The 71,835-nt window shown below is 42.7% G+C and overlaps 2 protein-coding genes and 1 long non-coding RNA gene across 9 annotated transcripts in view; 2 read left to right on the forward strand and 1 right to left on the reverse strand.

Annotated features, from left to right (window-relative positions):
* Positions 1-14,030: 14,030 nt before the first annotated feature.
* Positions 14,031-56,889, forward strand: Slc5a12 (solute carrier family 5 member 12). The gene is made up of 15 exons (XM_010603355.2): positions 14,031-14,686; positions 16,804-16,869; positions 18,038-18,089; positions 19,137-19,204; positions 23,475-23,629; positions 23,721-23,861; positions 32,710-32,839; positions 33,727-33,815; positions 36,043-36,155; positions 41,963-42,030; positions 45,151-45,237; positions 46,942-47,108; positions 50,003-50,106; positions 54,645-54,772; positions 56,507-56,889. Exons 1-15 carry the CDS (start codon positions 14,348-14,350, stop codon positions 56,657-56,659), a joined length of 1,860 nt encoding a protein of 619 aa, XP_010601657.1. The 5' UTR covers positions 14,031-14,347; the 3' UTR covers positions 56,660-56,889.
* Positions 52,726-54,587, forward strand: LOC109117387. Its single transcript, XR_002024698.2, has 2 exons — positions 52,726-53,865; positions 54,512-54,587. It is a non-coding gene; the product is annotated as an uncharacterized LOC109117387 (long non-coding RNA).
* A 6,445-nt stretch (positions 56,890-63,334) lies between the features above and the next one.
* Ano3 (anoctamin 3) overlaps positions 63,335-71,835 on the reverse strand; it is a 350,025-nt gene continuing 341,524 nt past the window's right edge. For 6 of the 7 annotated variants that reach the window (XM_033764063.1, XM_010603358.3, XM_010603357.2 and 3 more), the window contains 3 exons: positions 70,951-71,031; positions 70,672-70,777; positions 63,335-64,776 (listed from right to left, as the gene is read on the reverse strand). In XM_033764063.1, the coding sequence (XP_033619954.1) occupies positions 64,594-64,776; positions 70,672-70,777; positions 70,951-71,031 (370 nt within the window). In that variant the 3' untranslated portion in view covers positions 63,335-64,593. The remainder of the gene's footprint in view (positions 64,777-70,671; positions 70,778-70,950; positions 71,032-71,835) is intronic. The other variant, XM_033764062.1, reaches the window with a different exon arrangement.

Raw genomic sequence — 71,835 nt, forward strand, 5'->3', positions numbered from 1 at the left:
CATTGGTCCCTGGGCAATAGCAGAGCTGAGGCAGTATCTCTGGATATGCAGTGTAGTTTAATTAGTGGGGCTGAGAGCAAATGAAAATTCTATATCTCAAAAGTTAGGGGGCCTTGGTGATGTGTGGCCTCAGGCATGTGGGCAGTAGGTGGCCCACACAACTGCACGGTCTCTTCTCTTGTCTGTGGCTTCTTTCTAGTGGACTGGCTCTAGGAATAAGGGTGCATAGTGTTATGGTTTATTTCTGGATGACCCCAAAGCCTCATGTGCTCATGGATGGAACTGTGAAGGGTAAATGAATCATGGAAACACTGTGGCTAGATGTGATGCTGCAGTGGACTTTGCAGGAAACTGTAAAATTGATGATGCCCAAAGCAGGCTGTGAAGGGGGAGCCCACAACTGACTTTAGGAAGGTGAATCTGGCTGAAGTCTATGTGCTGAGGTCAGAGTAGCTCACACACAAATTCCACTCCCAGGACCAAAAGCTCCAGACTAGAAGGACAATGTTCTAATTATAACTGTATATTTTGTCTATCCTGTTCTGAATTCAGGAATGCTTTTTCTTGTCCTTTATGAGCCTTGTTTACATTAATTTCTATGGAAACTGCATGTAGCTTGCTCTTATCCCAGTTGACTGCCAATAAAAGTCAGTGCCTGGGACAGGCCAGCACCTTTGTTGGTTTCACCAGCATTGGTCATCCTGGCCCCCACTTTCTCTCCTAGCTCTTTACTTTAGTTTTCTTTCTTAGGCCTGTATTGTATACTGGACAGGGTGCTGGAACCTAACTGCAGGGGTCTCCAGTCACAGGTGGGCTTGGTCACTGGGAGTGTGGCCTGGTAGGAAATCAATATCTTTCTCCCTTGCTCTTTTGCATCCTGCTTCTGTCTGCCATGTCCTGATTCGCTTTCTTCTGGTGGATCCTCCCTCTATGCCTTCTGGCCTTGGACCCAAATGTGAGCCAATATAATCCTCTCCTCAGGTGGGTATTGGGTAATTTGTCCCAGCATGCAGAAAGTGACTCACACACCTTGTATGTCCATTGCTGGGCCCCCAGATCCCTGGGAAGGTAGGAGGTGAAGTCAGCTGGTAGGAACTTTTTCTCTTCAGGATGATTCAGGTCCTCAAAATTGTTGAGAATGTCTCCTCCTTCTCCTCCTCCCTTCGTGCTCTTCTTCCTCCTCTTCCTCCTCTTCTTCCTCCTCCTTCTTCTTCCAGTTGAATTATACTATTTTCCCTTCCACACTCAATGACTGTTCCTTGGAGTGGAGTTTTATCATTTGTAAATGCAAAGAAGTTACTTATAGCTCAGGTATTTGTGCCCTTTGGTATAGGTTGGCATGGCATCTATGACCAGATAAAATAATCATTAACAAAAACCAAAGTCCAAACACAAGCCTTTAAGAGAAGGAAAAGTCAGTTTGACCATATGCAAACTGTCAAGGAAATGTTTCAAAATTTTAATGAAGTATGATTTTCTGTGTTAAGTGGTGAATTAATAGACTCGATACCAGTTAGTGAGACTGTTTATTGTATTTTCAGTTACTACCTCCTACCCATGCCAGCTTCTGGATTAGCCAGTGTCTTAATTGCTATACAGCCTTCCTCCTACTTAGACCTGACAATGACCTTTGCTGGTCTTTTTCCATTTTACAGATCAAGGCACTATGTCTTGCATTTTTATAACTTTCCCCAAACTTGTAGAGTGGAAAAGAGCTTCAAGAAAAGCCAAAATTTGTCAAAAATCATAACTGGTCCACCATGATATTCTATGTTCTTAAAACTAAATATTTAGTTCTGTATTGATGCTGTGAGTTGATTTCTAATCTCTTTCACCGAGATGGTGACAGAGTTTGAAAATACTTGAATAAGATTTTGAGCCTACTTGTGTCTAGCTTATAAGCATTCAGGCTTCATTCTCATAATTCTTTTATTGAGTAAACACTTCAGTGTGGAGCAATAATTTTCACTGAAGTCCATTAAGTTTATCATCATCCTTAAGTGGGGTCATATGAGCAAGGGTCAAAATAAAAGTTGTGTAAGTCAGGGAGAGCCATGCCTTCTCCCGCCCCAGCCACCACTGATCAAGTGCCAGGAAGGTAGCTGTGTGGGCACCACTGAACTCCTATAAGCACCCCCCCTCAGACCTCCTGACTGTGCCAGACTTTGGACCCACTTTGCAGAGGCAGAGGTGGTCATCAAGGGTATTTTTCTGAGTTTCCAACTTTGAACATCTTTAAAGAAAGGGCATGGGAAACCTGTAATAGAACGTTGTGGAGTTCAACCATTCACAAGGTTGGGGAACTCAATCTGGGCCTTGCAGCCCAAGGTCAGTCAGCTTCATGGGGTTCAGCCATCAGCTAACTGAGACCAGGGGAATTGCATCCTTGCTCTGTTTGAGCCATTAAATGGTAAATACACTATATTGAAATTTTGTTCACTGCAGACATGTTCTGGACTGCTTCTTGATTTCAATTTAATTCAAATGATTTAAGGGTGATAGAACAGTAACTGCCACAGGTGGTCAGTGTCCAAGTTGTGCTTGATCTTAATGTGTTGCTGATTGTATCAGTTGGAATAAAGCATTGTGGTTGATTTGACGAGCTGTTTTCTCTGATGTTATGAAGATGAGAATGTCTGTGAGTAGTTAGAGACACAGAAGGTAGGGCGCAACTATATCAGAAAGATTTGGGTGATAACCCAAAGATTAAACCAAGGACAGTCCGACAACAAAAATAAAAATGAGAAAACACTTAAGCAAGACACAGGACAGACTTCCAGTTCACCAATGGCAAACAGTAGGGCAAATGCATATGAAAAGGCCGATAGTGAACCACCAGGACACCATGAACTCAAAGCACAGGAAGTAACAAAAGATATCAATCAGGCTCTTGAAAAATTCAAAACAGAAATAATTTCCCAGATAACCATAGAGATAGTGAGCAAAATGGAAGTCGTGATTCGAGACTCTAGAGCAGAAACTGACAAAAAAATAGATAAGGTCAGGACCATGATAGAAGCCATGAAGGCCCAGCATAAGAAAGAAATGGAAACAATAAACGCCCAACATACGAAAGAAATGGAATCCATAAAACGGATTCAAACAAATATCCAGGAGATTAAATACTCCATAGAAAGTGTACACAACAGAATAAAAGAATGCGAAGATAGACTATCAGATATAGAAGATAAGATTTCAGTCAGTGACCATGAAAAGAGAGGTCTCTTAAAAACAGTAAGGGATCATGAGAAATCGATCCAACAACTCCTAGATGATGCACAGAAGAATAACATAAGACTGATAGGAATCCATGAAGTAGCAGGAGAAAATACAAATGACTTTAAAAAGCTGTTCACAGAATTAATGACAGAAAACTTCCCAAACAGAGGGGAAGAATTTGACATTCAGATAACTGAGGCATATAGGACCCCAACTAGCTACAATAAAAAAAAATCTACACCTAGACATATAATAATCACTATCCCAGAAACCCAACAGAAAAACAAAATACCACAAGCAGTAAGAGAAAAGAAACAAATCACATACAAAGGAAAGCCCATCAGGATCATAGCAGACTTTTAAGCACAAACCCTTGGGGCAAGGAGAGCCTGGAATGAGATATTTCAAGTACTAAAAGAGAACAACCTCCAAGCTAGACTGATGTATCCTGCAAAACTCTCTTTCAAAGTGAATGGGGAAATAAGATACTTCCATGACACAGAACACCTGAGAAATGCATGAATACCAAACCAGCACTACAAGCAATTCTAACAAGATCCCAGAAAAAGACAGTAAAGGCAACAACACCATGAGGCCCAACAGAGCAAATCAAATAGGCAAGGCAAGAAATTAAAAGGAGAAGGTGAAAAAGTAAAAAGAGTCAACCAAAGGCCAATAACATGTCAATAATAAGTCAGTACATATCAGTTATAACCAGCAATGTCAATGGCCTCAACTCACCAATCAAGAGAAATAGACTGGCAAAATGGAATAAGAAGCAAAATCCAACAATATGTTGTATACAAGAAACACACCTAGTGCAAAAAGCAGCCCATAGACTGAAAGTGAAAAGATGGAAAACAATTCTCCATGTGACAGGAGCCCAGAAAAAAAACAGGGGTAGCAATCTTATTTGCAGACAAAGCAAATTTCAAACCAAAACTGATTCTAGGATTATTGATGTAGGACGGTACTGTATCATTCCTCTTTGAATGTAAAATATCTTGTACCTGCTTTATGATACATAGTAGGGACTGTGCTTTATCAGAGCTACATTTAATGATATTACTCTAGATTGTTCTCTTTCCAGATGATGATTAAGATGCTAATGAAAGAAATGGTGCCAGGTACCACAATAGCAACAGAACTTTGCTGTTTTCTGGATATTATTCTTTTCTTTGTTTTTTTGTTTTGTTTTAATGGAATGTGCTAAATGTCTATAATTTTGTTCAGATGACTGCCTAACCTGGAAAAGCTGTTGCTGCTATTGATGCATAACATACTGCTATTATTAGTCTTTTTATATAAATATAAATATATATACATATATACAAATTGAATTTTGGGAAACTTTAACGGTGCTGCCAACTTTGGAAAAAGTCATCCCAATTTACTGTATTGAGTTGGCATTGTACAGAAATGGACAGCCATATTGGTCTAGAAATGTTAATTTTTTATTTGTATTTTTTACTTTTTTTTCCATGTGTACTAAATATGTAAGGTCATATCTACATGGATTTGATTATAGAAACTAATAAAGTATTATCTAAATAATGAAAAAAAGTATAAGATAAGACTGTAAGAGCAAGAAGCAATTTAAATTTGTTCAGGGACCATTTTCATCTCCAGAATTAAGAATTATTTTAATGTTACATCATTGGCTTTTGTCTTCTATTTTCCTTTTTAGTTTTATTTTAGGATTCCCTATTTTTAATGTTCATACAGAGATTTCTTTAACTGAAATACTGAATAGTTTCTTTGGTGTGAAAAACTATAATAGTACACAGGATCCTAATGAGATAATAATGTGAAATAGGAAGTAAAGGGCTAAAGGTGTAGGGAAAGTGGGAAGGGTGGGTGAAAGGTAATAAGAGAGAGGAAAAAATATGAGAAAGTGAAAAAATGGAAATAAAGTGTTTGTAAATGGGAGGGGAGGAGGGGGTGAAGGGAGGGCAGGGACAAGGGGAAAAAATGAGAATTAAGACCTATTATGTAAAGGTACAGAATCCCAATGATGAATGTAACTGTATTGTATACTTAGATTGTACCAATAAACTCAATAAAAAGAAAAAAAGTTGTATAACTCAAATAAAAGAAATTCAAGCTCTACAGAAAGGAAGAGCCAGTCAAAAATCTTTACACAGAACTTGGCCCGTAGACCTCTTCATGAAGACATGTTAGAAAATTTGCCAAATTGTTCTCAGCAGCCTCTACATTATCTCTCTGTGAATTACATATAATTTAATTCTGATTTCCATAAAGAAAACATGTTGACTCAAAGAGTTAAAAGTAACTTTGCCAGTAACTAGTAGACTACAGCTGATATCTGAAATCTCAGATTTGTCTGATTTTAATAGAAGATGAACCATCTCCTGTGAATTCTAGTAATTTCTAAACAGGCACCCGAACAGCTGCACCCTGGAGGGAATTCTCTTTAAGAGGAATTTCCCATTTATCATTAAGTTAAATCAAAATCCTCCTGAGCCTCGCAACGTACTCCATGAGATGATATAACCCTTTTAATTGGAATGTTCAAAGATGCATGTGTGTGCACATGCACAGAGACAGGCAAGGCTGTCGCTACGAGTGTAGGCAGGTGCTTCATGAACAGGTGGAGGACTTGGCTCCGCACATGGTCAGCACCTTGATTGTGTGTGGAGGTAGATAGTAAAGTCTTTGACTTGCCACTAAATGCTCAAGCTAATAATCCTTAAAATCATGGCGGTATCAAGAGAAAACCTGCAAAAATGTGCTGAAAAATGATAATTTTACCACGTCATTTCCTGAGCAGTGGCTCCTTGTGGATCCACAATTTGGAGTTCTAATGGCCACTCAATAAATGCGGTACATATATTTATTTATTCCTAATGATGACAAATATTCACTGGTTTTTCATTTAGAAAACTCGCAGACGCCATTCACTCATGGAGCTACTTAGCGATGGATGAGTGACGTGAGGAACGCAGAGACTGATGGGAAATAAGGGGTTTCCACGGTAACCAATCAAATTGTGTCTGAGCTTGCCAACTGTGCCATAGGGGAAGTGAATTTCCAAAGAATTAGTGTAATAAATATTATGCAGTATGAAATCTTGCTTGAGTTTAGATGAGATTCTGTGTGCCCCTAAGCCCCCTGAGGGCGCCACAGTGTCCCAGAATCCACACAAAGGCCCTCCATCGTCCCTGCCCGCTTTCACAGAAGACACGCTGATAGCAGTGTTCAGGCCATTCGAAAAGAAAAATCAGGTTTTCATCCAATTCTTCTGAAGAGTCTCATTTTCCTTCTTTTTAAAAATTTTTTTCTATCAAAATAAATATAGTTTTTTTCTCTTAAATTATTTTATTGGTACATCTTCAGTATACAGCACAGCTACATTCATCATTGGGATCCTGTACCTTTGCATGACAGATCTGGGTTCTTATTTTTTCCCCATTCCCCTGGACTCCCTTCAGCCCCTCCACCCCTCAGTTTCACAGTAAATAAAGCTAGTAAGCTGAGATTGCTTTTGTAAAAATTAATGCAAAAAGCATAGATTTTGAAGTCAGTTAAAATTATACTTGATTCTAAATCCAGCATTTAGCAAATGTATGACTTTGACCTTGACCTTGGATAAAACTTTTAGCTTTTATAATCCTATATATTCTTTCATTTGTAACATAGGACTGATGTTCAATTTTACATATTTTATATTCACATAAGGAACAACATAAGATGTGTATATATTAATGTCTGCGAACTTCCCTTCCTGTTTGGAGGCCTTTTCAAAAGTCCTGCTTTAGTGCTTATAATTCTGCATCTAGGAGGAAATTCTTTTCCCCTTTGCTTTAGCAAACCAAGCCCGTTTTAGACGTGCTTATATGTTTCTCCTTTCCCGTCAGGAAACGGGGATAGCTTAGGAATCAGAAATAATTGGCAAAGGACCTTGGCCCTCATGCCCAGCTGCCTCTGCACTGGAATTCTCTTCAAATATTCTACTTGTTTACTGTAGGATTCTGCTCCATCTGTCTGCTTTAATATTAAATAATGTTCTCTGCTGTCCTAATAGGTGGACTTTGAATTTTACCTCTTAAAATTTTGAGTTAACATCTGGCTTCACATCTGGTAGGTATGGGTAGGAAAGTACACGGAGGTTTATCTTTTAGCTACAGCAGAGCCATTCTGGAGACCTGGCGGAAGACCTCTGCATGTCAAGCTTGATTTACTTAGGTGTATGTGTTTGGGGATAAATAAATATCTCAGCCTTTAAAAATAAGTTTTCAAAAATACATTAGTTTTTCCCCCTAGAAAAATGGGTGTTAAATATAGTCTAGGAATGGAAGGGGTCTCTGAAATGCACCTAGCTTAGCTGTTTATGGCATGTCCACTTATGCATGGGACAAATATTGTAATATTCTAAACGTTCATCAAAGAACACAACCAACAAAGGAGCTTACGTTCTAGTGGCTGGGGCTAACATTTACATATTATGAGGCAATGTATTTTACCATGAGGAAGAGTAGACAAGGGAGATGTGGGATGTGGGGGCTCACAATTTTATATAGGCTGGTCAAAGAAGGTAACATTTAAGTAAAGTCGTAAAAGGCGTCACCTAGTTACTTATACTCATCTAGTTATCTATTTATCAAGGTAATATATCATAGTTTGCCTTTCTCTTCAGCTTGGGGTCTGTTCCGAGACTGAGACTCCAAGTGGATGCCTGAAACTCTGGATAGCATTGAATCCCACAGGCCATACTTTTTCCTATACACTCTCATCAAAAATAAAGTTTAATATATAAGTTTGGCAAAGTGAGAGCCTGACAGCTTTAACTAATATGATGGAAAATTTGCAATACTGCACTGTAGTAAAACCACTAGTATCCCTACTCTCGTGCTCTATGGCCTTGTGTGCACCCGGTGTGGCCTCAGGGTGAGTGAGCTCCTAACCAAGATGCTGCCGTGGGCCACATCTACTGAGGGCCTGTGCTCAGTGAGAGGCCAGAGGAGAAGGGCGGTGTTCCGCTTTCCCCCACGCCTCAGGGTTTTGCACCATTTAAAATGTGTGCACTGCTTCTTCCCTGGTTGTCTCACTCAGCATCTTCAGGTTGATCTTGACCACAGCTAACTGAAACCACAGAGGGAAAGACATGGTTGGGGTCGAGGGGACAACTGTAGAATCAGTCACATACAACATAGTGGCCGAGTGGGAACATTTTAATAATTTCTTTTTCAGTGTGAAGTTCTCCCCGAAAGCAGTCGTTTCAGTCCCACCGTACGGCCCACCAGCCACATACCTCCTGGGGACAAGCACCCTCCCTGAGAGGACTCCGTGATGCGGTGGGGACGGCTTTCTGTATCCCAGCAAGCACAGTGTGTTGTGGGAAGGTCTTGTCCACGGAGTGAAAAAATGTCATTCCTCCAAAGTCGTTAGTGTGTCGAAGCCACAGGTCCTACTTGAGTGCTTCCCTGTTGCGATAAAACCAAACTAGAAGGTGTCTAGTTCATGTTAGTCTCACTGAGAAGAGCGGGAAGAAGAGAGGAAGGTATCCAGGTGTTGGATGGTGAGGAGTGGGACCCAGCAAACACGCAGTGCTTAGCAACACTGCTGCAAAACTTCCTTGTTATTTTGGAAGCTGTGCTGTTCCAATTCTTTCCTTTCTACTCCTTTGGAGTGTTCAGTACTCTCAAAGCCCCCTTGCTTTCCCAGTAAAACTGCTCAGGGTGCGTTGGGACATTATTTTACATTACAGCCCCTATTGATAAGACTTAGAACCACAACTGCAAATTCAGCTATTAGGCAGGTAACTGGACTACCGGATGTTGTTGAGGGATGTGTGTCTGACAGGTGACAGTGCCTGCATCTCAACAGGGGTCTGAGGCATACATTAAACATGAAACATTATGAAGGCTGATGTTTGAGGCACCTGTGCGGACGTGGAGAATTTCTTCAGGTCTTAAGCACATTTCCATCTTTCCCGTGTTAACATCTCTGATATAGGAATGTGCCTTCTCCCTGCTGAGACACTGAATTGACTGATTCTGTTGACTTCACAATAAAATTGTTAACACATGATTACTGTGCCTTAAACACAGTGTGGACTTCACATGGAGGAAGAGAGTTTGGGCAACACGGAGTGCACCAAGCAGAGGGGCGGGAAAAGACGTGGGGCACAGCTAAACTTCAGAGCCGTAAGTTGGCGCTTTGCTTCATAAGCACCAAATGTTGAAACCAAACCATTCTTTGCTAAGAGAAGTCTGAAGCATTCTTCGTATACTGGATGAGCACTTTGAAATCCAAGACTGGTGAGGGTCACATAGATAATGCTGCTTCTGCATGAAATTTAGTGAACGGTCAGTGCTCAGCCTCAGGAGCTGCAGGCTTCTGCTATTTAAACTTGGACCTCCTGTATGCAGTGATACTGCTCTGGCCAGTTTTCCCCTGACCAAGTTGCTTACATGTTTTATGGGTTTAATATTAACATCTGGGTGTTAATATTTAATATAAACTATTTAAACCTCAGAGTCAAATTGGGTTGTGATTTTCTGCTGAGACCACTACAACAAAAATCTCTTGCATAATCAGAATATAGGTGGATCTGAGACATTTTGGATTAGTCCCAGTCTTGTGCAATAAAGGGACAAAAGCAACCAAGACAGCCATACGAAACTTTTGATTTCACAGTACAGATAAAAGTTATGTTTCTATGATACACAGTCTATCATTTGTGCGATAACAGTAAGTTTTAGAAAGTATAAATCTCCATTAAAATACTTTATTACTCCATTAAAATACTTTATTAATAAAAATGCTAGTGATCTACTCAGCCTTCAAGAGTCACTGTGTTTTGCTACTGGGGATTCTGGACTCCTAATCACGGTCATTTGTGGTTGCTTAAGGTTGAGGAGAATGCAGCAGGAAACTAGTACAACCAGTGTGGAAATTCATGTAGAGATTTCTCAAAGAACTCAAACTGGGAATCACATTTGATCCAGCTTTTCTCGTTTTGGGGGTCTTTCTCAGAAAGCTAAACACATCATATCACAGTGATGTGTGCATGTTCATGTTTATAGCAGCCCAACTCATAACAGCCAAATCCTGGAAGCAGACTAAGCGTCCATCAACAGATGAGTGGATAAAAGAAAATGTGGTGTTTACATTGATGGAATAGTACTTGGCTACAAAGAAGGAGAAATCTGAGACATTTGTAGGAAAATGGATGTACCCGGAAAATGCAGTGTTAAGCAAAGTAAGTCAGACACGCAAGCTTAAATATCACACACGTTCTCTCATTTGGATGAGGTGAAGTGAAAATAAAGTGCAAAACAAAGGGTTATGAGGCAGAAGCAGGGAGATAGATCGTTTGCTCATGGGAAGGGGGTCCAAGAGGTTGAGAGCAATGGAGGCAGAGAGGAAGAAGAAATATAAAGATTTAAGATGTGTTATGTGCAGGTTCCAACACCCACAATCAGTGGAAACATTACGTGTCATACATAAGAACTAAACGTAACACTGGCAAGCACAACGTGAAAATGGGGAAGGTGATTTAGAGGTGGGCGGGGGAGGTACACGGGGAGGAAGGGAATGAAGAAGCACTGTGCTGGGTACATGCACCTGCTCCTAACATGAACACGGGAAGGTGCTAAGTACAAATTTAAAAATATAAACAATAAACAATAAAGTTCTCCGCACAGATAGAGTTCCTTTCATGCAGCTTCTACGTCAAGAAGCCGCCTTTCCCCCCAGCAAGGGCCAGCAACTCCCGGTGCATTTGGGGTTTACCAGGAAGTTTCACTGACACGGCCACCTTCTAGGCCTTGCTCCTCATTCTAGTTCTTCTTATTTCTACCACATCTGGAGTCTTTTCCCTCAACGATGTCTTGGACCCTTCACCACCCTCTACTGGGGTCGGAATCAACTCCCTGTTCCCTGTCAGCGCTGATATTTTGCCGTCACTCGCGTTCTCCATGGCCTCTAGAACGACGAATTCCTTCCGGGGGCTTCAGCTCACTTTTCCCATCCAGCAGTGGAACCTGTGTGGGGCGGCAGCTGCAGCCCTGTGAAATGCACTTCTTGGAAATGACTCTGAACCCTATTCACGGGCTGCGGATGAATGATGAACTCGCAGGCAGAGAGCCCCAACCTCACACTTCCCCAGCAGAATTGGGGGGACCAGGTTCAGCATCCATGAGCAGTAATATTTTGAAAGGAATATTTTTTTTGAGCAATGAGTGCAATGGTGGACAGTAAACACGTGGTAAATAGTGCTGTAAATAGATGTGTGGCCATCCAAGCTTTCGTGTTCTATTTCTAAAGCACATGCAGGATAGATTCAGCCTAATTCCTAAGGGCCTGAGAATCCTCGGAAACTGAGTGGGCCTGGGCCTCAACTGAAACCACAGCTATGTTGGCCGCCGGCAAGAGTCAGCTTCCCTTGAAGCTTTGAAGACAGGCATTGATTGCTCTCTCTGGGGTTTCCCTCTCACAGAAGGCTGTCTGTCCACACTGAAAATCTGTTGCACAGTGTATCCTCTTCATCAGCGATCTTCGCTCCATCCTCCGGATAGGGGGACCCGGCCTCTGCGGTAGTAGGTGCCGTTTCACCTTGCCCTTGGCGTCTGGGAGATGCCCTTGTTCCTGGGACCTCACAAAAATAAGCTTCTAGCTGGCAAATGCTTTTCTGTGGCTTCCTCGCCTCTCAGCTTTCAGGGAACCCGACAGAGTTAGAGCCTTTGGAGGGAGGGAATGTTGGGACCGATTTGATCTTTTACCCAGAACACTAAAACTATCCTCCACATCAGCAATTAGGCTTTTTTGCTGTCTGATGTTTATGTGAACAGCACTTTGCTTCAAGAACATTTCCTCAGCATTTGCTGAGTTCTGTAAGAGGCACAGCTTCTCACACCTCAGGGGCTCATGGTACACAGTGTAGGCTGCTCACTGATCTGCGTCCTCTCTACCTTGGGGTTCAAAAGGGAGGAGCGCAATGCTTCCTTTCCCTCAAACACTTAGGGGGATCACTAGCCTTCAGGGTTGCAGCTCAGGCAACCTCAGGCTGAGCTCTGAGGAGAGACAGAGGTGGAGGAAGGGCTGGCTGGTCAGCAGAGCAGCCCGAATGCCATGTGTACTACATTTGTGGCTTCAGCGGGTATAACTGTGCACCCAGTACACTCACAATAATGGCATCAAAGATCACAAATCACAAGTCACCCTCACAGATGTGACAATAATGAAAGAATTTAGCATGGTACAAGAGTTACCAAAAACATGGCACAGAGACCCCAAATGAACACATGTTGTTCCAGAAATAGTGACTACAGGCTCACTTGATGAAAGGGCAGCACAAATCTTCATTTTGTAAGGACTAAACAAAACAGGAATATCTGCCAAGGACCATAAAGTGAAGCACAATAAAACAAAATGTACCTGTTCCTTATGATAAAAATAACGAAAACCCTACACAAAGGAGAAGATAATGAAGATGTGTTTGTCCCTGAATACTGATCATATCAAAACCACACATCTAGAGGAGACGTTTACATAGCAAGGTGCAGACAGCTCCAGGCAGTCTTCACATCCTTATTCATAACTGAACACCAACTCCAGCTGCCAGGACTGCCTCACACCTGGTGCAAATCCGTGGGGTGAATTTGAGAGGGAAGATGGTATTCCAACAAGTAATCAGAGTTACTCGGTTGTTCAGATGTGAAAAAGTGTTTGACTGAAAGTGTTTCTGTTTGGGGGCCATACGGATAACGACAGTTTTCTACTGTTTGTGTTCTTTATTATTCTCTTATTTTCTCTAATGGCTGCTGTTTACTGGGTACATGGACGAGACCAGCGACGGTGAACCTTTTAGAGCTTTCAGTGATGAACAGCCCAGTGTGGCGCGGGTGCCTTCGGCTTGCCGCGACTGGACTAGGCCTTCTGCCTTTGTCTCCAAGGAACTGGTCATTTGTGACATGAGTCGGACTGCGAAAGCCCCACACACAGAATGCTTATGGTTACGGAGGATGGCTGCAGAGGTTCAAGCCAGCACAAGTGAGGGGCTGCATAGGAGTTGAGGTCGGGGGTGGGAAGGGCTGTGCAGTTCTGGGGAGACCAGTGATCTTGCATGGTGTGGGTGGGGATGTAGGACACAATCGAGGGGAGAGGAGAGGCAGGAGCAAAACAGAGAAACTGGAGGTCCTGCTTGGCAATTAGGCCTCGCAAGAGCAGAAGCAGGAGTCTGTAGCTGGTTTTCACCATCCGACCTTCTCTCGTTTGTCTTGTCCCCATTTGACTAATGCACTGGGTGCAAGTAAAGCACTTAGTACGAGGATGGAGAAGAGAGAGCTGCGGGCAACAGGTGATCTATTCATTTTTGGTTAATCCATTGCCTGAGCCAAGGCAGTGTTATGTTCAGGAACGCTCCACTTGAAGCACAAAAAGTAGGCCACCGGGTGGATATTTTCACCTTTCGTTTTACAGCTTAGGGTAAAGAAAGTCAGGAAGCTGGAGACTGAAAGACTTGCACTGGCTTTGTAGGGTCTGATCCCTGTGTACCTGGTGGAACTCAGGAGAGAGGACTTGAGCACATGCCTCCCTGGGTTCCAGGTCCCCACTCCTTCCCTACACACCCACTGCCTCTGGCGACCTCCTCACACTTCCTTCCTCTGGACCGAGATGCCTCTCTGAGATGCGGGCTGCACTTTCCAGAGTCCATGTCCCTAATTAAAAACGCTGAGGAGGTCAACTTTTATCACTGGGGTGCTTCTCAGTAATGTTTAACCTTGACTTAGGAAAAAAAAAAAAAGCCAGGAGATAAAAGCACACCGTGTGATGGGACCATTCCACCCCCAGGAGTTATTAACTTTAGAGCACATCTGATTTCCTCCTCTTCGGTAGACGCTTAGGGAGAGGAGCAGGAGGTTCTTGGCTGGGATTGCACCGCAAGACCTCATCTCTCCGTACCAACTCCCCCAGGAGCCGTCTTCCACCCTGTATCTTGAAGGTCTTCCTCCAGCGTAACCTGGAGTTTGATATCCACGTGGTTGTCCTCAGCCTCTTAAGGGAACCACAGCCTCCCTGTCAGAAGCCCTCTGTTTCCAGCTTTGCTTTGGGATACACCCGCAGGGACCTGTCTGGATCCTTCTCCTAGTTTCCCCTCAGCATGCAGGTGAAGAGCTTTGCAGCATGGGACTATGTTGTCTTTGCATCCCTCTTTGTTATTTCCTCGGGGATCGGGGTGTTCTTTGCCATTAAGGAGAGGAAAAAGGGAACATCTAAGGAGTTCCTGGTAGGCGGCAGGCAGATGTCCTGCGGCCCTGTGGCCTTGTCCCTGACAGCTAGCTTCATGTCGGCGGTCACGGTCCTGGGGACCCCTTCCGAGGTCTACCGCTTTGGTGCCTCCTTCATCCTCTTCTTCATCGCCTACACATGTGTTATCATCTGCACATCGGAGCTCTTCCTCCCTGTGTTCTACAGATCTGGCATCACCAGCACCTATGAGGTAAGAGGGCTGCCCCTTCTCCCCCACTGCAGCAGGAGTGGAAGTCACTCTTCTCCCCTCTTGAGGTGCCCCTCTTCTTTTCCAGTCCTCCACTGTGCGCATCCTCTTGATAGGGAAGCTGTCGGCTGAAGAATACATACCGACTCCCTGACATTTCAAGACAATTAGCATTATATAAAAAAAAAAGATTTACTATTTTTAGGGAAAAGCCTATGCTTTGCCTACAGACACACCTGCTTTTCCCCACCGTAGCCTGAAACTCACCACGTCAAGTGCACAGGGCAACTGCAAAGACCAAATGAGCCTCGAGTGCATTGTCTTGTTTATGGGATGAGCTCAGGAAAAGATCTTTCGTGCTATTGTTATCAGCATAATTTTCCTGGAAAGCATGAAGAATGCGTACCACAATCATAATACTTGCCACAAATATCATAATCTTCCAGCTGGGAAAACTGAGACACAGATAACCAAGTCATGACTCAAAAGTAGATAAATCTGTTGAAAATCTGATTTACCTGTGTCCCTAATGAGCTGACTTTGCTTCAGATACTAGGGGGGTTTTTAAAAATTAATTTCATTGGTACAATTTAGATAGAAATAATGATCACATTTATCATGGGGAATTTGTACCTGTACATAATATACCTGGATTTCTCTTTTTTTTCCATTCCCCTCCCCTCCCTTCAACCCCTCCTCCCCTCCTTATTTACAAAACATTGTTTCCACGTCGTCCTTCTTTCTCATTTTTTTCTTTTCCCTTTCTTCCTTAGCCCCTCCTCTCACCAGCGTGTTCTGGAACAGGCTGTCCACAGGCCGAGTCTGCTGCACCCCTGGTGACTAAGGGCAGTCAGTAGGATCCCACTGGATTCCGAATCCTTTGCTCAGGGTTATCTCACACTTGATCATTTCTACCATGCATGTGACCGATGCCTTTGTTCTTGTGCTGGGTTTACAAAGAGAAGCTCACGGATTATAGTGCAGTGGACCCCTCTTCCCAAAGGTACAGGGTTGCAGCCCAAGCTGTCTCCAGCATGGAGGTTTTGCTGCTTTCCATCCCATGATATTTGAAACATTCAATCCCCATTGCCTTGCCCTGCCTCTGTTAGAACATTTCCTTCATAGCTGGGACCTTGGTCACCTGTCCACTGGACTGTACTTTCCTCCCCAGTGAGTGAGTTTGTCACCAGACAATAAGAGGATCCTTCACTGGGGACTCTGGACACCTAGCAGGGCCAGTTAGAACATGTGAGCGAGATTGAAACCAGGTCACAATTCTACCAAGTACTCTTTATTTCAGAGAAGGATCCACTGTAAATCGTAAAGGGTTATGTACCATTTCTGGGAAGAGTACCAATCAGTAGGTAGTTGATTAAAATGATTTTCATAATTCGTGTACTAAAGAAATACCGAGTAGCGACTACACCCAAGAAAGTGAATCTTTTAGTCATTTGCTACTTTATTATACAGAAGGACGTACATTGGGGTGATTTGTGGACACACATCTTTCGGAATCCTTGCACAAACCTTGGCTGACCTCCATCAGTAAATCAGACCCTGCCATGTAGAGTTTTTCCAACTCAGGGCTATTGCTGTAGCCTCCTAATTGGTCTCCCAGTGCCAAGACTCACCCACCCACCCCATCAGTCCAGATCTGCCGCATCAATTCTCCTCAAACAGACCTCTGATCATGGCTCTTTTCTTCTCAAAATCTTCAGTGATTTTCCCTTGCTATTACAAAGTACACATCTCAGGCTACAGCCACAATGAAAACCAGAAAAATAAGCTACATTTGGGGCAGTGGGAATATAGCAGGAACCAGTGGCTTCAGCCAGTCCCTTAGAAAGAACCATATGGTGAAAGTCAGCAGGCCTGGGTTTTGTTCTTTTTGACCATGATGAGAAGCATGTAAAGGAGGTAAGTTTTAATTCACTTTGGGCTTTAATAATCCATGCTTTTTTTGGCCCTCTGTTTCCAAGGACTCATAGCATAAAATCATACTCAAAGACCACAGCAGCTAGCTCAGAGAACTATCAAAGAGACAAAGCAAAGGTCTTTATAGAGCTCTTCCCCAAACTCGCTAACCTTGCTACTCCTTCCTCTCTCTCTGTTCTGCTTAGTACCTACAGCTGCGCTTCAACAGACCAGTTCGCTACGCAGCGACTTTCATCTACATCGTGCAGACGGTAAGAGAAGGGCTGATGCAGACGTGGAAGATGGGGTCACCGCCTGAGTTGTGTCTATTTGGGGCCAATTAGCCCAATTTAAGGACAGACTTGGTACTAAGAAGCCCTTACTTTCTTTCTAAAGGAGCACTTTTAAGAAACATAAGAGAGACGTGTGCATTGCGTACATTCCATAGATCTGGACTAATAATATCAAACGAACCATTATGAGCTATAAAGAAAAATCGTTTTCTTCAAATGTACTTTTCTCGTGCTTAACCTGTACAAAATTTAGATATGGGATGGTCTGGTAACTGATTTTTTAAAAAATTGGTTAAGTGAGTTGAACCAGAAATGCTTTGTTGTTTGTTTTGCCGAAAGTCTCTTTAAGGCAATGTTCTGCACCAGTGCCCGGATTTCCCTCCACGGGGGACTCCTTTCGGGTCCGGTAGGCTTTGGGTGCTTTCTCGCCACCCACCACTGGGGGGCGCCCCGCTACTGACCAGGTGCTTTCTGCTAGCAGAGATCCTCCTCTCTTTTAATGGAAACTTCCACCTAGTGCCTGGGCACTTGAGCAAGAGGACGGGAGGAAAACAACGTCTCTTGACGCTGCCATGCATCTTTTAAATGGTGGAAGTGCGTTTAAAATAAAATTGGAAGGGAGCCCGTTTCCATCAAGGTAGCCACTGTAGTGGGTGAGTTATGTGGGGATTCCTCGTGACAAGTCTTTCCTGTGCGGTTCGTCTCTTCACAGATTTTTTTCATCTCCACTCCATACTCCACATTACAACCAATTGTTGAAATGTACTTGGGCTCTCCAGTAGTGCATCCTCTGAAGGCAGCAGGGGCCTCTCTGGGATGTGTGTAGGAGAGGAAGGGCAAAGGAAAAAACTCAGTTTAAAATTAACGTGTCTTTAGAAATACGCCCAGTACAAACACAGCGTCTTTAAACTGACAGTGATGGTCCGAATCTGAGCCTCTTCCTCCACCCGATGGTTTCCACAGCTCTTGGCCGACCTAACAGTCATTAGTACAGCGGTGCATGCTTTCGAACAGCGTGGCTGCGAATGCAATGCAGAGTGAGCGAGTGGAAGGAGAAACATCTCCGAGGTCCATGAAGAGCTTTCCAGGCGATTTCCCCTCGGTGTCGCTTTTGTTTCATGTCCACCGAATCCTTGTTTCCCCCCAGATCCTCTACACGGGAGTGGTGGTGTATGCGCCGGCCCTGGCACTCAATCAAGGTGAGAGCTCCCAGCACCCCCGGGCGTACTGCGTCCTCTCTACGCCTGATCTCGCCCTAGAGAAATGTGCACACCGCACCTTTTTAGGGGACGACACTCTGGTCAGTGTGACCGAGGTACGGCAGTCGTCCCCACCAATATCTAAAACTTTGGTACTGGGAATCGAACTTGGGTCCTTGTGCTTGCGAGGCAGGCGGCGGAACCACTGAGCTAAATCCATGGCCCAATTACTTGATTTTTATCTCACGAAACTGGCTGTTTCTAAACATCTGGCTTGATAGCTTTTGTGTTTTTCATTTGTTTTTTTTGTTTCATTTAAAGGATGGTAGCTTTGGTACGGTGTCGGCATAACCACAGAGTTAAGTCATCTAAATCTGTGCACATTTTACCTTTCTTAGTGATTTCGTGAATTAGCTGATCTGAGTGCAAAAGTAAAAGTGTTTATAGTAATAACATGAAGGTGTACAGTTGACCCTTTCAAGAGAATAGAAGCCTAGAAACGAAAATGAAAGAAAGGAAAAGAAATTTCACAGTTACATGTGCCACATGGAAAGCCCTTAATGTTCCATTAAATTGGACTATGTGCTTATCTTGAAAAGTCTTAGTTTCCCATTCATGGTGGTTTCTGATCATTCAGACTAGCTTTGTTACCAAAAAAGAACAAAAAGCAAAAAACATTTGACCTGGGCCAGGCATTTAAATCCACATTTCCACCTCCTGCCTTGCAAGAGCAAGGACCAGAGTTCAATCCCTGGTACAAAAAAGAAGGAAAGAAAGAAACAAACAAAAAAACCCAAAACAAACATTTGAACCAAAGGTGGAAACAACAGAATCTTAGGAGAAAAAAAAAAAAATTGACGGAACAACTGCCTTGAGGCATGAAAAAGTAATCGTCCTCTTCCGAGGTGGTAAAATTTCTCGAGGAAAACGAATTTGATTTCCCTTAGGCCGCAAGAACACTGACTCACACAGTGTGAGTTTTCTGCACAAGGCTCTGGCTGACACTCTGATCAGGGAAACTGCTTTCCTGTTCTTCTCCTTTGCCAGTGACCGGGTTTGACCTGTGGGGCTCTGTGTTTGCCACGGGGATTGTCTGCACGTTCTACTGCACCCTGGTAAGTATCTCACAGAAGAACACAGGGCGGTGATGCTCCCTAACACTGGTAAGACGAACCTCCTGCTGTCTGATTATAGAAGAAGCTGCCTTCCCCAAACTAAGCACAGGTATGTCTGTCAGAGGATCTGCCAGCCTCCAGAGGAAGACACTTTTCCATTTGAAATCCTTTTCTGCACTAGCAGCTTTGAGAATTTGGGCACTGAGTTCATTCAAGAAAGTTCCACCCTTGAGAGAAGGTTTGATGAGAGAAATAGCTCCCTGAGCAGAGGACAATGACCCCATGATGTTTCTGAAAAATGCATCTGCTGCCCATGCTTGTTGAGAAGTACTAGGTAGGGTTTATACTTTACCGCCTGCCCCCTCAGGACCTTGTGCTTCCAAGGCAGGTGGCAGCACCACTGCTAAATCCTGGGCCCATTCGAATCCTTTTTTTTTTTTTTTTTAAAGAGAAATTTAAGAGACAGGACACATGAAAATGACATACTGTTGAAAATGACATGACTTGTTTCTAATTTGTTGTGCTATTATTAAACATCTGAGAGCTGCAGTTAAAACATTCCAAGTTGTTCCTTCCATCTTTATTGGTTTGGAAGATTTAGCACAGAAAACTCTCTGGGTTCTAGAACAGCAGTACCAGCGTGGCATTGATTCCAAGACTTTACGTTCAAGTATGCACCATTTTTTTAACCTCTGTATCTGACTCAAATCAGAAACCATTTTTTAAAAAAATTAAACAGTTTGCTTTTTAAACTTCACCTGGAATCCTTACTCTTTCTGAATCATTACACCATGTTCTGGCTATATTTAACCTGTTAAGGACATGCGAGAGCTGGCAGGACAGTTGGAATCTCTTTCCTCCTCTGCAAAATAAGTAAAAAGTATCCACACATTATCATATCACAATTACTGCTGCCATATCGAAAGCCCCTAATATTCAATTTAATTGGACTATGTGCTTATCTTTAAAAGTATTAGTTTCCCATTCATGGTGATTTCTGATCGTTCAGACTGGCTTTGTTACCAAAAAAGAACAAAAGGTACAGAATCTTAGGAGAAAAAAAAATTGACAGAACAACTGCCCCGAGGCATAAAAAAGTAATCAGACTAAACATGTATTGTGCAATTATGTGCATATTATTTAACCTTTGTGATATGTATCATATGAATACATGATTTAAAAATGTCCTTATCTTTCATTTTTATACTTGCAAATGCAACCATTTTGTCATACCAAAGTTTTATCTCCATCTTTCTTTCCCTTCTTATGATATGGTTCTCACAGATCTCTTCCCACCTTGTTCCTCTTTCCACTCTGAATCCATGTGATAAGTTACTCTGAGGCACCTGCCTGTGGAAGAAAAAATTACATGCTGGTTGCCACGACGTTTTGATGCATTATCAGGATATGATACCTCCCCAAAGGAAACCTTTTCCCAAAAAATACAGTAACAAAATAGTACAGCCAAATACTTTAAATAATAACAGAAATAATTTGAATGGATTATCAGGGCTGCTATCTGGAAGAAGTGAGTAAACAGAAAGAATGGGATTGATGAGAACATCGCTACTACGGAGGTGTTGAACCTTGGTCTGATGGCAGAGTAGAGGAGTGCAGTCAGCCGTGGTCACTGAGAGGAGCCCCAGTGTTGTGGGTCAGTGATACACTTTGACTCTTGTGAAGAAAAGGTGCAAATCCTCTCTGAAGGACAGAATAGGAGATCCAACTTAAGTCCAGTTGGAGTTTCTGAGGAGAATCAAACATCAAGAATACCTACCACATTTCCAAAAAGTATAGCTTGAAATTCTTCAGAATTGAAAAAAGTAAGAATCCACAGAATTGCAAAACACAACTTTAATGGCTACAGAAGAGTCAGAGGGGACGGAGGCACCTACAAAGGGACACCATAGGCAGACATTTTAGCACCAACAATGGAAGCCAGAGACAATAGCACAGTCTCTTCAAAGCACAGAGAAGAAACAACTGACAACCTATAATTTTATCAACAAAACTATCTTTCAGGAATTGAAGGAATTGACAGGCAAGAAAATTTAGCAGCAACAGATATTCCACTAAGATAAGTCTAGAGAAACTATCTCTGCTCCATCTCTCCTTTCGAGCCAGACCAGAGAGTTTAGTGTCTCACCAAGATGGCAGCCTGTGTATGTTTCTGTCTCACCAAGATGGCAGCCTATGCCTGCACCCATGTTGCAATCTCTTTACTCTGATAATCTGGTAGATGCATAGTATGTGGGGAAAATCAGTGGAAGACATTAAAAACTAACCAATTCTTGCCATCCAAAGTGTACAATAAAATGAGGTAGACTTTAGAGCCCAGACAGCACAGATTGGTGACATATGTAAAGGGAAAGGAAGTCTTGTTTTGTGAAAATCCAAGAATTCATGGTGACTATAATATGACTTCTGATGAATTCTTGGAGAAGTGGTTTGTTTTCTTGCATATCAAACTGATGTTTAGCTTTGTACAGATTTTTCTGTAACAAATGTCAAGCAGTCTCTGACAGCTAAAGATTTTGATAGCTGGTTTTCATATTACTAAAGTATGAGGTTGAGATTTGGGTTTGGAAGGCTTAACATCTTTAAAGAAAATCAAGATAGTGCCATCTAAGAGGTGGAAGAGAAGACATTTATTGTTCCCCAAATATGATTTGAACAAAATATATAAATGAAATGCTTTTAGCAAGAACCTTAATATTTAGTTTCAAACTAAATTTTAATTGCAAAAAAGGTTGGGACAACCCAATGTCTTCTTTCTCTTCCAGCTAAAGATAAAGCTTGTCATCTTCTCACAGAAGTTCTTGACACTCTGGAGGAGTAACTTGGGATAATTCTATTTTTCAGTGTTAAAAATATCACATCTTTCCTTTTCCTGGTGCTTATGAGTTTTCAAAATGCATTTTTTAAAATATATCACTTCATTTAATCTTTCCCTATTTGGTTATCCCACCCTCGCTGTGGCCCTCAGGGCTTCTGTCCATGGAATACCACGCAGTCTCTCTTCCTCCACCCTTCTCCTGGCCAGCATGTTCTCCACTAGAATTCTGCACTGGGGAAACATTTTGGGAGAGCAATTAATTTAGAATCCCCAAGGACGGGATTTGGAAGTTGCCTATTTTTCTTTTAATTTCCTCAGGCGGCTCTAGTGAGGTGCCAGATTTAATAACTACTGATTTGACCTTTTCCCTAATCTCTCTATCCCAAGTCTCCTATCATCTTCATCTTCAGGATGCTGGTTTCCTCACCTCACTCTTTGACCACCCTGTACCTCAACAACTCCTTCCTTATGAATTTGTGATTGAACATTCCTTCCTAGTTTTCTCTTCTTTCTCAGTTTGCTGTCATCTCTATTTCCCAGAGTATATTTTCTTCACTGTCATTTGTTTCATTCAAAGTGTCTCTATTTTACAAGCTATAGCCAGGTGATCATATTGAATTCTCTTATTTCTTCATCACCTATTTAGCTGAATCACAAGTTTTGATGATTTTTACCACTCAGATGTCTTTCAAATACATCAAATTCCTTCTCTCTCTGCCCTACTTCAAACTTCCCACCATTGTGGGCAAGAGTGACTGGAAGAAACTAACTGGTCTCTTGACTCCTTTCCTTGCAGTTTACAATTCATTATCCACACAACCACCAAACTACTGTGAAACAAACGACAAAGCCTGTCATTATATAACTCTTTTTAATACTCTTTCCTTACTCTTGACAGATCATGGAAGTAGCCTTGCCACGATTTGTCTGCTCTGGCCTCTAACAAATTCAGCAGCCTCCTCTTTGGGCCTGTCACAGCTTGGATCTGTACATTATGTTCCAACTTTCCTTCATTTCCTAGGGACTCTTACTTTGTGAGGGTCTGATCTTCCCTTCGTCCTCAATACCTGGTAGGTTTCTACTTATTCTTTAGCTTGACAGTCGAGTTCTCAAAACCAGATCAACATGCCTTACTGCGTGCTTCCCTAGTAACCGTCTTTCGTGGCACTCTGTAAGTTTAAGTTAATAGCTGTTTTGCAATCTATCATCCAATTCTTTCATTAGATTATGAGCTCTGTTAATTTAAGGAAGAGGCCTTTTTTTTTTTGCTTTCCATTTTATTTGCATATTTAACATAGAAGATAAAGCAAGTTAAAGACGCCCTGTCACTATCACTGAGTTAATGGAGGAGCGGTTACAGCTGGGAAAACTGTTCCAATATGAAGTGGTTGCAGACCTCAGTCTCAATCGTGCGTGTGATGCTCTTCATTGCAGGGAGGATTAAAAGCAGTGGTGTGGACAGACGCCTTCCAGATGGTGGTCATGATTGTGGGCTTCTTAACGGTTCTCATTCAAGGATCCATTAAAGTTGGTGGGTTCCACAACGTATTAGAGCAAGCAGCAAATGGGTCCCGACTACATATAGTTGAGTATGTCCACGGCTACTTTTTACACTTCGTAAGACTTAAAATGCGTGCTATCGTCATCTAAAACAACATCTGTGTTCTCTGTGTCTCGCAGTTTTGACGTAGATCCTCTCCGGAGGCACACTTTTTGGACCATCTCAGTTGGAGGAACTTTTACATGGCTCGGCATTTATGGAGTAAATCAGTCCACCATCCAGAGATGCATCTCTTGCAAAACAGAGAAGCATGCTAAGCTGTAAGTTACAGATCAGAAAAAGTTCTGTTTTCTTTTACCTTATTGAGCTCTTGTGGTATGTTTCCTGTGGATGTACGTGTATAGGAAACAGAAAGAAATGGAATGATTTATTTAACTCTTTTAACAATTTTTCAAGTTAATTAATACTAATTCCACTTCTACAAGAGACTAGCAGAGCTAGGTTTGAACTGAAGTCTGCCTACCTGTGCTGTCACTCACATGCTGCCTCTGTTTACTGCAAAATCATTAGGCTAAATGCTGCACTATGGCTCTTGCTTCAGAGATAAACAACATATGGTTTTGCTCAAACTTTCCATGATGAGAGGCACCTACTCTCCAGTTGGTTCAAAGATTATTTTTTGATGTGTTAAAAGGTAAACAGGCAAAATACAATTTTAAGTGTTTATTTGAGCAAACAGTAAGCACAAATCAGGGAATTTCAAATTTGAAATGGTCTGGGGACTCTACTCAAGAAAGACAGTGGGAGGCTTTTGCAAAATGAACATAGAAGTTGTGTTAGTCATCTTTTCCATCAATGGAACATAGTACTCAACAACCACAATTTAAAGGAGAAGAGTGTTTGCCTCGTGGTTTTAGGGTATTTGGTCTCTGGTTGACTGAATCTAAGGTGGAAACATCATGGCAGAAAAGGCAAAGTGAAGCAATGCTGCTTAGTGCCTGGCTGAGAGGATCCAGAGTCAGGCAAGAGTCCCACATATAGGAGTCCCAGAGTCACAGCTCCAAGACTCACTCAGACACATCTGGAAGTGTGATTTACTAACCCTTGGGCCACTTTCAAGCCAGACAAATTGACATGACTCAGCTAACCCACCGCATTTTACCCTTGTCCAGTTAAAACCCTAACATCTTTTGAAACCATACTTGATGTCTACATAAAGACAGTAACAAGTTTGCAATTTTGCCTAAGATTCCATGACTATCCTCTTTACAACCAAAAATATAATAATCCCTTTTGCAAAGTCTTAGCAATTTAAAAATTTTTAAAATTCATTGTTTATTGGTACAATTGAAGTCAATATGGAGATACCTCAAAAAGCTAGGATTAGAGGTCCTGTTTGACGCAGCTATTCCCCTGCTGGGTATCTTCCCAAAAGAATTAAAAGAATCATACCACTGTGGTATATGTGCACCTATGTTTATAGCAGCACAGTTTGTGATAACTAAAACTTGGAAACAACCCAAATGCCCATGGACTGGTGACTGGATAATTTTAACATTTTTTAAAAGTCCAAGTCAGTCTTTTCTTGTGAACCTCTGTAAAAGTACACACACACACACACACACACACACACACACACACACACACACAAATTCATATAACTCCAAGGTACAATGGCACAGGGTAAAAATTTCTAGTTGTTTTCCCATTAAATTTATTGGTACATTTAGAGCAAACAGTACAGTTACATTTATCATTGGGATCTTGTACCTTTACATGATGTATCTTGGTTCTTGTTTTTTCCCCATACACCTGCACTCCCTTCACCCACTTCACCCTTCCCTATTTACAAAGACTCTGTTTCCATTTTTTCCTTTTCACATTTTTTCTTTTCCCTCATTTCCTTTTCCCTCCCCTTCCCACTTACCCTTTAGCCATTTTCTTCCTATTTCACACCCTCAATTATACCATTTGAACCTTATTTACACTTTTACATTTTCACATCAGAGAAACTATTCAGTATTTATACATGTGTGTCCTATTTATTTCACTTAAGAGTATAGCTTCAATGTGCATCCATTTAGCTATAGATATTTCTAGTTTCCCATTTTTTATGGCTGAGTAGTACTCCATTTTATAGAAAAAACACACCTCCTTTATCCAGTTGATAGGCTCCAGTTGATGGGCATTTGGGCTGTTTCAAAGTATTAGCTATTATGAACTGTGCCACTATAAACATGGGTGCACATATGTCACTGTGCTATGATACTTTTAATTCTTTTTGAAAGATACCCAGCAGAGGAACATCTGGGTCAAATGGAAACTTTAATCCTAGTTCTTTGAGGTATCTCCATACTGATTTCCACAGTGGTTGCACCAGTGTTCTTCCACCAACTTCCACCAACAATGGAGAAGGGTTCTTTTCTCCCCACAGCCCCACCAGCATTTGTTTTTGATTGATTTCTTGATAGCAACCATTCTTTCTGAGCTAAGGTGGAATCTCAGTGTTGTTTTCATTTGCATCTCTCAAATGACCAGTGATGTTGAACATTTTTTCACATATTTATTTTCTGCTTTTACTTCTTTGTCTGAAGAATGTCTGCTCATTTTAGATACCTGTTTTTGAATTGGGTCTTTGTATTTGGGGGTCTGATTTGTTTGAGTTCTTTATATATTCTAGATAGTAGTCCTTTGAGGAGTGGCTGGTAAAATTTTTTCCCCACATTGTAGGTTGTTTCTTACCTCTGTTGGTGATTTCTCTTGCACTGCAGAAAGTTTTTAATACAATTAGATCCCAGTTATTGATTTTTTGTGCAAGTTCTAATGCTGCTGAGGATTTGTTCATAAAGTCTTCTCCTATGCCAATGTCTTTGAATGTTCTACCTAACTGATCTTCCAGCAAATTTAGTGTTTGTGTTTTCATATTTTGCTCTTTAATCCACTTGGATTTTAGTTTAGTACATGGTGAAAGATAGGGATCAAATTTTAATCTTTGGAAAGTTGAAAGCCAGTTTTTCCAGCACCATTTATTAAAGAGGCTCCTTTGTCAAAGATGAGGTAGCTGAGGATGTCTGGTGTTGTTTCTGCATTTTCTAATCTATTCCACTGATCCTCAGGTCTGTTTCTTTGTCAGTACCATGCTGTTTTTATCATGATGGTTTTGTAGTATAGGTTCAAGTTGGGAATTGTGATACACACTGTCTCTGTTGCCTAGAATGGTTTTTGCTGTTCTAGGTCTCTTCTGGTGAACATATCTATTTTTAAAGGGAGAAATAGGCAAATAGGAAAGAATCAGACCACAGCAATGCTAAAATGTAACAGGGCCAATATTAAATCTTGTAGTCCATCTCTGCCATCTGGGACACAACAGTGGAAAAATGAATTGTAGAGAGCTCGGGTGGCCTAAGCCTGTGGCCCTGTTAGGCCCACCTGTGCTCTGTAGCTTTTTTTGGAAAATGTTTTATATTTATGATATTTTTAACTTTGGGGGGCTCCTACTGTGCCTTTGGATTTATTTTTACAGCTTCATGCCTTCCCTCTTAGACCTTATTTTGAAGCTTGTGTCGAAGCCTTCCTGATCCCACAAAGTGTGCATTTTGCATGCTGACAAAACTGCATGGTGTGGACCATGCCAGTGTCTGCTATCAGTGGGAGCAGGAGCTGGGCTGTGGGTGTGATGGCCTCTGAATAACACAGTGGCTGAAGGCACAGTGAAATGAATCTGGGGACCCAATTTCCTAGGTGGCTTTGATCATGCAGGGGGCCCAGGTGCTCTCTTTTCGATGAAAGTTTGACACTTTTGCATCTTTGCTGAGTAGGGTCTTATTGATTGCTGAAATGACCTCAGGGGTCTTTTTAAAAAATCTCTCTACAAAGAACTTGATTAACCTTTAAGAAACTAATTTTCTTTAGCAGCCATACCTTTTTTAGTCTCAACTTTACACATGTCTCATCTGGGCAAAAATGTAAGCTTTACATTTTTTCTCTTGATTCTTATTATAAATTTCTCTAAAAACAGCCAACACTACTCATGACAGAACTTAAACTGAAATATCTTAAAATTTCCCCTGCCAGATCTATTAGTTCATAATCCTTAAACTCAGCCTCTCAGTCCTCCGACATGGGCAAAGTGTACACAGATTTCTTTCTTATTTTTATTTTATTTTTTGCCAGAGTGCAACATGCGTGGCTTCTTGTGCACTTGCCAGTATTGTCTTGTTCCCAGTTAATACCTCCTAATCGTGGCCTTTACTGTCTACATTCCTATCAGCACACTGATTTTCTGAGCTCTGACATGAATCCTTAGCAGGCTCTGCTCATAGCTTTCAGAGACTATGTGGCCCACTTCAGATTTGCTCTAATTCTTCTCTCAAACGAGTTCTGCAGACTTCTGAACCACACAGCCAAGTGCAACCCCAGAAGCAATCCCACACTTAGCACCAATTTTTGAACTATCAATGTTACCCCCCTAGGATACGATATCCAGCAGCCACAACTTAAAGGATGAGAGGTTTGATTAGAGAGAGGATTCAGTCTGAGAAGAGTGTGGTGGAACAAAGATGTCATGGTGGCTGTGAGGCAGAGTAGGAAACAGTGCCAGAGAGGAAAGGGTCAGAGACCATATGTACCCCAGGTTAAACCTTTGAGACTCACCCAGACACATGCAGAATTGTGCTGCACACTTGGGCCACTCCCAAGTCAATCAAGTTGACCCACATAAGCTTCACACCCTGAAATGGAGCTATAACATTTGGCTACACTTACACAGCTTCCTTATTTGGTCCGTTCTGGAAGAAAGTTTCTTGTTCTGTAACCATGGCTTGATAATTTCTGAATAGTTAGTCATGGTTTTATTTTTCTTTAATGTAGGCTTTTGCAAGAAATAGCTCAAGTTGGGCTTTACTTTTGTTTGCCTATCAAGCAAGATTAGGCTTTCTTATGAATCCTCACCAGCTTTGTCTGCTCATGGATTCTGCAACTCTGGTCTCCATTCTAACTGGCTTTTCCCCTTAATGTTTCCAGGGAGAGGTTAAAAAAGAATGAAACCTGAGATACAATGGGGCTGTGCCTGCCTCTATTCTTGCAAAGCCTACTGAGTCTGCCTCTCCCAAGTGCTGCAGGCCATCCCATGCTCGGCAACTGGGACCACAAGTCATTCTGTAGCCATTCACAACACTGACAGAACAAACAGAGCTGTGTCTGAGGTGATGTTTGCTCCCCAGTGCTGCTGCTCAAGGCCCCTGCTGCCACTCCCAGGCAGAACACCCTAGACTTTTCTTAGAGAAAAGTGCATCTTCCCGCACATGATTTAAAAGCATTTTCAACGTATAATTTCTTATTTTCACTGAACAAAGGATAAAATTCCCTGGAAATGATCAACTACTTTGCAAGTTGAGTACCAAAAGGAGGAAGGTCATGCTGCAATTTGTATATTTCAGAAGTCAGAGGAAGTAATTGGTTTATTTAGCATGCTACCAATACACCGTCCACACAGTCCCTGATACAGTCCCTCCCCTCACCTCATATGAACATCATTTGACAAACAACAGTGGCACTGAAAATGTGTGACTTTGATGTTAAAGTTCATTTAAAATCAAATTCATTTAAAATGTGTTATTAAGATAAGTTGGAGTCGAATATGTCTATAAAGAAAATATTCTGATGAAATAACTTCTCTGTTAAAACCAGGGTGTGTGACTGTTTATATTTTTCTTATTTATTATTTTTCAGATAGGATCTTGCTAGATTCCCAGGTTGGTTTGGAACCTCTGGGCTCAAAGAATCTTCCCCCACCAGCCTCCCAAGTATTTGGGACTGTCGGTGTGTGTCACTGTGCCCAGCCAGTAAACTCAGTTTTATTTTAATCTCATTAATTTATACTACATTTTTATAAATATGCTTTGTTTTCCCCTAAAAATGCATTAGCATCTGAAAGGTCAGAATCATGTCTTTTTTATCCTCTGTGTCTTCACAACATCAAGAATAATGCAATGTGTCTGTTTACTATTCATCACTTAGCAAACACGATAGTGCTTTAAGGAGGTTGTGCTTGTGTGTCTGTCCACAAACGGACACACATGCATATGGAGGAGTGTGTGTGTGTGTGTGTGTGTGTGTATGTGTGTGTGTGTTTGTGTGAGCTGCATATATACATGTTCTTCTGCATAAATATCTAAGTGTTATTATATGGATTAGTTTACTTTAAGCCCCAAATCACTGCAAGTCATCAGAAAAGGGGAGACACACATAAAGACCAAAATGTGCACATTTTTCTGGGCATATGGGACTACAACTGCAGGGCCCAGCCAGCCCTGTTATTCTGCCAGGATCAGAGCTTTGATTAAAATTTTTTGAAAGTGAGAAAAGATAAAATATAAACACACTTTAGAAAGTTTTCCCCTGGGAGATGTAATTTAAACAACACAATCCAAGGAAGAAAATGGTCAGGAAAGTTAAGTGCTCCTGCTGTCCTGGAGGGGAAATGCTGTGAGATTTGTTTACCACAAAACTGCAGCCTCAATGATGCTTCCAGAACAGCTGGAGGCCAGTCCGAGTCAGCTGTGGACTCTCACCTCGCAGATTTTGCAGAATGCTGGTCCAACCCTTCTGCTCTTCCTTCGTCATCTAATCACCCAGCAGTATAATATAATGAGACCATTACTTTGGACCCTAGAGAAAACAAAAACTAAACTCTGCCACTTGGGGAAAAACACATCTAGCAACAGAGATGTTGGAAATAAAGCCATAAAGTCTGGAAAGAAGGTGGCCATTGGTAAAAGCAGAAGTAGCTCATTAGAGTTGCAGTAAATGCTGATTCCTCACCAGAGAGACCTTTATCTGAGGCCAGATCTTATGCCTTGAGGAATATCACTTAGGAAGTCTTTCTTATGACTTCGCTTGTTTCGAGACCAGCTTACATTTGGGGCTACTGAGAGTGTGACCAAGATAGTGGAGGTGTGGGTTCTGTAGGAAACCAGGCCCACCTGCAAACAGCCCAAGACCCAGCTCAACTGAACACATCCTTGCGCAGTGACTTTTGCTCCTTTCCCTTTTTCTCAGCTTATTTTCCTCATATGTCTTACATCTCAAGTCATCTCATTTGTCTCCCATTTCAGAGTTTTTACATGCCTGCAGTCCGGGAATGGAAGGGCTTCTGTATTGGCCTTTGCTGCATCCCCAGCTTCTAGAACTGAGTCTTACAGACACAGATATTCAATAAATATCGTTAGTGAAGTGGCCCACCTTCAAACATGAGAATTATATCTGCGTAGAATCAAAGTCTATTTGCAACAAGAAACATTTAAAAAATGCAATTGCCAATGCCCTGTGCGGTCCCGTAATTAGTTTCACATATTCCATCATAGTCTGGTAAAATTATAGCATTGATTTTTAAACAAAGCACGATGTCCTCTGTATGCCTGTATAGCCCCCATCTATTTCACAGACTGTAACTCATTCCATTCTCATATTAGTCCTGTAATGAGAAGTGTGGCAGGTATGTTACAGTCTTTTTCACAGGATGTTAGGTCACTTGTTCAAGGTCAAACAGTGGGTAAGTATCAAGCCCTGACTCCAAGTCCAAAGCTCTTATAAAAAGCTAAATGCAGCAAAGAGTGCACTCATACAATAAAGATTTTCTACCATTTGTTCATTAACTCATTTCATCAGTCCATCATTTCTTACAAAAATGAATTAACTTTATTTTTTCTCTGTTAGTTTTATGCTATGCTCAGGGGTAGCACTGCGTTGGCTTGTTGGGAAACAGATAATAAACAAATGACTATATTATATTGCACCTCACCATAAATGCTATCAGAACAAAATGTTTCTACTGCATGAATCTGACAAGAGATTTTCAGACAAGAGTGGTCAGGGAGACGTCTCTAAGTGATGACCTCAGAAAGAGGGTGAACAGAGTTTGCCGGAGATGAGCGTCATGAGCATGATTACTAACAGGATGAGTGTTGATCATTCCGTATAGCAATTTATTCCCAACCCCACTGAACAAAAAGAAAGAAACGAAGAGAACTCAGGGCTTAGAATGCTTCCAGGAAGTAGTGTTGAGATGAGAAAACCATCTGAAAATGTCAAATAAAAGTTTGTCTCAAGGAGATGCTTAGCTGATGGGTTTCTTTTGTAGAGAACTTTGAAGGTTCTTGTGAAAGCCAGGTGGATCTGCAGTGGAGGCAGTGGGGGGCTTTGGAACGGGCTGCTGCCCTAGTATCCATGCCCTTAACACAGTGCCTGGGTTCAAGAAGGAGCCCAGAGTCCCCGTCCTGACCCATTGGGGCCCTCTCCACACTGTTTATGCTTTTAGGCCTCATTAAGAACCACCTGGGTTCAGATCTCCCTGGGGTTGGGAATATGCGTAGGATTTTGACTTGCAACGGATGGAATGAGTAGAAAATCAGAATAGAATATTATACAGGCACCCAGCTGGAATTGTGAATATCTGTGTATTGTAGGAAAAAAGTGAGTTGTTCCAAGTCATATGGACAGGATAATCTTAAATTGTTTATACTATCATTTGTAAAAATGCAACTTTAACTCTGACCCAAATTAATTTCCAAAGTGAGTGCTGTATTTCCATAACTTGTCTATTTCTGTATTATCTTATTATCTCTTTGGAAGAAAGACGCTAAAATGTAATTTGGGTTTTTGACAGTTTCATGAATTCAGCTGAGGGGAAATCAAGTTACATAATATGAATGATGGGTATGTGAAATTCCATCCAAGAAAATAGATCTCCTACCACACACACTGAGATCTTGTAAAAGAAAAGAGAAATCTCCATTTTAAAATAAAATCCATCCAAAGCATCACTTTACTTGACTTTGGTAAATAGTCTAAAATGCAATATACTTCCCAGTGCAAAAGTATAAAATATGAACCAGGCATGTTAAGTCATACCTGTAATCCCACACTCAGGAGGCTGAGGCAGGAGGATCACTGCGACTTTGAGACCAGCCTGGGCTACATAGTGAGTTCCAGGGCAGTCTCAACTACATAATGGGTCCCTGTGTCAAAAAACCAAAAAAAAAAAAAAAAGCATAAAATATAATGATTCGTGTAAGCTAAATAAAAGGCCCCCCAAACCTAGCATTGAGTCGTTAGTAATGACCTCACACTGTGGCTTGCAGCTACCTCCTGCCATGTGCTCTTTTCCAGCGCCTTGTACTTTAACTTGCTGGGTCTCTGGATCATTCTGCTGTGCGCGGTCTTCTCCGGGTTAATCATGTACTCCTATTTCAAAGACTGCGACCCTTGGACTTCTGGCACCATCTCCGCACCGGACCAGGTATGAGTTCCTGGGTGCAGGGGGTCTTACCCAGCCCCTCATGTGTTCTAGCTGCTCCTCTAGCCAGTTCTCTGACCTCCAGGACTGGGCTTCTTTCCTCTGCCCTCCAGGGATGTCAGCCATTCCCGGTTATAACAGGAAGTGTGTGTGTGTGTGTGTGTGTGTGTGTGTGTGTGTGTGTGTGTGTGTACCAGGAGTACATACATCGTGAGAGGCTGGGGTGTTGGACAGAGAGCTGCTGCCTAGCAAGTGTGAGGGACTAGGTTTGATGTGCAGCACCACAAGCAGGAGAAAAAGAAGAAAAGGAAATGAAAGAAAGACACCTGGCTTTGTCCGAGCCCGGGCCTGAAGGCTGGTTGCAGTGGGGGAGAGCAGGAGGTAGGCTGGAGCCTATAGCTTTGGTTGTCAGTGCTGCTATGCACTCTCTTTCTACAAGCTTCCAGGTTGTGATTAAGCTGCAATCTAATACTGAATAAACGCCCCTGATGTCCACAATCCCCGTGCTCTTGTCTTCCCAGCACAGTGTACACCTCTCGTCGCCTTCCTGGGTTAAATGCAGTTTTCCTAGGCCCTCTACAGAGCACGTGCTCCGGAGAGAAGGCCTTCCCCTTGCCTGCGCCTGCAGCTCTGCAGCTCCATCCCGTAGGCTTCCTTCCCGTCACATCCAGCTACAGAGAGGAGCAGAGGCACCGTGTTCCCTAAGGCCCATCTCAGCCACTTTTTAAGGCTCTAAGGGCTAAACTCGAGGGAACAGATAAGAAGTGGGATAGGTTAAAAAACATAAGAAAAGTTCCTACCTCCCACTGCTAAAAAGTTGTTTCTCTACCTTCTAGATTCTGCTGAGAAAACCTTTAATTTCTTTCTTCCCTGCTCTGCTTCCTCCTCAGCTGATGCCGTATTTTGTCATGGAGATATTTGACACCATGCCAGGGCTTCCAGGACTTTTTGTGGCCTGTGCTTTCAGTGGAACTCTGAGGTCAGTATATTACAGGACACCGACGGCGACGAGGGCAATGATGATGATGATGGTTGTGGTGATGATGATGGTTGTGAAGGTGATGGTTGTGATGATGATGGTTGTGGTGATGAACCACCTCCTGAGCACTTGCTGCATGCCACCCTCTGCACTGACTTGTTGCTGGTTGTCACAAGCATAAGAGATTGAAGCTTTACTTGCATATCATCAGTTCAGCATAAGGAAACTGAGATTTACCAAGTAGACAACTGGTCCAGAGTGAAGCAGAAAACAGTGGCAATGGGATGTAGGCCTAGCTCTTCCCCCTCCTCCAGAACTTTTTGCTTATTCTCTCAGACTTGCCAGTGCTGAATTGGTCACCTTTCCATTGCTATAGTTGAATATCTGAGGTAATTAATGTATAAGGTGAAAAGGTTCATTTTGGCTCTTAGTTTGGGAGCTTCCAGTCTATGAGGATGCAGTGGTCATGGTAGGGGCACATTGCAGGACAAAACCACTGATCTCAGGGTCCTGGAAGCAGAAGAGAGAGACAGAAATGGCCAGGGCCCCCAAATCATCCTCCCGTGACCGGAGGTCCTTTGACTGCACCACGCCTTTCAGAGCTCTCACCACACCCTGGGACAGCAAGCCTGTAACCCAGGAACTGACAGCCTCTTATCTCTGTCCCCAAAGGGGACGTCTACCTGGCAAGGTAAAATGCATTCATCCCATCACAAAGGCCCCAGCATCTTAAATGTGTCAGTATTTCTCCAAAGTCCATGTCGAAAGTCCGCTGAGATGCAAGGCCAACTCAGCTGAGTAGCCTGTGAAATGAAAAACCAAAGTTGCATACTTTCAAGATACGGACACAGGGTCTTTCTTTCCATTTCCAAAAAGGGAACAGGAAAATACTAAGGAGAGATTGGTTCAAGGCAAGACTAAGACCCAGTAGAGACAGCATTAAACCCTAAAGTTTCAAGCCTGGCATCTGGGGTTGAGAGATGGTTGGAGCCCCCCATACAAGGGAGCCCCACACCCGTACTTTGCTGAACTCACCTCAGTGCCACCGCTGACTTGAAGTGCTACTTTGTCTCTGAGAAATGTTTTAAGATTCACTTTTATCTTCCTTTGATCTGTCGGTCTGTAGTGTGAGCATCCCAATAATTTAATGGTCATGCTTTAAGATATGATCTGATTTCTGAGAGGTTTGTATCTGTGCATTAGGTTTCTTTGGCGGAATTTTCCTGACACCTAGATTTTCTTCCCCTCTATTATTTTAGTTGATTTTCTGAAGCTTGGCTCTATTCAAATAAATATATTTGTAAGTATTTTGATTTGTTCTCTTCTTTTAAAGTACTTTTGCTATTTATCTTACATAAATGTACTTTAAAAACATTGAAAATTAAAGTGACAGCAGAAATTTTTATTTTATTATGCAATTTAAAGCAGTGAGTTCTTGTGGTTTTTTGAACCCCTTGAATTTAACACAGTTGTGCATTTTATGATCTAAAATATTCCTAGTCTGGAGGAGGAAGTAAATAAGCTGTCATGCTTTTCTGCAAAGAAAGCCCCAGCTTGCAGGTATTCTGAGAAAGTTCCAGGCCCAACAAGCCCGGACTCGGTTTGGAGAGCAGACAGGAACATTTTCTGCACTTGTGGCTTTGCTCCCTCGCAGTCCCTGCCATTTGCCTTTCTCTCTGACCCCATCCCGCCCTGCTGGCTTCAGGCTGCAGAAACAACAGGCTCCTCTCCACCTTTGGTCATTGCACGCACTTTTCCCTTCGTCCTCGACATCCTCCAGCCTCTGCGTGGACGTTCCCTGCACCTTGCTTTAGCTGCCATCTCCTAAAGGGAACTCTTCCTGCTGTTGGTTTGGGTCTCTGTGATGCTTCCCTGGCATCCCAGCATTTTCCTTCGTGCTCTCTACTTCCTGCCTGCAGCGCACCCTGAGCACACACATACAATCGTTCTGCTACACCCTGCCGACTTGCAGACTGGCCAAGATGAGTCAGTGGAATCAGACATGAAGCCTAGCTTCTCTGAGGCCTAGTAGCAGAAGGGAAAGAGCTTAGCACAGAAGTCCGACACGAGAGTGGACGGCGCTCGCCCTCAGCGTGCAGCTCCAGAGCACGGACGTGTCCGCGTCTGTGTGCCCAGACCCCGGCTGGTCCCTGGATGCATGGTTGGGCAGGCTGCTGCCTCAGCCCGACAGGGTTGGGACCGTGTTCTTGCTCTCCTCTCCCTGTAGCACCGTGGCTGCCAGCATCAATGCCTTAGCGACCGTGACCTTTGAGGATTTTGTCAAGAGCTGCTTTCCGCGTCTCTCAGACAGGACGAGCACCTGGACCAGTAAAGGCTTATGTAGGTACAGCCGGCGAGTCTTCCCTCCTCTGCGGGGAAACGCACCGGGGAGCGTCTCAGAGTCCCGCGTGTGCCCTTCAAGTCCACAGGGAAAGGGAGTCACGGGGGCTGCGCGCGCACTCCCCCGGGGCGCAGGGACTCTTCCCAAGGCGGTGCTGTCACTTCTCGTTGCACACACACCGTGCCACACACGTTCTACACCTGCGTGCACGCCTGCTCCTTCCCGTTATGCGGGGTTGACCATCAGTCCCTGTTCAGAGCGGCCCTGTCGTCCTCTGGTGATGAAAGCCAACTTCTTTTCTTAAAACCAAGCTCCCAATAATCTCCCTTCAAAGAATAATGGTTCTTTTTGTAACGATAAATTTACATAATGAGATTCGAATCGCTGAAGCACTTATCATATTAAATTGTACTTTACAAGGTTGTCCTTTTAAAGTACAAACAAATTACACATTTTATTTATGTAATATAGAAAAATGCAGGTAATTTGAGAAAATATAATTTGGGAATAGAAATATATAGATGCACGATTTTATTCCTGGTTATTTTTCCCTGAGGAGCTATAGAGAACCCTTTTCAGTGTTCTTATGTACTCTTTGGAAATAATTATATTTGAATGATTGACTAATATTCTACGAAATAACCTATTTGCTTAATTTTATGTTACTGTTACCTTTTTAAATTCTTCTGTTTTTCTTAGTGCTGTGATTGAAGACCCATATACATAAATCTTTGTGTCTGTAGGACTTTTCCTCAGTGTGAGCTTCTGAAAGAACTTCAGGCTAAACAGCACCAAGGCCCTGGCATTTCCTAATTCTTAGTAAGAAAGAAGTCCAGGAGGGGGAATCACAGGTCATGTGGGATTTTTACATATTATCCAGATTAATGGATAAATAAAATCAAAATTTTAACTTACTTCTTGATTAATCATGCAGTCATATATTTTCCAAATGGCAAGTAACATTTGTATTTCTGTGACAAATCTGTTTATACTTTCTGCTTACTACAAATTCTTTTGTATTTAAAATTTCTTTATATATGAAGAATTAATGGACTTTACATGTCTGCTGCAGAATGTCTCCCAGCTTACTTCTCTAAAACATATTTTTGATATGCTGAAATTTTAATTTTATATTTTAGCAAATATATGTATCATCTCTTTTACTCTCATTATTTATTTATACTTGTAAATTTACTCCCGTGAAGCCTCAGTCATATATTTACTTATATATAAATCCTACATTGCAAATCGATTTTTATATTTCATATTTAATACTTGATATATCTATATTCATTCTTTATGCTTTAAGATAAAGATTTTAGTGCTTTTTTCCCAATTTTTAACCAGTATCCCTCACTGGTTTTTAATATTTTTGTTAATAACAATGTAGAATATAAAGCTCTATGCTCTATTGTATACTTATTTTCCTTAAATTATTCATCGGTTTCAGGACTAGCACCATCTTTTAATGTTACAGCTCTGTAGTATTTTAAGATATCTGGTAGACCAATTTATGAATTTTAGGTTAAAAGTTGAAGTTCTTTCTCCTGCTACCTTCATTTATAAACAATTCTTTGGCTGTCTCTGTCTAGTCACCCTTCTAGCTTAACTACAAAATAATGCAGCACATATGAGCTGTCCGCTGCCTCCCTTCCCCTTTCCATGGCATCATGTGAGACTTGAAAGTGGATTTGGAAAGAACGGGCTTATTTGTAAGCTTTCTGCTCAGCAGAAGCACTGATTTTTCTTTCCATCTGATGATATAGTTTTTAACTGACATCTGGATTATAGGCCTATTTCCCTTCTTCACCTCCCCTGCTTCCTCCTTCCCTCTGCTCTTCTCCGTCTTCCTCTCCTCCTCCTCCTCCCTTCCTTGTTATTATGAGAAGATACGTTTCCTGTAATATCTTTTATTATCAATAGATGGAAGCTTTTTTGTCATTTACTTAAATCCTATTGATTCACAAAGTTTAAATTGGTTTTTGTAGGAAGCATAGCTACTGGTGGTAAATATTAATAGCTCTGTTGTTGTTTACATGTATTTATTTATTTGTGGTTTTAGGATGGTGCCTGATTATGTTGTCTAGTTTGGTCTCAAGCTCACCATCCTCTTGTGCACTTCCTAGTAGCTAGGATTCCTCTTGTTTTTTATTGTTCTTCTAATATAAGTTGCTTGTTTTACACATCCTCCTCCTCTCTCTCTCTCTCTTTCTCTCTCTCTCTCTCTCTTCCCCCCCTTCTCTCCTTTTTTAATGACTATTTTTCTTTATACACTTAAAGAACTCATGATTTCTCAGTGTTATTTGGAAATAAAAATCCAAATCTCTTAATAATAATAATATTAATTCAGCTATTGTGTGTTGTTCTTTATATTTTATTTAAAAAAGTAACTAGATGGCCAAGTTGAAAAGACTTCCTCATGAGTTCATATATCCCACGTATGAATTCCCCATTGGAGGCTTCCTAAACTTGCTTTTTACCCACGCATCCAGCCCTCTGTCCACTCTTTAACCCATCACACTTTTGAATTATTTGAAAGTAATTGCAGAAATCAGCACATTTCCCCCTGATCATTTTAGCATGTGTATTGTTAACAAAATTCAGTATTGATTCAAGTTGTTTACAGAAGTGTAAAATAAAGTCACCTACCATGAGATAAACAAATGCTAAATGTAGATTTGCTCAGTTGGCCAAATGCATTTACCGCGTAACCCAGCTACGTTTCAAGATAAGCTGAACTGCTGTCACCCTGGAACCTTCTCTTGTGCCTTTTCTATGAATCCTTTCCTCCCATTGCTCTCTGGAAGCAATAGTAATATGTTCTTTTCTGTTATAGACTAATTTCACCTTTACTCAAACTTCATACAAGTGGAATCACATCGTACCCATTCTTTCTTTGTGACAAAAGAGACTAATTTCACAGCATAACGTTTCTGAGATTTATATTATGCATGTTGCTGCGTGTATCTGTTGTTCTTCTCTTTTCATTGCTGATGTATGGATAGCCCAGATACGCAGACATCAGATATGTGGACATCAGGGAACGACAGGTCCTATTTGTGCTTTTGTATTTATTGATAGCCAATCCTCAGTATCCACAAGGGATTGATTCCCAGGTACCCTGAGGATATCAAAGTTCAAGGATACCCAAGTTCCTCATATAAAATGAAGTAGTATTTGCATACAACTTCTGCAATCCTACATTGTACTTTCAGTTACCTCAAGATCTCTTGCAGTACATACTACAGTGTCCACACTGTGGCGATCCCCGAAAGAGTAAGACAGAAGAAGTCTGTATGCATTCTGTACAGATACATTTTTGAAAATATCATCAGCTCACAGTTGGCTCAAGCTGTGGATGTGGGGCCCTGGGAGTGGAAAGCCAGCTGCACTTCCATGGAGGGACCTATGCAGGCCCAGTCTGAGGACGTTATGAAGACTTGCACAAGTCCTTTTGTGAGCATATTTTCATTGCTTTTTGGTAAAATGCTAGAAGTGAAATTTCTAGGAATATCCTGGTTGTTAGTTTCCTTGTAGGCACCATCATCCAAACTGTGTGTTGTTACAGTCTCTCTTACTTTTAAAAGAATCACATTTATTTTCTCTTAACTTATGATTCCTTGCTTTAGTGAGCTTGGGTATTCTTCCATCAGACTGAAACTGACAACTTTAAATGCTGTTTTTTATTTTGGTTTTTTGTTGAGTTGTTTCCAGAAATTAGACTCTATTTGAGTATTTGAGCTTTTGGATTAACGTACTCATTCCCTCCTTGGCCTCATTGTCTCATGGAACATAGCTGGAAAGGAGTCAAGGGGTGCCAGCTACCTATCTGCTAACAATTGCTTTTCTCTGCTCACAATCTGAGTTAGCACTAATGGCACGTGGGAGGTGGGAGTTTTTCTTTCCCATTTTCTTTCTGTTTGTGGGGTGATACACTTTGGGTCTCAGGGGCATCCTGTACATGTCACATTGCTCATTGCTGAGACACAATACCTGACACCCACAACGCAAAAGAGGCCATTTATTTTGGCTCACGGTTTGTAGAGGTTTCAGGCTCCAAGGCAGCATGGCATGGGGGAGGGGTCTGGGGGAGGACAGCTGCCCAGGGGTGGCCTCAGGGAAGGAGAGTGGTCAAGGGAGGATCCTGGAGGCAGAGGGACCCTTTTGGCCCTGCCTCAGGGGCTGCCTTCCAGCCAGGCCCCAACTCCTAATAACAAGTCAGAGGCAGCCCCGTAATCTGATCCCCTTCCAATAGTTCTGCACAGTCTCCTGGGGAACATCTGGAACCACAAAACTCCCAATTTCCCCCAAAGTCCCCCTTTTTCAGACTGTTGAAATCAGTTCTTCATCAGTACAACTAGCAGGGAATGAAAATTCAAGGAAGACTTCCCAAAAGTCTCATTTGAACAGGTAACTGCTGGTCCAGCAAGAGAACAGACAGCAGGAAAGAGAAAACCGTTCCTTTCTTCTCTTCAGGCAGACGGGACACTCCCTGTACACGAAGCCACACAGAGTCAGGGCAAGCACTCTTTCCTCTCATCTGACCCATGCATTTAAAGATGACGGGAACCATATTAGAATTTTGACAGGTGTTTGTTGGTCACTCTTGGTTTATGGCGCTACTGTGAGCATGTGTTTTTCTTTTGCTGATTGAATTGTTAGAAAACATGGCATCAGATGCCACTAGCCTGATTCAAAGAATGAGTCTGTCATCATAAATACCTGATCAATTAATGTATACTAAACTGGAAATGAAATGATAATGCAGAAATGCCAAACACCTGGCACACAGTGGCAGGACACCTCTGGATAGACTGATTCAGGGACACTGTTGGATGAGTTCACTGATGGTGTGTAACCCTGTGTTAGAATGTGAGGCCCTTGGGGTAGGAATCAAGTCCTTACCTTATAGCGGTGGTACCTGGTTGGGCTCCAACCTTTGGTCAGAATTCAATTCATCTGCTCCCATCATCACACTGGGATCTGAGCTGGGCATTTTGCTGGCGTGGAGCTCAGAGAGCACGAGCAAAGCAGGTTTCTTTGCATTTCTGTCACTGAGTCTATCTCTGGCTCCCCATCTTTGCCTGCCTCCCCTTTTTGTAGTTTATGGTTAATATGGGAATGCAAGACACACTTAGAAGTACTTCTAAGGTGATTTTGGAACAAAGATGTGTACATAGAAGTCAGTGATAGTTTTAAAAGATCATTTACAGCAGATATCACCTTTAAAAAAATGACCCAAAATAGCCACTACTTCATTAACGGAGATCTTAAACTCATTGAATGCACTAACTGATGTGCCCGGGGTGAACAAAGCAATCATTATGTGATATTACTGAGGACACTGACGACGGTGTGAACAAAACACTAAAGGGAAAAACCAGGAAAGCTTTCCGGGTTTGCAAACCCACAAGGAGAATGTGTCACGTGTTCCTTGGACATTTAAAGTGAAAATCTGGCTGATTTCCAAGGAGGTTAGTAGCTTCCTTGCCCTTGGAGCTGTTGAACTGTTGACCCAGAGTGAACCCCACTCATGTAGCCCAGATATGCTCCGTCCCTTTCCATATCTCCCCATTGCAGGCATGCAACAGGTTTCTGGAGTCTTAGGGAGAAAATCCTGTTCGTTCTGCTGGACCCAAGAGCGTGCGCTTGCCCGAGAGGTGTCCTAAGTACCCGAGATGGCAGCACATCGAGCTGGATCCCCACTGCTGTCTCTTGGGATAGGACACAGTTCCGGCTGGGGCTCAGCGGACGCCTGCAAGTCAGTCTTGGGGAGGTGTGTGCTCACACATCTTCTCTCTTCCAGGTCTCCTGTTCGGCGTCCTGTGCACATCCATGGCCGTGGCGGCCTCCCTCCTGGGGGGCGTCGTGCAGGTAGCGTGGAGCAGAAAGTCGCGTTGTCACACGCCATTCTCCTCTCTCTGGTCTCATGTGTCTCCTCTGTCCCCAAGCCCCAGGGCTCCCATTTATGCACACCGGCTCCAAACGAGATGAACATGTTAAATCTCAACAAAATGGCTTTCAAAAACCATTACAACTAGTATAGGATAATGATGAAATACATTGTTAAAATTAGAAACCCCTTTGAATCCTGAGAAAACCATTCAAAATAGAAAAACAGTAACAGCCATTTACACACGTGCTGTCTTCGTGTGTTTAGGTACAGGGTTAGACGTTCTACCTGGTTAGTCTTCTTCTCGCCTGTAAGAGGCGGTGTAACTGATGCACCATTTTTGTAGATGAAGAAACCGAAAATGTCTGGGGATTTAGCCCAGTGGCACCATGCCTGCCTTGCAAGCTCAAGGTCCTGAGTTCAATTCCCAGTACCAAAAAGCAAATGAACAAAAAGAAATAAATGTGGCTTAGTTGAAAACACAAGTCAGAGCAGATAGCAATCACCTAATAGTGTATAGTAATAACAATTTATAGAATACAGTCCATAAATTCGTTGATTGCTAGTAATACAATGTAATGCAGTTACTTATAGAATCCAGGTCACCAGTAATGTAAGCAACGACTTATTGAATGGCATCCCATTTTGGGAGCAGACCCTACCAAAAGGCTGCTTATGCAGGTTTTATTATTTCCCTTTTACAGTTCAGGAACAAGTCTGGGAAAGGTATGTGATGTGATAATTTGCTTGTCAGCATAAGACCTTTTGGCACTAGAAATCTGGTGTCTTCTCTAAAAAGCCGGAGCTGGCCTTGTTATGGCAGAGTTTTGGTAACCTTCACAGGGTTTGGGGCACCGCAAAAGCTCCTTGACCCCACAGAAGAACTGGAGCTTGCTAGTGACCTTATGAGCATTTTTGAAGGCTCATTTTTCCTGATTTATGGGACTATTTCCGAATCTCCTCTGAGGCTTTGTGCTCTTTGCTTTCTCTTTTTCATTGCAATTAGCATTTACTCCTTTTTTCTGTTTGTTTGCTTGTTTGTTTTTTGCACTTGCCAGGCAGGGATGGAACCACTGAGCTAAATCCCCAGCCCAGCGTTTACCCTTAAAGGAGTGTCACCCTTCCACCTTGGTGGTAATTGGAGTCACTGACCCTTTATCCTCAGAGGTTTTTGCCTTTGCAGCTAGTGGGGGTTGAAGGGGCAGAACAGCGAGGACTGGGGGGAAAAATGCTTCTGTCAGGTGGGGCGGTGTGGGGAGCGTTCTCCTCCTTGTGCCCATTCAGGGGAGGATCGGGGCCCTTCTTTGATGGACTAAAATGTGTGCCATGCAGTTCATACAGTGCAGAAGACACTGGTGTGCAAGAGATAAGAACCCGATCTGACTCCGTCTCAGAAAGTCCACTCATTTCTCTGAGCTCATCTGACTTTTCTGAATAGAGAAAGACCTGTGCAATCTGCCTATTTCATTTTCCAAACAGCTTTGTCCCATCGGCTTTCATGAACCCATACTCACATTCTGCTTTTCCGTATGGAAAAAAGACGAATCCCACTCCCACAGCCTGAGGGGCAGAGAAAGCTAGGTTTCATCTCATGCTCCCCCAACTGGTCCTATATTTATGGTGTGTATTTGTGGGGTGTGGGGTTTAGTTTGTGTTGCTTCTGCAGCACTGGGGTGATGCTTTGCTTTAAGAATGTGTCGGATCTGTTGCACAGAACATCCTATGTGGTGTTCCCACACTGGAGGAGCCACTTTCCATGGTCCCAGACTGAAACACACTGCACCCCCACCTCCACCCCCGCCAGGTACACAACACACACTCCAGCCTGTCAAGGGCTCTGGGGACTCAGCAGTGAGTGCACCTGTCTCACTCCGACTCTGTGATGTGGACCCTTCACAGGAGGGCTGGGAGGGTGGAATCAGACAGCAGCCAGCACTCCTGGGCTCCAGTAGTGGGCAGTGCTTCCGTGGGGAAGTCACTCTTCCCAAGAGGCTGCTGTCTGTCCTGAGTGCTGCCGGCTGGCTCTTTGTGGGTCAGTGGTGGCTTTGAGATTCACCTTTATGCCAACCTGGGAGAGCGCTCCTTAGATCTCAGCGCATTCCAATGAGCAGAGCACATGGCTCCGACGTCAGCACTCAGGAGCAAGGGAGGCAGGTAATGGCAGGTGCAGGAAGAGCAGCACTCATTCCCCAGCCCCTGTGAGCTTCAGGGTCCAGTGTCACTTTGTGCCTTTCCTTGGATTCTACACTGAATATTCCCCAAAAGATGACCAAAGCCAAGCCAAGCCTCAGCAGGCACTGCGGTGCCCCCTTGTAATGAGAAATGGAGGCACAGACTGCAGTGACGGTAATGGTGGTCAAGCCCACCACAGTCCGAAGCCAGACTCACCTCTCAGCCTGCCTCCGCTTGCAGGAATATCACAGATTAGACGTGAGCTTTGGGGAGGAAGTCCAGTTAGCTGAGCTTTAAGTCTTCCTCCAAATGAATGTGAATATGGCACGAAAAGGGTAAAAATCAAAATTTTCTTCTGTATTACTATATACATATATGAGATATTGAATATGTAAATGTATACACACATGTAAATGCAGAAACACTTGGATCCTTCTTTCCCTGAGATCATGTACAGCCTTCTTCTTTACCCTGAGGCATGGTGTTTAACGGCTCTGGGAAAGCGTGTCAATTTTTTTTCCATAAGGGAAGATACATGTATTCACTATGGCATTGACTTGTCTATACAATAGGCCATAGATTCCAAATTTAGTAACTGCAGGAATTATGAATTAATGTTATCATCCAACAGCAGAGGAAGTGCCAAGAACATTAAGGGCAAAATCGCGAATGTCACCTTCACCTCTCTTGTCAAAGGCAGATCGGAGGCACCGAGTTCCCTAACATTCCATCTGGAATTTAGCCATCACAGCAATGCAGGTGCAGGCGTGGTGTGCACACACTTTTCTGGACCCGCAGCCGCTCACGGAGATAGGCGGCCGATGAACGGCGTGCTGAGAAGGAGGGCCTGGCGTCATCCCAGGTCCGAGGCGGGCCGGTCGGGGGGCAGAGGCAGTGAGAGGTGACTCCTGGGTCTCTTTGTCCCGCAGGCTTCACTCAGCATCCACGGCATGTGTGGGGGACCCATGCTGGGCTTGTTCTCCCTGGGACTCCTGTTCCCGTTCGTGAACTGGAAGGTAAGCACCCTGCATCCTCCTGCCCATGCTCAGACCCTCAGCCTGGGCCCTGGCCCTTCCTGCTCCTGTCATCCCCCCTGGAAAAGTGATTTGTGTTTGCCTGGGAGAGGCCATGACAGAGTTTAAATAAAACCAGAATCCTCCTGTATCTGACTTCAGAGAAGTCATTTTAGGAACAAGAAACAAAGAAGGGAAAAGGAGTTCACGGGCTACAGTGTGTCACTGAATCTATCAAAACTGACTCTTTGCGGTGACATTAACTTGAATTAAAGGCTCACAAAATGAACTTTAAAAATGAAGTGGATGCAGAAATAGTCTGTTAAAATATAATTTTAAAAACTCAAAATTTGAAAATCCATGTAAATTTCATTTTTTCTCTAGTTACCCAAAATAACTAATTTTATTAAGCTAATTCATCAATTTGTGTAGGGGTGAAGGGACAGGCCAGGGTTCCTTCTGTCCCTGTGGCTTCTCCACAGTACTCGCCTGGCAAGCGAATGACATGTTCACAAGTAGGTATTGGTCGGATGACCGTGTAGAGTGAGAATTAAAAGGAACTTTTATTTAGAAAGGTAATAGAGTAATATTTTAGAAATATTTAAAGTATTACAATTTTCTCAATCTAACAGAATTGTCAGCTGCCTACTTACATGCATGTAGTTTTCAGAAAGTCTTTAGACTGTTTATTTCTGTGCCTACTGTAGGGTGCCCCCTGCATGCTGAACCGGCTCACCTGGCTGGGTGTGTGCAGTTCCCTGGCTGTCACCGACCTCTCCTGGGCCTGGGGAGGGAGTTGGCTTTGCACAATGTCTGGGGTTGTCCTGTTAGTGTTAGGGTCTTGGGCTCCAGGGATACTGGTGTCCTTGGGAGATAAGAAAGGCAGGCTATTATGGAGCCTCAAAATCTATGCAGATTTTAGTGTGTGGTATACTTCTAGTGGATTGTATACTCAATATAAAAAGTTCTACAATGTGATGTGTGAGTACAATAGTAGATTGAACTCAAGATTTCGGGGTCCAAATCCTCCCGGAAGGCAGCCTGGCTCGTGTGTTTCGCTGCTGTCTGCTGTTGCTTCTGTGCTACTTTGGCACCACTGAATCCTAGTGACAGCCATCAGGTGATGCACAGAGCCTGAAACACTGCCCTGACTGTTTTCCACAGGAGCCTGCCGCCCCATGTCAAACTCAAGGCCCAAGTATTCAAATCACCCACATGGCATTGATTTCCCCAATGGTGGAGAAAGCATTCTGGTGCTTTTGTCAAGGGTTTTGTTTGCCCTGCATAACGAAGAAGCCAGCACATTATTTGCTCACCAGAAGGCCCAGCTCTGACCAGAGACCTGAAATGCCAGCTGCTGTTTCTGGTGTCCTGGCCTCTGCTGGAGCATTTTGCTTCTCTCACAGGAGAAATTACCCCTTGGCTTTCCACCATTTCTCGAGAACTATAACTCTCAAACAATGAGACCGCTCAACCCACTGCCTAATAGTCAAACTCAAACAAAACCTATACAGTTTGAGAGGGAGGGGATTTGGTGAGCTTCTCTGTTGCTAGTTCATAATCAAACATGACCAAGTAATCTCCATTCCCTGACATTTTCCTTAACTCCTGTATTTCTTCTGCAAGCAATGAGGCCTCCTCGTCTCATTATTCTCTGAAGACAGCTTTGTCTGGTCTTACTAGCCTCTCTCTCTTTCCCCCACCAAGGGTGCACTGGGCGGCCTCCTCACTGGAATCACCTTGTCCTTCTGGGTGGCCATAGGGGCCTTGGTTTACCCTGCACCAGACTCCAAGACTCGGCCTCTGCCTTTATCTACGGAGCAGTGTGTCCCCACAAATGCGACCACAGTGGCACCTCTGGTGCCAGCCAGCAGGTACGTGGACTTCGAAGGTGTCACCCAGCCCCAGGGGTAGGTGGCAGGCAATGAGAGAAGCAGTGTGGGTGTGGATTTGGGGGAGCTGCTGTGAACCTGTAGTTTGATGACTGCATGAGCACAGGGGTTAACAAAAGAGTTTCTCATCTAATTCTCATCAGGGAAAATGATCAGCGATGCTCAAATATAGGAGACACTCTGGTGTAGGGAAAAGGCCATTGACTTTGAAATTTAAAAAAAGTATTGGACTTGGATTTTTGGGTTTACCATTTACCTACTTTCTATTGTAGACAAATCATCAACTTTTCACTCCTGAAATTCTTGGAGGCTTTGACTAAAACCTAAGCATATCGACATCTAATTCAGTTAGTTTAGTGAGGATTAAATGATAGATAAATTAGATGAAATCCTATCTATACAAATCTTATACTATGTAATTATTTTGTTATGGATATATGGGAAGTGCAGGATTTCTGGTTGCTTCCGGAGAAGTCCTTTGGATTCAGGCAGCCCTTTTCAGTTCTCATCAATACTTCTCTGTACTGTTTAATGCCCTCTGAGTCCAGCCTTCTAAAACCTTCCAGCCCATTTCACAAATTACATTTCTGATGATTTTTAGGCCCAGCCTTTCCTCTTTTTCATCGTCTTTGTTCTTCTTGGGATTGTGTCCATAGCTGTAAAGTCCAGGAAAGTGAAGTTATTGTACCTTCTTGTTCCGGACCCCTTCTCTGCCCCTGTTCCCCTTCTAATCTGTCGTAGCCAAAGTGCCCACTCAGCAGCTTACCTTCATGTACTCACCGGAGTCATGACTGCCGCCCCGATTTCACTTGAATGCCCCAAGTGCCTGTCGCAGAGGACAAACTCTTCACCCTGGAACAGGACATCTTACACAGTGGAGACCGTCCAATGGCTGCACGTTTTCCCACCTAGGTTCTGCTTCTTTTACTCTCTTACCTTTAAATCTCTAACCAAGCTCTTGTTTTTTAAAATTCATTATTTATTTATTTATTTTTGGTACCAGGGATCGAACTCGGGTCCTTGCGCTTACAAGGCAGGAGGTGGAACCACTGAGCTAAATCCCTGGCCCATCTTGCTTTTAAAGGAATACCTTTTAATCTTTCTTTCTACTTTCTCAGAGTCTGTTCCTCTTTTAAGAGCATTAGGAAGCCCATTTCTCCATAAGATATATAGTGACTTCTCTTTCAGATTCTCAGGGTTTGAAAAGAATTGTTCTAAACCAATTAGCCTTCTATTCTTAAAACTTTTCTATAACATTCACATCTTGAAGCTCTAGTGTAAAATCACTAATAAAGTAGAAGCCATTGCCTCCTACAGCAGTTTGTGGACCACCCTTGTGTGCCCCCAACTGTAGTCTACTACTGTTTTATCTTATATTTTCTTCTCTCCTTCCTTTCTTTTTCTCCCCTTTCCTCTCTTTACTCTTGCTTTGTAATCACTTTCTTCTGTGACTTCACTACACCATGAACTCCTTGAGGTTGTGTGGTATTCCTCCATGTTTGTAGAAGGGAAACTGGATGAAGAAAACACAAAATCGATTTGACTTCTTCTACTCCCTTCTTCCTCACCAGAAGAAATTAGGGTTGGTCTTTACCCTCATCCTATGGCTCACCTTTGTGAGCAGTAAGGAATCTTCATTTCCTAGATGCCACGTGGTCCTGCCCTGGTGATTCTGAGCCTGGGGAGAGGTCTGTAGGCAGCGTAGGTTCTACAGCATAGAAGAGGGCTTCCTTATCTCAGTTTCACTCATATTCTTACTGGGCATTAAAAGAGGGGGGCATTTTTATAAATGATAGGTGGGTCCTCTTCTGGGACATCTATTATAGGATGGACCAAAGCACTCACATTTCATACCTGCCAGGTTTTAAAGGGGCATTCCCCCCTCCCCCCGAGATGTAAAATTAAGCAATCAGCCTTTCAGTCTTGGTCTCCTAGGACCTTGTAACATTACAGCCAAAACGTCGTTACAGGAGGGAGAAGGGAAGTTTGACCTGTTCTCACATGGATCTGCTGCTGAGCCTGTGTTGGCATCCTTCCTAACTCAGTCAAAGCTTCCCAGGAATTTCAGTTGCCTTTTCTTTCTCTTCTGCACAAAGATATGTGGAAGGCTCTCTTTATCGAAAGTGCCAGCTCCTTGGAGCCATTTCCTAAGAGATTTTTCCTGCTTTGGGACATGTGGTGGAAGTCAGCATGGAAAACGGAACAGGGGTCCTTGCTACCCAGTACGGACCTTCTGTTAATTTACTTTTCACTTTCCTCAGAGTTTTCCTTCTCCATAAATTTTACTCAAATGATATCAAGCTATTTGTACTTCCCAGCCCACCGTACAGCTCCTCCCTCTTTCGTGTACTTTTATCCCCTGTCTACCCTTGTCTTCTGATTGATCACTAACTCTTCTTTAGGACTGAGCGGGGCATCATTTGCTGCCTCAGCCTGGGATTTGTGTGCTTTTTGGTTGCTCTCCGAGTCCTTTGTGCCTGCTCCTCCCAGGCACCGATCAGATTCACTTTATGTTTCTGTGTTAGTGCCTTTATGCAGGCAAATGTCTGTCGAAATTCCTGGCATTAAATACAGGCTTCATAAATACCTGAGGACTGAATGATACCAAAGGAACAGACAGTGAGATCCTCCTGCAGTGCTTGTCATTTCATACATACATCGCACCTTTGTGAGTCAGGTGTGAGTTATACTCTGTGGCATACAAAGCACACCTAGTCTGCACTCCAGTTATCTTTTCAAAAAGAACCGAAAGGTCCAATGGGAGGCACTGGGGTTTTAAGCTACATGAGGCTCTGAAAGGAATTTGAGCAGCGCTGTGCATTGTGAGGAGCAGAACCTCAGGGGCAGCTGCTGACACCGGCCATTGTCCTCTGCAGGCCCCAGCTCGCCGACACCTGGTACTCGCTGTCCTACCTGTACTACAGCGCAGTGGGCTGCATTGGGTGCATTCTGGCAGGACTGCTCATCAGCCTTGTGACAGGTTGGTCGCTGGGTTCCTTTCTGTGAGACAGAGACTACTTCCTGCACTGTGGGTGAGGTGGCTGTGTGGATATTTCGACTACAGGTCTACAACGAGAAGACTTCCTTACAGGAAAATATGTGTACTCTTTTCAGGCAGATATGCAGATGCTTTCCCTAATCGTTATGTGGTGTGATGGAAAAATGACAGTGAATGTTTAAATTTCTTTGAAAAAATTTATTGCGGTAAAAGATTACCGTTCGTCCATCCCCATCAAAATGCCCCCTCTCACTTTGAACACACAGATCCCGTCACTCTGGCCCCCTTCTGGAGCAGCTCTGGAGTCCTCTTTCTTCAGTGTCTTTACTTGCATTGTCCTGGATGCCTTGATATCCTGAACTGATTCAGACATTTGCCTTTCATGGTCATTTTGACTTTGGAAAAAGGCCAGGATTTATAGAGCGCCAGGTCCAGTGAATAATTAGATGACGACAAATGATAATGTCGTTATGAGCCTGCCTTCCTGTTGGGTGACGTCAGCAGCCACACTCGCTCTATTTTTATCACACCTTGTGAAGACAGGAAAGAGGACTTGCAGAGCTGCACCAGGAAGTGTCAAGAAGGATGAAATTGTGTTCAAAGTGAGGAGGAGGGGTTTCGAGGAGGATTAATGGCCATGTGCCTTTCATTATTAAATATTTTTAAAACAAAATATTCACTCTATATTTGAACACCACCTCTATCTCTCTATATTTGACTATTAGCATGTGCACATTTATTAACAAGAAAATAAGATACTCTGAAATATGCCCCAGAGACCTGAGTACTAAACTCTTCATAGCCCAGCAGTGGCTAATGCAAGTTCAACAGTAAGAATGTTTCTTTCTCGAGTCCAGTATGAGGCCAGAGACTTTACCATCACCGTGTTTTTACCCTGGGCTCAGCCTCGGCTGCTCTGCTGAAAAAGCAGAGGAGAATCTCTCTGCAGTTCCCACCTCTGCTGTGTTTTGGGTACTAGGGCTGTGGAGCTCTGCGCAGTGACCAGCAGTTTCCCTGTGAGCCCTTTTTGTGGTCTCTGTAGCCTCTCGGATGGGTCAGTGCATTGTTCACGAGGGCAGCACTGGTGCTAGGAGGGACTGGGCATGAAGTGGGGCAGAACAGGCCTTCTGCACTCTTGTTGGGACTTTTCTCTTTGGGGGACTAAAGAGCCATGGATTAGTCCATGCATGTGTGGTTCATGCATAAGTGGCTGTCTCACTGGCTTGATTTTGGGTTTACCACAAAAATCCTTCTCCCTAAGAGATATGCCTACTTTCTCTGAGCTCTCTGACTTTCTAGGTCTGTATTTTAGCTAAGTAAATTATTAAAGTATTCTACTTTGACTCTGTCATGATGAACCCTCAGGTGATGACCGGTCCGTCTTCCTACTGAACCCATGACCTGCTCGGCAGCATTTCCGCTGAAGAGCCACATGTGAGCTCCCATACTGTGGAATCCTGAGTTACAGGATCACTGACCTCTCACTAGAATTAAGGATATCTTGGGGATGATAAGAAATAGAGCACCAATTTTATAAACCCAGCTTTTTATTAATAGTAATAGTGATGGTATAGCTGTCTTAATGGAAATGATTTTGGATGAAAGGCAACTTACTTTGTTTACCCCGGCCCTGGTGGAGGCTTCCTTGCTGCCAGAGGACTGTGCTCAGGTGCCCCTCCCCACCAGGAGACAGCCCACGTTTCAGCTGCAGGCTTCCAACGCGTGTGAAAGGAGGAGGCTCCCAGGCTGCATCTTTTCTGGCTCTGTGTCGGAACCAACACGTTCTTGTGTCCATGCAGCAGCTCAAGTTACACTTGGGGTGGAAGATTCTTTGCCACCTTGAGTGTGAACAGCTGTCCTGGTATCAACCCCTGCATTTTCTTCTGCTCCACGTGTCTCTGGTCTTAGTGAAACAGGCACAAGCCCACCCTCCCAGCTCTCTCCCAGAGCCTAGTCGTGACACTGGATCTTTGCAGACAGTATTGAGTTGGGTTGCCATGTGTCCCTGTCCCCTGGTTCCTGTCTGTCCAGATGAAGTCCTTCTGCTAACCTGACACTTCCCGATGGGTCACTAAGGGCTTTTCATAACTATTTCACACTGGCCACCATATAATGATTTTTGATTTATAAAGTATTTAAAGTTGGTAGGATAGGGGAGCAGAGAAGGACAGGTGTTTTTTATGAGCGTGCTCCTGTGATGTATTTTATTTCAGTCTTGCTTAGCCTTTTGTTTTCTTGTACGTATGCAAGCACTTCTGGAGGTCCTCTTTCATCCTTTAGCTGTGCTGTCGTGGCTGCCTTGATGTTGCCCTTTCATGGTCAGTTTGGCTTTGGGGAAGAGCTAGAAGCCCCGCGGAGAGAGGTATGATGACTTAGGCGAATGAAGACATTCTGTAACATTCTTACACACTGACCTTGGCCGTAACACCTACATATTTTTGATCACATCTCTTAAAGACTTTCAGAACTGCTTCAGAAAGTGGCGAGAATCCTTTGCAGTCCTGACCTGGCTTTCCTGACTTCCAGCATCAGGGCTTGGGGACTGACTCCCTGGGTGGGGTTTCCAGCAGAGGAAAGGGCAGGGGTGGGTGCTGGTCACCCTCTGCTCTGTGTCAGCGCCCTGCATACAGCTGCTGTTTCTGTTTACAGGAAGGGACGGCCTTCTGACACGCAGTACAAGTGAGCCTGAACCGTTTTCCTCAGGAAAAACTTCTGTGTCTACAGGACATGGTCACATGCCCTTTGACCTTCTCCTGTGTCACGCATTATGTCTGTAATCCTACCGTCTGTGTTCATTAATGATACTCCCCAAGGTCTCACTCATGAACCAGGCTGTAAATCTGTAATTAGGGGAGAACACAGAGCTTCCCACTGGAGTTTCACTTTCACGTTTAACCTTCACTCACAAGCCTGATAGCCCTGTGCTTTGTTTTACCGTCTACTATCTTCCAAGTCAATTTTTTTTTCTAGAAGGAAATAGTATTTAATTCCATATGAAACAAAGAGCCCTTTCTTTGTTAGCAAATCTCAAGTCCTGGCCTAGAGAAAACCGTCTCCATTATTTATTGGAGTGTTTGATACTTTAGTGGTGTTTTTAGAGACACAGGTCTTCTTTGTTTGAAACCCTGGGAATGTTTAGCTCTGAATTAAATTCCTCTGACTCAGTCACCGTTGCACAGAAGTTTGAGGCTTTGCGGCTCCCTGCTACTGTATGCGGCGCGCAGGAGACATACGCCACTGATCTGTCATTTCCTGGATCTTCACCAGGTCTCTCATCAACAATTCCTACCCAGCTAGGGCTATAAATCTGTGTAAAATGTGCTTTGCACGTCACACCACCAATGAACACATGCCATTGTCCATAGCAGCCGAGTTCTGCTGGATCGAATGCCTTTGGAAAACTGACACAGTATTAGGGAATATGTTCTTTGAGTCTCCGCTTTGAATTAACAAAACTGACATTATTTTGGTTCCTCATTAGAAACTTGAGAAAAGCCCCCGGACAGGGGCTACACGGGCGTCAGCGTGTGTCAGCCTCATTCCCTTGCAGGGAACTTTGCCCTGCTCTGGCTGTCACACTGTCACACTCAGAGCTCTCACTGGATGAGACCGAGGACTGGAGAGTCGTCACCGTTACCTCAGAACCGGCACAGGACCTGGAGGAGCAAGATCATCATTCTGCAAATATTGGCTTGGGTTTCGTGTGACTCAGGTTTACAGCTGAACAAGTATATTTTAAGGGTAGGAAAAGAGGACTGAACAAAGTCTAGCATGTTTGAGGGGGCACAGAGGAGTAGCAGTGGTACCTTGGTTCAAGGACTTAATTCTTTCTAGCATTCTGGTCCCAAACCAAATTGGTCGCAAAATGAATCAGATTTCCCCGTAATTTCAGCATTGAACCTAACCACTGAATTTGATTACCTTCACAAGCACTTTGGCTTGGGACCAGAATCACAGAAAGAATTCAGTTCGTGAACTGAGGCACCACTGTGTTTGTTCAGGATACTGATGCTGGGGTAAAAGGAAGCCGAAACAGTAAAAATAATCCAATTTTACAAATATGGGCTTTTGATGGTCTTGACTATAGCTGATCTAGATAGAAACCAGAAACTTTCATTGTTTTATTTATTTTTATTTATTTTTTGGCACTGGGGATCAAACTTGGGTCCTTGCACTTGCAAGGCAGGCAGCGGCACCACTGAGCTAAATCCCCAGTCCCAGAAACTTTCTTAAATGAATAAATACAATCCCTGTTGTCCCTTCTGTTGACTTTCAAAAGGCTCTAGTAGAATTTTCCATAGCAAACATTTTTCAGTAAGAATGTTGTCTCTGTTTTATTCTAACCTGAGAGCTCGTGGGTTGTTAAAAATCTAACACCCTTCTGCAGGTGGATCTAACCAAGCTCTGCTCACTGCTGTGGGAGCCCATGCTGAGAAGAAAGCTCGGGACCATGCTGCTTGAATCCTCAGTGGACATCCTGGAGCCTCATCTGCCTGATCTGTCTCTCCTTTCCTTAACAGGTCTCCAGGAAGGCAAAGATATCAACCCACTCTTAATTAGACCAGTGTGCAATTTATTTTGCTTTTGGTCTGAGAAATATAAATCTCTGTGCTGGTGTGGAGTGCAGCATGACCGCTGGCCCGAGCAGGTGAACAGATGTGTGGTCTTCCAACCAAAACATCGGCTCAGGGGGGTTTTCATTTGGCCTATCTGAGCCAGCTGCAAGCTGGGTGGGTGGCTGGGGTCCAGGGAGGGATGGCAGTGAGTGACAGGACTCAGAAGAATCAGCTGCAGAGTCATCTTGGCTGACTGTGTTCTAAGCACAGGAGGATGCCAATGGAAAAGTGCATTGTGCTGAGTGGTGGGCAGTGCAAGCGATCAGTTTCCAAAGGGCCTTTTACCTCTGTGAGGGCACATTCTGGGGGGAAATATCTATCTATCTATCTATCTATCTATCTATCTATCTATCTATCTATAAATAATCGGAAAGGAAGAAAATAGATGGCATGGTCTCTTGTAATGGCTTTCGCACCAGACTGCCTTGGGTTTGACTCTAGTTCCTGGCCTTACTCTTTTTGGATAAGTTATTCCATTTCTTTGAACTCCAACTTCTCTTATCTGATAACTGGAGGGAGATCACGCAGGGTGACACAGACACTAATACTTCTAGTTCTGTGGGGTACAGATATAATACACTGGGGAGAGCCGAGAGTCAGGGAGGCAGCATGGTGTCGTGACTCTGCGGCCCTCGAAGCTAGTGAGAAGTGTGCTGGGGTTAGGCCAGGCTAGAGACTATCAGTGCCACTGCATTTTTATGAGGCAGCCGCCACCAGAAACAGCTTGGGCCGGACAAACTTGGGCTTCCTGACTTAAGGTAACAAGTTTAGGGCACGCAGGGAAGCAGGCAATGCCGCCATCAATAGCAGGGAGGTGAGTCTGCCTTTTGTAAAGGACCGGGCTCCTACTGAAGAGTTCTGAAAGGTGTAGGAGGAGGCAGGAAATGAAAAGAGTTGTTTTTTGTTTTATCTTTTTTAGCTGAAGCTTATTATTATTATCATTATTTTGGTACTGGGAATTGAACATAGGACTTTACGCTTGTGAGGCAGGTGGAGGCACCACTGAGAGAAATCCCTGGCCCAGCTGAAGCTTATTGTTACTCCTTCAACATCTGACATTTTATTCCTTTGGGACTCAGGACTCTTACCCTGTGCATATCACACCCCATGTTTCCAAGCTGCGAATTGCTCTCTTCCCTAGAAAATACCCTAATAATAGGTGTATGGCATAAAGCTGAATTTAATGCCACCTAGGAAAGCCCATTTGTCGGAGGTTCAGAATGAGCTTAGATGCAGCTGTTCGTAGAGTTCTTGACTCAAGTGCTTTCAGGCCGATCTTTAAATGCAGGGCTCCCACTGGTACTGGACAAACTTGTGACTCAACAGTTTAGAATATGAAAATGCCTGTAGGATCAAGCGTTAACACTGCTTTGGTAAACAAGGAGATGGCTCCACTGAAAATTCTGCAGGTTTGACTGGGGACTCTTTAAGGAGATCAGCAATTTATTTTGCTGAGGAGTCAGCTGGTGGAGCTGCTATTGTCCCAGAGCTGTATAAGTTTCTTTATGCAGCATGAGACACTGTTGATGGTCAGTAAATTGTTGTCTCTTGTTATTACTATTATTAAAATGATAATTATGTGTTATCAACATTATCCATCAGGAAGAGTCTTGGACCAGATTGTTTCTTCCACCTTCGTGTTTATCAGCCTTTCTTTGCAGGGGAGGCTACATCAGGAAAGTACATTCCTCCCTGCATTAGGAGAGTGCCATTAGGAATGTGTCTGGATGGCCTTGCTAACACATGTGCCTTCCTGTTTCCCTCAGGGTAGCCTTGAGAATTGCAGTACCTGGAAACATGTGGCAGCACCTGTGCTCCAGAATGGGCTCAGGGGAGAAAGCCTGGCCCACGCCCCAAGGCGCAGTACCAAGGATAAAAGCTACGACAATACAGCACGGGAGAAGATGACCCATTTCTAGGACAATGCATGCATGTGCATGTGTGTGTGTGTGTGTGTGTGCACTCACGCACATGACACACATACTCCTTGCCTATCATTAGTGGACTTATGTGGTGGTCATAGTGAGGGAGCGAGATTGTTCAGTAACTATTTATGTACTTTTTATACAAAAGAACATCTCTTTCTTGGGATAGTCCTTGGAAAACCCCACATTCCAGGTGAGAAAAACCAGCCAAGCCTTAAGGATAACTTCCTTCTTGAATAAATTAGGACTGGATTTGATCTTAGTCTGAGTCAAAGTCTCTTGCTTTGTGACATGATGAACCATTTATTTTGTGTGTGTAGGGTTTTTGGTTTTTGCTTTGTTTTGGTGCTCGTGATAAGTGCCTGCTCTACCTCGGAGCTCTGCCCAGCTCCTGTTTTGTAGTTTTAACCATCACGCTATTGTGAGGCTCAGGCACAGAAAAGGAAAAGAGACTACGTGGTGCACACTTTTCTGTCACTTCTGAGAACAGCTATGGCCTCCCCTGCCCTTGGCCCTCACGTGCGCCTGCCCACCTTGGAGCCACAGCTGGGACACTGAACTGCCGTGGCTGCCCACCCTTAAGTCTCCCCTGAGTCCACCCTGCTCTTGGAGCTGTCCCCACCAAATGTCAGCTACGGTCAAAGAGCTTGGTGTCTGATCACAGGTGGCAGCTGCAACTCAGTACTCTGTTCCCCGAATGCCCTCGGAGCAGTCTTTCTTCCTGTCATATCACAATAGCAAACTGCCTCTGCTTAAGAAGTCCGGAGACTTCTACACTGTCTGGGTAAGGAGGAAAGGAATGTGCTACAGGTCGCTGTTAGGGCAGCAGTGTGTAAAGATCTTTCAAGAAGCTTTGTAATCCATGGGAAATTTCCACAGCCATCTGGGCTTCTTTGAGACAAAATACATCTTTCACAGGACCAATGCTCTGCTCTCTGAGGCCACACTTACAAGCTTGACTTCTTCTGTCAGAAGGAAGGACCTTGAGCTCTGGGAAAGAGTGTTTAAGGTTGCAAAGGAAGAGGGCCTTACAGATCCAAAGACAGGGGAGAAATGAAGGGCAGGGAAAACTTTAGGGGCAGAAGCAAAGAAATGAAAGTGACAGAAGGTAAAAGAAAAATGGCCATGCTTCAGGGCTGATCAGGCTGGGAAATGAGAAATAAAAATGGACAGACGGACCCTATTGGCATGAGGGCCATGCAGCCAAGAGGCTCTGAAATGACAGTCAGCCAAGTAAGAAGAAATAAGCCAAAAAGAAATGGCAAGGAGAAAGAGTCCCAAAGTCTATGCTATTAAATATTACTCTGGAGCGAAAAACATACAGCCTGGCCTTGAAGTCATGGTGATCCTCCTGCCTCAGCCTCCCAAGTGCTCAGGTTATAGGCATATATATATATATATACCCAAAGTTTTCGTTGTCAAGATAGGAAAAAAGAACTGATAAGGAAATGAAAACAGCAAATGAAGTCAAGTTTAGAAACCAGAGCCCAGTGCTTTCCTTTTCTTCTTCCATTCTCAAATACAAGAATAAAGGGAGAGAAGGAATTTGGCCAGTTTGTAAGAGAAATGAGACAGAAAACACATGTGGGACAAAGGTGAATGAAGTTGAAAGACAGCATCTTTGGGTATGTCTGAAAACATGAAATAGAATCCATAAAAATACTTTTTTTTTTTTGTACCAGAGATCAAACTCAGGACCTTGCACTTTTGGGGCAGATATGGTGCCACTGAGCTAAATCCCTGGCCCTAAAATATTTATTTTGAGACTTCGTGGGGCTAATTTGTCAGTCTAAGGTTTTGTAAACTGAGAGGCACAATAGTTTCCCAGGGACTCAGTAGCCAAGACATTTTTCTGAATTACAATACTGTGTGTAAAGCGAATATTGAAATCAGGGCCCAATCTAACTGGCTTAGCTCAGATCTTTCAATAAGGAAAGAAACACAAACAGCCCTGAGGATGAGAAGTAGACCAACAGGAAGATGGATAAGGACACATCTGTGAGTGAATTGGGACACATTTCAACAGGAAACTGCACAAAATAAAAACGTGCTACAATAGCTTTTCATTTTACCCCTAAATTATCCTAAAGACATTGCTCCAGTTTAGTACATTTACCAATATTTTTAAAAATAAAATTCTTGATCTTTTTTAGATCTTAAATTTACTAACGTAGAGTATCATCAAAAGCTCCAATTGTCATACAGTTAGATTTAAATTGTTCTTGGTAAGACTGCAGATCAAGCCCCGGCTTGTGTTCCCACTGAGCTACATCCCCAGACCTTTTCATTTTGAGACAGGTCCTCACTAAGTTGCCCAAGTAGGGCGCAAACTCGAGATCTTCCTGACTCAGCCGCCTATTACAGGTGGATGGGATTACAGGTGTATATCCCCGCTCCTGTCAGAAGATATTTCTGTCACAAAAACGGATCTTCTTTCTCTTGCAAAATGAAAGCTGTGGCATTAGGAGCATGTAGAGATTTCAAGAGCATGTAGAGATCCACATAGAAACTCTTCCCTATTCTCCCAAAGCGAACTTCTAAAAAGCTAAGGATTCAGGGGGAGAGAAAGAGAGAGACAGGAATCTCCGGGAAAACCGTTTCCACAGCATACTGAGGCCACAGCCACTGTGTGGTGAGAAGTCGGAGAGTACTTGGTCTGCAGTGGTCAGAGAGCTCCTCCCTCCCGAGTGATGAGTCCCTAGACTGGAGGAGATGGAGCCAACCCATGCCCACCTCAGTTCCCCCACCGCTTGTCACCCCCGACCCAGGAGGTCACCGCTGTCACCCACTGCTTTTCTGCACCCTTCAAGTGAGAAGCACTGTGTACTGGAGGAGGCTGGAGCACCGGTGCAAACGAGAGATGACCTGAGAAATCGGGCAAGGGTGTCAAAGCTGAGTTTACTCACCAATTAAAAGACGCAAATTATTTCCACCTAAGCGTATTATTCTGGAGGATCAGAGAGGTGAATCCTACGTGCTGCTCAGCCCAGGTGCCGGCTCACTTAGAGCAGGCAGCGTTCATGCTCTGTGATCTATGACGAACAGGCGTTCATTTGAATTTCAATAGTTCCCACTGCTTCTCTCTGTGATTTGGAGACTGGATTACAACATATATTAATGACAAGGTAAAAACGTGTGTAAATTAAAAGTTATGTCCTAAATTTCCAAACTCGGTCATGTTAGAATTGAAACAAGATATTATCTCTCAGCGAGTAATTTTCTAACAGTCTTACTTTCCTGAAACCAAATTAGAGAACTCCCTTACAGATAGACAAGTTTATTATGGCATACTATGTTCACATCTGTGATGCACTAAGTCTCACATCTGTGCACTAGAGATATGGAATTAGTATCTCAAGTCAACTTTATAATTTGGCCAAAGTCAACTGAGATTCACTAATGAACTGAAGTGGAGAGACTTCTCCCTGTTTAAAATTCCTAATAAGGCTGGCCATATTATAGAATTCCTTTTTCAGTGCTTTGGATAATGCCTGTCATATTTGGTCTACCCAGGTCTAGGACATACACAAGAACAGAATAAACATACAAACACACAAAGGCTTTTTATAAATAAGTAAAACAGACTAAGGCAAGAACAGCAATATACGATGATAGCTTCTGTCATGGACAATGACTTATTTGTCTTCAGGGATTTGAAGTAACAATGTGGTAGAACAAGTGTGTACACAATTCAGAACATCCAAGAGATCAGAGATATTTGTGAAGCTAGGAATAGCTTTGTGGAATGTTTATTTAATGTCCTAATAGAATTGCTATGTAAGAAAGAAAATGAGCCATCCCAAAGTGCATGGTCACAGCAGTGAGGTTGGAGTTCCAAGCTTCTTCTCCCTGGGAGTGGGCTTTGATGGTACCAGAAACTGCAACTGGCCCCAAGTGCAAGACCCTTTTCTAGCAATCTGTCTTCTTTCATTTTACTTTCCCAAGAAAAATTTGTGTCTGTGTGGATGAAGCTAGAATGCAGGGCTTTCCATACTCACGCTCTTGGAAATGAAAGTCATCTGATATTACTGTGCAACCACATGCGGTTTTCTGGTGAACACAGATGGCAAACTCCATCGAAGGTGACCTGTCACCACTGCAAAGGCACAAATCTCAGGTGGCAAGAGCAGGGGATCTTCAATGGTTCAAACTAAAGCCCAGTTAATCTTTGCTTTGGACCATGCAGTGCTGGCATACTTTATTTTAAATGGAAACGCCTAAAAAACATTTGCCTTCCCATCAGAAACTGGGGTTTTTAGGCCACTCCTCAAACGTTATTTTTTGAGCCACTAAGAATAGCAGGAGTGTGTAAGAGACTGCTTCTCTGGGTAAACCCAGGCCAACTGCTGGGAGCACATTAGAATGCTGTGATCCGAGGGAAGTGGCTTGGAAATCTCCGCTGACTGTGGCAGAACCGAGTTAGGCACACCGTACAGGCAGTGAGTGCTGCATCTTACACCAAACGTGTGCGCTGATGTGTGAGTGCACGGGCACTGCGCACCTGTTTCCAACTGACCGCCAGCCCCTCCGGCCTTGTTAGTTACAACTCTATGGGCAACTTAGATTTTGGTTTTGATCATCAAGTTGAACAAAAATAAGCAAGTGGCTGCTGGCTGTGATGCTCTGGTCTGTCTTTTGTCTTTGGCACTCGCGGATTCATGACCTAAGGAGGATTCTGATGGCAGTTGTAAGACCAATATATGAATGAAAAGGAGAAGGTATTCATAATGATAGGAGCCTTTCTGTCTTCACAAGGTGTAATCACAGTTCCCCTACCATCTGTTTCAGGAACAAAACATTAGGATCGGTGTGGTATCCTATCTACACTTCTACGTACCCATCATTTTGAAGGTAACAATAGTGCTATCAGAAGATAGTCAAAACATGTTAAGAATGGAGTAAGGCCTGCAAGAATATGAATATAAAGAAGGATAAATGGGTTATTTGTGGGAAAATAGATGTACTTTGAGAGTATAATGTTAAGGGAAATAAATCAGGCACCTAAACTTAAATATCACATGATTCCTCTTACAGGAGAAACCCAAGGTATAAATAAATTAAAGAGTGACATAAAAGCTAGATAATAGGAAACAGCCAGACAGATCCTTTGCGAAAGGGAAGGGGGCAAGATTGGAAGGAGGGGGGAGGGAGGACAGGAAGAGGAGAAGTAAAAAGAATTAAGATGTGCTCTGTATACACACGAACTCCGCACCAGGAAAGTAATCATCACCCACACAAAAATGCACTGATAAAAATAAAAATTAAAAGAACATACCGATTCACAGAGGTAAAGAGGAACAGCCCCTCCCCCCGGAATTCAAGAATCTCAATTTGATATTTTAAAAAAGCAGGATTAAGTTTAACGTGGAAACCATAGGAAAATACCATATCAAATAATAATTTATTGGGTGAAAAACTTTATATTCATTCCGTTACACAACAGATTGTGCTACAGGTCATTTCAGAGCAATGTGCCGCATTCAAAGTCGCCTCTCTCGGCATGCAGTCGACCGGCAGCCCGGGCCCCAAAAGCACGTGCACGGGGCGAGACAACAGCTGGAGATTTCAGCTCAGATCGGAGTGATTTTCCACACTTTGTGCTGGGAGGCTCCTCAGCGCTGGAGGGCTTGTCCGTGCAGACCACATGCACATGTTTATTAGTTATTTGCTTACAAAGACGGCAAGGTAGAGTATGAAAATATATAAGCAGCATTCGTGTAATACAGGGTTCCTGAGAGTAGTGTGTGCTGTAAATCTTTGAGAATCAGTTTGTATTCATAGGAAAACCAAGATATAAAATATTTCAACTCAAGCAGAGTGCTCAAAAACCAAGGTACGACGAGCGGGTACCAGCACGGATGAAAGTGTAGCTAGTCCTACTGCCCTGTTTCACAAAAGAAACACTCCGGGTAATTTTCTGTTTACTATTTTTCATGTCTGTTTCAGAAATAACAGGGAAGGCATTTTCTAAATGAATATATTATAATTCTTATTAAAATATCTTTCTTTTTTTGCATCAATCAATATGATTTTATACCCTGATGGGGCTGTACAAAAACGTGGCAAGGGAAGACTTCTGAAGGACATGGGGATGAATTCTATTTTGCTGTCCTGTAAGGCAAGTGTCATTGTCTTGTGCCCTTAATTTGCAAAGCAAGCAATTGTCAGGTACACTTGGGGAGTATTTGTACCCAGGCATGTGTATCTATTTAATTAACAGAGAAAAGTACACATGGATGCTCTAAAACTCTGTCGTGCAGGCACTGAAATTAGAATTATAACTGAACCTAAGAGCTCTACATGGCAAAGGACGATGAGGGAATTTAGATTCAGAAGGCTTCTTGACAAAGGACGCAACTGTAGTGGAACAGATTTTCCCTGGAGCAAAAGAAGCAAAAATCAGCAAACATATTTGGTGCTAGAATTATACAAATATTTTTCTACTAAGTGAAGTTTATAGTTTCCCTACTAGAGAAATGCTGCAGTTTTCAGGAAGTGGCTTTATGTCCATTGTGCCTAATCTGGTCTTTCAAATCTTGAAAATAACTGTGCTTTGCTTATTGGGGATAAGTAATAAAGACCATGATTTGTATGTGTATCTGATTTTTTGCTCTATTTCCAGGAGAGAAGAACTTGGATTTCCTTGCTTTGCAAGGAAAAGTGTCTTGATTTTTTATCTTACATTCCTCTCCTTCAACTTTTCCCTTCCTTCCTACCCTGCTCCTATACTGGGTTTAGTTTAATTCCCCATCAATCTGTGAGCAGACAGAGTTGACATCGAAATAGGAATTTCACAAAAGAGCAGTTATGTCTTCACAATTAATTTGAATTTGCTTCCAGACAATTAAAAAACAAAACAATGTATAAAGAAGCAATAATAGAAATTGTCTTTCAGTGATGAAAAAGAAAGTAAATTCAAGTATTGTGTTTTACAAACCACAGAGCTATCAACATGCATTGTTTGCATGAGCTCATCGTTAAGAGAGCACATTGTAGAAAAAGCATAAATGTTGTAGACAATCTGGCTTCAGGCTTTCTGAATAAACATATTGCAATTGCATACTGGGTAACTGGTCTCAGAGTTGCAGAAACTGAATCTTGCATTCCAAATGGTCAAGGTGCAAAGAACAAGGAAAATCAACATATTTACAGCGTTTCAAGATAACATTCTGTGAGATTTGTAATAACTCAGAGAGGGAAAACCTAAAGAGACTATAAAATATCTTTCTGCAGTAAAGTATGGACTGGTCATGTTCTAAATGATACGAGTAACACCATTCATGTATAAAAATGTGCAGTGCATCTGGCTTTGCCAGAAAGAAAACAGACTTCTCTGTAGCCTATGCAATACAGTATGATTTCAATGAATGGCATTCTTTTTGGAATCTTAGATTTTTGGTTTGACTATGAAAGGTGGTGTGCAACTCTTCAACTGCATAGTTGGTGTAAAGCAGCATAAATTTGTTGTGGCAAAGATCCATACTCTTATAAGACAAGGTCAGTTCCTAGCAACCTAAAAGCAGAAAGGTCATGGAATTCCAGCAGCAAAGGCAATAACTGATTTACGTCATCTGTTGCAAGCGTCTCAACTGAATGGAAGCTTCCCAAGTCAGATTAGCATGTGACCATGGGATACTTTAAGTCATGCCTGGCTGCAATATTTCCATGGAAATCTGTCTCCAGAAACTTCACTGCCACCCTTTTTGTTACACTGCCTCTGATCAGCAATGTCAGGTTAAGCTGCCTTTAAAATCCTTCCTTAGAAATCTGGCCATTCCAAGTCTCAGCGATTGCTGGGATGCTTGTCCAGGGAGCCTATTATACATATGTTTTGCCCAGTGTGTCTTCCTCCTAAGTCCCCTCTCCAGTGGAGGTTGCCAACATTCCTTCACACTAGCAGTACCTCCCCTGCTGGTTGCAGATAGCAACTAAGGCCATTCATGGTGAACAGGCTGACCACTTTTTCTCCGCTGTTGTTGCAAATGTTCCAATTCGGCCTCATACATCATTTCTTGGACCAAGTACTTCTCCCGCCGTATTCGCTCATGGAGGCCTTTGGGTACATCTGGAATCAAATACGCGATGAAAGACTTAATCCCAAAAACAAGGTGCTGCAATGTAAGAGCAGAAAGCACAATTTTCAAGATTCTGAAATACTGACTCTAAAACACAGCAATCATGACCCTTGGTGCATTTGCCTTAAAATCAAACATCAGAGCTTAATGTGTAGCACTGGGAATATTCATGTTTTCAAAACTATATTGGGAATATTACAACCACCTTCTACCACATTAGCATTAAAAGCAAATAATGATTTTTTGCTGTCATGTGTCAATATCACTTTATAAAGCCTGAAAAAACTCTCAAATCCTTGTCTGTTGTGTATTATGCTGTGGTGGAATATTATGACTTGCACTGTGATGCACAAATGAGACATCACATATAAGAAAAAGTCCATGGCACTCTAGTAGATTGTAATACACTCTGTGCAAACCCCAGAGAACACAGCCTGCCTGTGATGCAGGGCTGAGACCCAACTTCTACAGCTTCGATTTTTCAGAATTTCTTCTATATTAAATTCACATATTGTCATCATAATTGTAAAATGGTTTGTCTCTGTCACATAACCTGCACTTAAATATATGTTACTCTCATTTAATAGAACTGACGAAAGCATTATAATAAAACTCCAAGGTGATGTGTCCATGGGTGAGTGGAAGACGTCCAGTGAGATGGCCTGGATCCTGAGTCCTGCCTATGCTCACTAGCGGTGAAGCCTTTGGCCAATCACCTATGACCTGTCTCTCATGGCCATCGGAGGGGACCCTCTCCAGGTTGGAAGAGGATCAAAGCACGGCAGTGTGCATAGTGCTCAGATCTACTTCCCGCTGTTCTACATGCACCCTTCTGTATTTCCAGCGTGGAAGACTGGATCCTTCAAATGCTCAGAAAGGAAAAACGAATCTGATATAGAGAGTTAGTATGATCTGTGAGAAGGGACACATTTATATAAGGGGACGACAGTCTCTTAATTGGGAAAGGAAGCCATTGAGGCACTCTTAGCTGGGCTTACTATGTATGTCCCAAGAAGCTGCATTGCAATGTAGATTATAACTGAGTAGGTCATCTTTTCCAGTAAATAGACAGATAATCAGAAGTTTCTCCCTGACCGTTTATTTTTAAAAAATCTAACAATATACTTTAAGAGTACAGAAATAAAAATAAAAGAATACTGGGCATAATTTAAACTGATAAAAGCTATATTCCCCAAATCCTATGAAATAATATTACAGGATCCGACAAGCTGATCTATATATGTTGATATGCAAAGACCGTTCAAAATTAAGAAGAAAATTTATTTTTAAAAAAGGGATCTGCTAAAGCTTAGTATCATTTATCAAGAAACAAGTGACTAAAACAGGATAAATTTATCTTTAATCGATAATAGTTTACATTAAACAATCCTACAGCAAATATTGTACTTTACAAAATTAGAAGTGCTCATTTGAGTTGGAACAACCATTGTCCCTCATATTGCGACTGCTGACATCACTCTAAAATTCTAGCACAGTAAGACAAGCAAAATTGAGGTAGAAAGTCTGCAAGTGAAGAGGCAAAACTCTGATTAATTTTGAATGATAATGTTTACAAGGACAAGGAACAGATAAAAGATCCCTGCACAACCGGTGCAACCACTGTGGAAATCAATACGGAGATACCTCAAACAACTAAAATTGGAAGTCCCATGTGACCCAGCCATCCCTGTGCTGGGTATCTTCCCAAAAGAAGTAAAAGAATCATATCACAACAATACATGTGCACGAAAGTTTATAGCAGCACTGTTTGCAATAGCTAAAACTTGGAAACAGCCCAGCTGCCCATCAGCTGGAGACAGGATAAAGAAGATGCGTAAATAAGGATCAAAATGTGTAATAGATAATGTGAAACAGGAAGAAGAGGTCTAAAGGGGAGAAGCAGGGGCAAGGGAAGAAGGAAATGGGGAAAATATGAGAAAAGAAAAAAATGGAAACAAGAAGTCTTTGTAAATAGGGAAGGGTGGAGGGGCTGAAGGGAGGGAAGCGGAACGGGGAAAAAATAAGAACCAAGATATACCATGTAAAGATACAAATTCCCAACTATGAATGTCAGCATATTGTTTGCCTAAAATGTACCAATAAACTTAATGAATAAAAAAATCATCAATTTTGGAACATTGAAAAATACTCAACTCCCCCCTCAAGGAAAGATCCCAGCAGAAGGAACTGTGCTCTTCTGAGAACCATTACACCCCGCACACCATTAAAACTCAGGCAGATAGTGTAATGGAGGATAAGATAGCCTGCATTTTAACAACGGATGTATCTACACATTTTATGAAGATAAACATAAAATTAGCCAATTAGGAAAAACTTTTTGAAAACTCAACTGAAGATAAAATAATTGGGGCAAGTTAAGGATCAGACTAATGTCTGGCTGAGTCAGGAGCACCGCACCCATCTTTCATGAGAAAACTCTGAGTCCTATTAGGGCTGGAATAATCCACCCCCTCTGGTGTGTGGAGATCTGACCTTAGACAGGTAAACTGTTCCTCTAAAAAACCTCTAAAGTCCTGATTCCATTGCCTCAGCCCCTAAAGCGTACCATCCAAAAACTAACATGTGGCCAATAAGGATGTGCCAAATATCCCGACTCCACCCTGGCTCCACCCCCACCTTACCCTATATAAATCTGTGCATTTGCTGAATAAAGTGGAATCGTTCCAGAAACCTCCCCGGAATCTGCATGGTGATTCCGCACCTTGCCCTCCCAGTCTGGGTCCCCTGAACCCTATTCTGTGAGCCAGGGCTCAGGGAAGAAAACAGCAGCAAGTCCTATGTTAATTAATGAAACAGCACATCTTTTAAAAACATGCTGAAAATTTCTATTTTCTACTGATTTAATTCTAACCAGAATTCTTATATGAAAAATAGATAAGAAATTTTATATAATTACTCAATAATGTCAAGTGGCTAAGCCAATTTTGAAAAATAAGAACAATGAACGCGTGAAATCTAAAAAAAAAGGTAGTATCATAGAGTTTGAGAGTAGATTACTGGTTATCCAAGGCTGAAGATGGTAGCGGGTAGAAAGAGAAGATGAAAGATTAACAAGAACTAAGTCAGAGTTTAGTAGGAGAATCCGTTCACATGTGCTGCATTTGTACAACAGGATAACTACAACCTACTGTGTGTCTCAAAGAACACAGAAGAAAGGATTTCAATTGCCTTTACCACAAAGAAACGAGAAATACTTAGGAGACAGGTGTGTTTATTTAACCTTATATAAGCATTATACAAGCCACGATAGTCCCCGTACTCCAGCGGGCTGAAGCAGAAGCACTGAACTTCTAACGCAGCCTGGATAATTTTGTGATTCAATGAGATCCTGCCTCAGAGTGCAGGAGTCAGAAAGGGCTTGGGGATGAACCTCCATGAGAAGACCCTGGGTTCAATCACCAGTATTAGAAAAATTATATAATCTATGCATGTATTGACACACGACGTGATACCCCACAAATTTATTTTAAAAACCAAATGAGTATACCTAAGTTTTCCCATCAGAGAGAAAGAGAGGGGCAGAGAGGCACAGAGACAGAGACAAAGACAGATTCGGTGGGGGTGGGTGGGTGGAGAGAGGGACAGAGGGACAGAGGGAGAGACAGAGAGAGATCAGGGAAGGGGACAACTGTGTTGGGGGGGATGAAGCTTGCTTTCTCAGATTCTGGGACAGATTACAAACTCACAGCATTTAAAAATTATGAGGTTGACCCAGGGCCAGACACGGGGAGCAATGTGTCAGCACACTGAGATGAAGGGCACACTTCTGAACATATAAGAACTGGGAATATAATAAAGAGTGGAATTGCACACAAGTGGAGATACCACAGACTAGGAAATAGCAGTATAATAATTATCTCAGCATTTGTAGAATAAGAAAGATCAACCTTTTCCTCAGATTGTATCTTAAAGACATAGACATATGTGAAAGGTAAATCTTTACAATTAATAGTAAAATATTGTAGCAGAATATGATTTTGTGAACTTTGGAGGAGAAAGTTTTTCTAAAGAAGCTACCTAAAATAAAAATAAATCCAAAAGGCAAAACAGCAATGGAGTTAACTACATGAAAATTAAATACTGTCATTTATTTGTAACAGGTCACAGACCAGGGAAATGTATTTGATATGTTTAAGACTAGCAAATGACTAATATGAAAGAAAGTCTTGAGATTTGCTGACCAACTGGAAACTCAGCCAAAACTGGACCAAAGCTGTACATTTGTACAAGAGGAAACAACAAGGCTTTCTAGGACTAAAAATGGTGGTCAGTGTCACCAGTGACCAAGTTAAAACAAAAAGAACCCGCCAAAAGCAAAACATTGTCTTTTATCCAACTGCAATATATCAGAAAGTCAGATAATACGAGACGCTGGTGACAACGTGGGAGGGGAGAGCTCTCACCCGGAGTGTGACCAGCAGCACCCTCCAGGCGCGGCCAGTTAGCACTACCTGAAAGCACGCTTGCACACACACTTGCCACACTTGCTGCTCCACACCTGGGTCTCTGCTTCCCGGGAAACTGCACCACATTTCCACGGCAGCAGACCCACAACTCCTGACGTGAGATTCCTTTGACGTGGAGCAAACAGGCCTCGTCCTGAGTATCGCAGTGATATTTTATTGAACTCAAACATCTCACATGCGAATTTCAAAAGAAACTGTCTATGCAAGGACAGACGTCACAGATTACTCTCTAAATCTAACGACGGTGAAGTGCTTAAGAGACAAATCAGTTCTGTTTGACAATAAATTGGAGTAATTTAATAGCAACACTTAACGTAATTCTGTATTTATTTTTATGAGCAAATATATGTGCAAAGAAACATACTGAAGAGCCTAAGTTGAAGAAAAGAAATGGGTGTCTCTAGGATAGATGGGTAATGGAATGAATAACTGGAAATAGAGAAAAGAAACCAGTATCATATGGATTCATAATGATGTGTTGCTCTGACTCGAAATATTTGATTAATTCTGTTCATTTAGATTACAAAAGAGAGAGAAAAGTGTATAAGGAAAAAATACAATATACAGTCTCCAGTGAATCACTAGAATTGGAAATATGCATTAGATTCTCAAGCTATCTGCAATAGTGGAACACCTCACTCCATCAGCAGGTACTTCTATAGCTTGGAGTGTCATTAGGTAACCGAATTTCGATCAGGACTAGAGGTTAGCATTTCACTTTCTGAATGAAGACATCTCACTATAAAGTTGGAAGCAGTTTTTGGAAATCTGTTGAGAGGTGTAGCTGCCTTTTAAAAGATGCTTCCAAAATTCTTCATTTAATGATCGCTTTCGCTCCATAATTTTGGCCGAAACAGACATACTTAACGTCTTTTCATGATCTTAGAGGTGCATCAAGGTACGTCAGTTCTGACACTCACAGCAGTTCAAAGTTAAACTCTTTGCTGTATGGAGCCTTCTTAAACAAGGCAATAAAAGATAGCTTCTCTAAAACTACTTCACTGGATTCCACACTAACATTATTGCATAAGTCTGATAATCAAACTGCACAGTTTTAATAAAAGTATTCTAAAGTCTAATAGAAAATCGGTTCCTCTGTCCTAGTGAATAGATATGGATTTTTTAAAATTAAAATTTGAAACCCATTTTTCCTTTTAAAATCTGGCAACCAGGAGGTTCAAAACAAAGAGGCTGTAGCATTCCCAAGTCACCTGTGCAGCTGTGTCTCCAGTCTGACTTTCTGGAACAAAGGCACACCAACCTACAGTGCTACAATTCTCAGCTCTTACTTCTTTGTGTTGTGCTAATGGTCTCATGGTGTCTTAGCCTTTTCTGGAGGCCTAAGTATTTGAGAAGTCACTGAAGAATTCATTTCAAAAAGGCCAGTGATAGATCGGTTGGAAAGCTTTCACCTCTAGTGATCTTCTGTTCTGTCTGGACTAACCTCAAACACGATGATAAAGGCCAGCCGGGCAGCCAGGATGTGCCAGTACTGGAGGGTGAACTCATAGGGCTTGGAGCTCCAAGGGGGGCCTCGGTAGTCTCGGTATCTGAAACCCACAGAAAACAGGGGCTGTGAGGAGTAGGGATCGAAGTGCAGAAGCCTCACATAGGCTTGATTTGCCAAAATTTTGGAGCAGTGTAAGTGGGCTCATCAGCATGCAGGGGAGGAGTTGCCAAGGTAACGCAAGCAGGAAAGAGGTCTCAAGTCACGAAGGTGCACCTGCAGTAGCCGGATTTCCCTATGCTGAGCTCACTCAGGTTGAAGAAGGACAGGCTGTTGTTGACGTATCCTTTTAAGCAACTGCGGGAAAGAAAAGCATTCTTTGAGTCAGAGTCATGCAGGCCCAGTACAACTGCTTCATTACAAACGTTAGCGTCTTGTAAATGCCATCATCCCCTTCACTCTAACTATGAAATCCGAGCAATGGAGATTTCTCACTCCATTCTCTAGTTCTCATGACCTCTGTAACTGTTCCTTCCTGAGCGAGGCAGACTCTTGCTCTATTGTCTTCTGAGAGTTCGCTCTTTGGCTTTCTTTGAGTTTACACTCACGGAGTGGTTAGAAAGCACCAGAAATTTAGCTCGTTACTTCCCATGCACCCAAACTCAATCATCTTTCCCATGCTGTACGAAGTCATACTTACTGAAAATTTGTAGCACAAAAAATAATTATTACCGCGTTAAAAGTGTGTGTTTTCTAAACATACATGCATATGGTTTCATTTGGCTGATTTTATTTATACAGTAAATGCTATTTATTAACTTCACCAAATGTTTACCGAGCTCTTACAACTTTATAGAAAAACCCCCTGTTGAGTATCAGTGCTGATACTCAACAGTAAACCAAGTGGGCAAAAGCCTTATTCCTCGGGAGTGCTCATTCCAGTGTGGAGTGAAGTAAAGTCACAACCAGCGTGCAGTTAAACTCTGGGGGATATTACAAGGTGATTGTGGTTATGAATTTGAATGTGAAATAGCTCATCCAGATGGGCTAGACTAAGTCAGCTCTCCTGCGGCAATGTTTTAAAGCAGCGAAGACTTGTGCAAATGAGAGCTGGATGAAGGACAGTTCCCGAAGGAGAAAGTCCTCCTGGGTAAACGGGGC

Source organism: Fukomys damarensis, unplaced genomic scaffold (assembly GCF_012274545.1).
Source record: "Fukomys damarensis isolate Sample0158 unplaced genomic scaffold, DMR_v1.0_HiC HiC_scaffold_16, whole genome shotgun sequence".
Lineage (NCBI taxonomy): Eukaryota > Metazoa > Chordata > Mammalia > Rodentia > Bathyergidae > Fukomys > Fukomys damarensis.

Excerpts from the sequence above, each read along its gene's own strand:
- Slc5a12 (XM_010603355.2), top strand. The coding sequence starts at position 14,348 with ATGCAGGTGAAGAGCTTTGCAGCATGGGACTATGTTGTCTTTGCATCC. Across the intron at positions 42,031-45,150 it reads TCCTGGGGGGCGTCGTGCAG|GCTTCACTCAGCATCCACGG; the intron begins GTAGCGTGGAGC and ends TTTGTCCCGCAG. Across the intron at positions 45,238-46,941 it reads TCCCGTTCGTGAACTGGAAG|GGTGCACTGGGCGGCCTCCT; the intron begins GTAAGCACCCTG and ends TCCCCCACCAAG.